The 72,089-nt window shown below is 35.3% G+C and overlaps 4 protein-coding genes and 1 pseudogene across 7 annotated transcripts; 2 read left to right on the forward strand and 3 right to left on the reverse strand.

Annotated features, from left to right (window-relative positions):
* Nucleotides 1-23,806: 23,806 nt before the first annotated feature.
* On the forward strand, nucleotides 23,807-25,901 carry LOC126732790 (caffeoyl-CoA O-methyltransferase-like). The gene is made up of 5 exons (XM_050435811.1): nucleotides 23,807-23,993; nucleotides 24,109-24,188; nucleotides 24,369-24,513; nucleotides 25,124-25,255; nucleotides 25,460-25,901. The coding sequence occupies exons 1-5, from the start codon at nucleotides 23,901-23,903 to the stop codon at nucleotides 25,751-25,753; spliced, it is 744 nt and encodes a 247-aa protein (XP_050291768.1). The 5' UTR covers nucleotides 23,807-23,900; the 3' UTR covers nucleotides 25,754-25,901.
* Nucleotides 25,902-35,533: 9,632 nt separating this feature from the next.
* Nucleotides 35,534-38,612, forward strand: LOC126732792 (F-box protein At5g67140). Its single transcript, XM_050435814.1, has 5 exons — nucleotides 35,534-35,834; nucleotides 35,939-36,085; nucleotides 37,327-37,462; nucleotides 37,719-37,817; nucleotides 38,199-38,612. The coding sequence occupies exons 1-5, from the start codon at nucleotides 35,731-35,733 to the stop codon at nucleotides 38,406-38,408; spliced, it is 696 nt and encodes a 231-aa protein (XP_050291771.1). The 5' UTR covers nucleotides 35,534-35,730; the 3' UTR covers nucleotides 38,409-38,612.
* Nucleotides 38,613-38,965: 353 nt separating this feature from the next.
* LOC126732791 (PI-PLC X domain-containing protein At5g67130) lies at nucleotides 38,966-44,225 on the reverse strand. Its single transcript, XM_050435812.1, has 9 exons — nucleotides 43,941-44,225; nucleotides 43,737-43,859; nucleotides 43,472-43,609; nucleotides 43,018-43,116; nucleotides 42,611-42,914; nucleotides 42,299-42,522; nucleotides 42,128-42,214; nucleotides 40,293-40,741; nucleotides 38,966-39,218 (listed from the first exon to the last, which is right to left on the reverse strand). The coding sequence occupies exons 1-8, from the start codon at nucleotides 44,055-44,057 to the stop codon at nucleotides 40,562-40,564; spliced, it is 1,272 nt and encodes a 423-aa protein (XP_050291769.1). The 5' UTR covers nucleotides 44,058-44,225; the 3' UTR covers nucleotides 38,966-39,218; nucleotides 40,293-40,561.
* A 2,325-nt stretch (nucleotides 44,226-46,550) lies between these two features.
* Nucleotides 46,551-59,105, reverse strand: LOC126732793 (histone-lysine N-methyltransferase CLF). 4 transcript variants are annotated; one of them, XM_050435817.1, is made up of 17 exons: nucleotides 58,793-59,105; nucleotides 58,154-58,255; nucleotides 57,726-58,048; nucleotides 56,053-56,214; nucleotides 55,877-55,961; nucleotides 55,542-55,697; nucleotides 55,395-55,442; nucleotides 55,236-55,307; nucleotides 54,407-55,152; nucleotides 52,247-52,382; nucleotides 51,907-52,130; nucleotides 51,541-51,672; nucleotides 48,043-48,133; nucleotides 47,520-47,567; nucleotides 47,315-47,443; nucleotides 47,148-47,225; nucleotides 46,551-46,999 (listed from the first exon to the last, which is right to left on the reverse strand). In XM_050435817.1, exons 1-17 carry the CDS (start codon nucleotides 58,856-58,858, stop codon nucleotides 46,808-46,810), a joined length of 2,790 nt encoding a protein of 929 aa, XP_050291774.1. In that variant the 5' UTR covers nucleotides 58,859-59,105; the 3' UTR covers nucleotides 46,551-46,807. The 4 variants fall into 4 exon arrangements, with proteins under 4 accessions (XP_050291774.1, XP_050291772.1, XP_050291775.1 ...); XM_050435815.1 differs by having other exon boundaries at nucleotides 52,226-52,382; XM_050435818.1 differs by having other exon boundaries at nucleotides 54,407-55,131; nucleotides 58,793-59,104.
* Nucleotides 59,106-65,598: 6,493 nt separating this feature from the next.
* Nucleotides 65,599-72,089, reverse strand: part of LOC126689857 (uncharacterized) — a 12,856-nt pseudogene continuing 6,365 nt past the window's right edge.

The raw sequence follows: 72,089 nt of genomic DNA on the forward strand, positions 1-72,089 counted from the left end.
AACAAAAAAAAAAAAAAAAGGTTCATAGCCAATTATTTAAGTTTTTGAATAGGACAATTATGTAAATTTTTTTCCATGACAAATATTATTGTTATCATTCTTTAAAAATAATACAAATCCTCTATTTCACTTTATACTTTATCAATCACAATTTGACACGTATTTTTTTTTTTTTTCATACTTAACTTTAGTTATATATAAAAAAAAAAAATTTTAAAAAAGTCAAATGAATATATGATAAGTTATGATTAGTAAAGTATAAAATGAAATACAAAAATGATGAGGAATGATTTGAGTATTAATGATAAAGAAATAATAATTGACAACTGCACACCCTTGGTGCGGTGGTCACTCTACAAGTATAAATACTTGTGAGGTATAGGAGATAAGAGCCGAAATTCAAGTTTCCAAGAGAGAGCTTCACACACATATACATTTAGATTAGGTTATAATATAAATTCTATCTTGTATAAAAATAATAATAATAATAATAATAATAATAATAATAATAATAATAATGACAGCAATAATAATCAGTTACAATATGTGATTGTCTCTTTTAATTTCTTACCATCTTTGTCCAACCAAAATGCATTAAAGTCAAACTATTCAAGTACTAATAAAAATATTGATGATCTTACCATCTTAAAAAAGGTGCAAATTTATGGAATAGATACACTTTCCAGGGTTCAATAAATAGCAATAAATACAGTTCATAATGATCTTCTAGTTGTATAAATTAAAGGATTTTGTTAATGAATACCTGAGAGTAATTGTTAAAATACATTCAATTTTTTATTAAATAATATTTTTATACATTTTTTTCTTAAAAATACCATCAAATTTTACACATAAATGATATATCCCCCCCCAAAAAAAAAAAAAAAAAAAACTAAAATGAATTGTGTGTGTAAGGTGATATATCATTAACAAGTGTATTTCTTTTTTGGTAAAGGTTATGTTGACGAAGGTCTCTTTGTTGCTCTAGACCCTTCAAAATGAATCATTTTGCATGGACTTTCCAATTATCTATCACCAGGGACGGACCCAAGTGGGGGCCCAAGGGAGCTGGGCCCCATTGGGTCAGTCCCTGGTGATAGATAAAAAAAAAAAAATTATTAGTTTTTATATATTTCATTTTTATAATTGGACCCCCTTTTCAAAACTTTAGGCTCCATTCTCCTTAATAAGCCTAACTAGTTTCACTCAAATAGCAACTATACAATCTAAAAACTTAACAAAAATAATAAAACATTCACAATAGTAATTGTATTTTAGCAAAAAAAAAAAAAAAAAAAAACTATTTTATCACCAACAGACCAAAAAAATATGTGTTATTGGAGTAATTAAAACTAAATTTTTTGCAACTACAGTAAATTGGTATAAATACCGATTGACTTAGCAAATTGTTAAAAATAAAATACAATATTTTATTAAAATTATATCTCTTCCTTCAATTAAAAAACTCAAATTCTCTCGCTTCTTTTATTATTTTAATGAGTTGTTTATATTATTTTAAATGAAGTGATAAAAAAAATAGAACATTTGATATTAGGTGTATTGTAAAGTGAAGTGGTAAAATAGATAAAGTAGTTTTTTGAAGTGCTAAAAGCTAAAATTTTTAGCATTACCACTGTGAATGCTCTAACTTAAAAAAAAAAAAAAAAATCATAACCAGCCTAGTATTAAAAAATTTTTTTTTTTTTTTTTTTTTGCTTTTTATTAGTAAATGATTTCATCTTAATGTATTTAGAAATAACAAATTTGAGTATTTATAAATTTTTGATACTATATGAATATCTATTTGAAGTTTTTTTTTCTTTATATTCCTACCCTTACGAGCTTAAAATCCTAAGTTTATCCTTGTTTATGACTCATGCAATTTTGAGACCAATATTTGGACAAAGTCAAAATTAAGTAAAATTTCATGATGAAGTTTGTGAAATTTTTTGTGTTTTCGTGATATCACTCGATTTATATTCAGTTTTCATGATCAATCACTCGTTTTGAAAGGAATTGAAATTTCTTAGCATTGGTGTAAAAATCGTTTCAATTAGACGGTGGGATTTTTTGGTCAAAGCAGGTCAAACCTTGTAGTTTGCTATAAAACTCCTAGGCTTGTCGCAGTTGAATAGATTTTGACCAATTTGAGGTGTTCAGAGTCAGAGGGATTCGTGGTCCAAATTATTATTTTTATATTAAAATTAGGGATTCATTGGTTTTCATATCTAGGTAGTAAAACACTTGTAGGGAGGTAAAACAGGGTAGCGACACTTGGTGTAAGCAAGCAGTTAATTTAATATTATAAATATATATATAAATATATATATATAAATATATATATTTACACTGAAAATAATTTGTTTTATATGTTGATTAAGATCACGCCTAAGGAGAAGTTTGAACTTTGTGCTGAAATAGTTGGAATGAATTTTAATTAAAGGGTTGGATTGTAGCATTTTTCATTAATGAACTGAAAAATGCTACACTACTGAACCAAACCCATTTAGTGCGTATTGTGTTGAGGTTGGCTATGCATTCTATTTGGTTCAGGAAGCCTCGTAGGATTTGGAGCGGTGAGAAAATGAGATTGTAAAGATTAGACAACATTCCAGGGCCGGCTGAAGCTATAGGCCACTTAGGCAGTGGCCTAAGGCCCCCACTGATAAAAGAGGCCCCCAAATAATAATAATATATTATATAATATCCCATTAAAAAATTGTATAGTTTCAAAAAAATTGTCTTAATCTTGAATATTTTCTCACACATGAAACTTATTCCGATATTGATGGTTTAGATTTATTTTTAGAACTAAAAGTTTTAAAAGAAGTTTTGCAAATAAATGAAAACTCTCCAATTAATGTACTAAATTATATAAAGAGGCTAGAATCTTTTTCAAATGCATGTATTGCTTTCAGAATATTACTAACTATACCTATTACAGTTGCTTTTGCATAAATAAGTTTTTCAAAATTAAAATTAATAAAATCCTACTTAAGATCAACTATGTCATAAGAAAGATTAAGTGGATTAGCCATATTACCAATTGAAAAGGAAATGTTAGCGGAACTTGAATGTAAAAATTTAATTAGTAATTTTGCCTCTCAAAAGGCAAGAAAAATAAATTTTAATTGGAAAAAATATATGAATTTATAATTAAATATAATAAAAAGCCCCATTTAAAGATTTCGCCTAAGGCCCCCAAATTCATTGAGCCGACCCTGCAACATTCTTATATAAACTCGAGTAGTATGTCTGTTTTTTTTTTTTTTTTTTTTTTTTCCCGGTAAAACAGAGAATTCAATTAAAACTAAAGCATAACAAGAGTCTCAGGGCAGTGCCAGTTAAGATACAATCCTGATAAATCAAAATCAACAAAAGACTGAATGTGTTTTTTGCTGCATGCTTATTGTAACCATGTACGGCAGGTTGTTCATTCCTCATGAAAATTCTAGTGAGGCTGAGGCATGAGGTTAACTGGGCAAAAATGGGAAAATAACCCCTTTTTAAATTATTATGTAGCAAAATACTATATTATATTGTTATGAATTTGTAACTCAACATCAACATGGCAAAATAACACATTTTTTAAATTATGTAGCAAAATACTGTTGTTTTGAATTTGGAATGTCGAGTTCCTAGTAGAATTCGACATTAACAATGTTGACTACTATGCATATTTTGCCACTTAAATTTTTTTGAAAATTTTGCAAAGTCAAGTTCCATTTTAAAATGTGTATAAAATTTAATATTACTAATGTCGAGTTCCAAAAGAATGATATTTTGTTAGATAGTTTAAAAATGGCTTAGATGTGATTTTTTTTTTTTTTTGGGATGAAAAAAGATGTGATTTTTTGTACATTAGTTTTACCTGTCTACAGAGTACGAGGAAACCGAATGTTTTCCAACTGCTGTTGTATTCTTTGTCAGAAACAAAATCTCTGAAACCCTATGGCTCCCATCACAATCAAGAAACCTGATAAACTTCCTTTGCCAATTGAAGTCACAATAACCAACGAAACGAACAAAACCCAACTATCAAATGATCACAAAGAAAAAGATTGAGCAACGAAAATTAGATTAGTTTGTTAGCATGTTTTTATGTCCTGGGGTAGGATAGTAATTTTATTTTTTTGAGAAGGTGGGGTAGGATAGTAATTGTCTTAAGTATTTAATAAAATATAGATTAGTTGGAGTATATTTTAGTTTTGTTAGACCCAATAGTAAATAGTGATTACCACATATTGTTAATATTAGGTGTGGGGGCTAGTTACTCAGGAAGTATTGTTAAAAGCGGTATTAACTAGGCCTATGGCCCTATCGAAGAACGTTGGCCCATCCAAGGAGGCCCAAATGAGGCTATGAGTAGAATAAAGCTGAGAGAGGAGTTGAGACAATGTGAGATGGGTCCAATAAGTGTCCGAGGACAACAATATCCTCGGCAACATATATCCGAGATGAATCTGAGTACCTTATCATCACGAACTTACTTCGGGACTACTTCACAGCTAAGAATGGGACATTGGATCAGGGATAAGGATAAAAAGGCAGACAAATATCTTCAAAGGCTGCGACCTCCGCATTAATTGTCTCTCAACCAACTCTCTGGCCATATTAATGTGGAAGTAATGCCTGAACAGTGATCAGACAGCCTTACAGCTACTAGTTGATGGTTCCAGGAAGTGTTGGATGAGACAGGAAGGAATTCCCCTAATCTAGCATACACGTGTGTGGTAAGGATGACACGAAGATTGCAGTATATAACCTGGAAGAATGCACTGAAAGAGAGATTGGAACCCTGATACAATAGACTTCTTGAAGAAAACGATAGAACAAAAAATAACCTAGTTGGTCCCGAGGACAAATTAGATAATCTTGTCTGTGTCATATCATCCTGAATCGTTAAATTTAATTGTTTTTCTTTTGGGATAAATCTAGTTCTTCAACCCACGCTCTACAAATTTATTGTTTAGGGTCGTTAACGTTTGAGCCCAATCCGATTTTGGGATCAATACAATTTCAGTCTCTACATTAGGTATTTTTTAGTGCACCTTATTGTTAATGGTATTATTATTAATGGTATGGATTTAATATTGTGTAATTTATTTGGTTTTTATTTATTTATTTTATTATTTTTTTAAGTTTTAATCTATATCGTCTGCTCCTGATAATAACTCTTTATCACCAGGCCAAGACACCAGTCAGTTTTTTATATAGGCGGAGATTGAACTCCAGAACTCTTATACAACCATCAGAGACTTTACCAGTTGAGCTAACTGGAACCCACATAATTTAATTTATTTGGTTAAAGATAGCCTTTAATAAGATTGACTTGCATTTTAAGTACGCATGATGGAAATGTTCCTAACCTCTACTTGTTAAGGTATTAGTTTGGCCCATTAAAACCAATACATCGTGATACCTCTCTTCTCCTCATTTATATAGATTTCATATATTGTATTTGTTAAATATTAGTTATGATATATTCCATGTTGAATATGCTTGAATAAATGCAGAAGAGGGAAGCATAAAATAGGAATACAAGAACATGAGTTACGTGGTTTAGCCTTACAACCTATGTTCACGGAGGAAATCCTTAAAGGTTATATCTTTATTTTATAAGCAGTGGCGGAGCCACGTTGGGGCTGAAGGGGCCCCCCCATTTTGAAAAAAAAAAAAAAAAAGAGTAGATATATTGAAATATGAGTTATTCCAACCAATTAAACAATTTTCAAGACTAAATATGCTTTTTCCGCCCCCCCCCCCCCCCCCCCCCCACCCCCCAAATTCTGAACAAATATTTAGACATTCACCAATCACCATTATTTCAACAAATAAAAAAAAAAAAATTCAAGTTAAAAAATAGTTTTAAGGCTTACTACAGTCAACTTCACAATGTGAGGCCGTGATTTGCCTCTAAAATCTTCATAGGAAGGGTACCTATTTGCACCACCATGCAATTGCAAACACCACCAGGTTCTTCTGGCATAGGTGATTCTATGACATTTTATCTCCCTCTGTCTCTTGTGTCTCAACTCAACTAGTTTACTTTTTAATTTACTCTGTTTCCTCTTTGCTTCTTCCGTTATTTACGAATCAAGTGGTGTGTTACACTTGCAGTTTTAATCTAACCATCCAATTAGTTAATATCTCCAAGGCTCCACCACGTGTATGATTAAGAGGAAATGTATACAAAAGTAAGTGCACAAGTTTAGAATCCCAAGGTTTTTTTTTTTTTTTTTCTTCTTCTTATTTTTAGATTTTTCTTCTCCTGTGTGTATATATATAAAATTGTTATTAAAATAATAAATAAATTATATAACATTAGAAATACAATATAATAAATTATTAGTAAACCTGATAAAAATATACTAATATATATTGTGGGGGCAGAGAATTCGCGGCCCAGGCCTACTCTACATTAGGGCCCAGGGCCCAAGCCGAGGAGAGCCATTGCCGAGGACGACCTCATGCTCGGCACCTCACGAACTGCCTGAAGAAAGGGGCAAACTGAGTGTAGGGGCAGGGCAAGGGAAAAAGCTGCCAACATCATAATACAAAACCCTGTATCTGACAAGCCCATACTCTAAACCATGCCCTTTAACTTTCCTAACGACCCCAAACTACTCTAGGTATGGGTTGACAGGACAGGTCTGCACCCCAGAAAAGTGAAACTTACACGTGGACTCTAAAGGGGGAAACAAACACCAGTATAAAAGGAAAAACCCCCCAGAAGAAAGAGGGACTCCCTCCCCCGGTGAAAGGGAGAAAGGGAAGGATATAAGGCTCCTCGGACACCGTCCGAGGACTTAAGTCCTACAACCCGTACTAATGGAGGGCTTAGCTAGTCAAGCCAAGCTTGCCCATATAAGAACTTCCATAGACGCCACAATTAAACCGTCCACCTGTGCCCAAGGTCATACCTTTCAAGCCCACTCTCTACAAATCATATTGTTGGGGCCCTTTGCATACGAGCCCAGCGTCATTCATGGGTCGTTACAAATCATGTCCCTACAATTGGCGCTGTCTGTGGGAAAGGCTTGCGCGTTGGCTCAGGCGGCGGCGGAGTTGAGCCTTTGTCAAGCAAAGGTCTGCGAGGGTGCCTTCATTTCCAGCGACATGTTGTTGTTGTTCCAACATAAGTTTCCACTAGGAGCTATGCCTGGCAGTGCCAAGGGCACGGGCAATTCTAGGGGCTTCTAACATCAAGCTAACCCCTCCCCACCTGGGTCAAGGGGCTAACCTTTGGAAATTAAATCAATAAATAAATAAATAAAAATACAAGTTTTGGACAGAACCAAGGCCTTGTATGGTCCTCGGACTCAAGCCTCTGGGGAAACCAACTACTTAGAAGAAAACTACAAGTTTTGGACAGAACCAAGGCCTTGTATGGTCCTCAGACTCAAGTCTCTGGGGAAACCAACTACTCAGAAGAAAAACTACAAGTTTTGGACAGAACCAAGGTCTTGTATGGTCCTCGGACTCAAGCCTCTGGGGAAACCAACTACTCAGAAGAAAAACTACAAGTTTTGGACAGAACCAAGGCCTTGTATGGTCCTCGGACTCAAGCCTCTGGGGAAACCAACTACTTAGAAGAAAAATTACAAGTTTTGGACAGAACCAAGGCCTTGTATGGTCCTCGGACTCAAGCCTCTGGGGAAATCAACTACTTAGAAGAAAACTACAAGTTTTGAACAGAACCAAGGCCTTGTATGGTTCTCGGACTCAAGCCTCTGGGGAAACCAACTACTTAGAAGAAAAACTACAAGTTTTGGACAGAACCAAGGCCTTGTATGGTCCTCGGACTCAAGCCTCTGGGGAAACCAACTACTTGGAAGAAAAATACAAGTTTTGGACAGAACCAAGGCCTTGTATGGTCCTCGGACTCAAGCCTCTGGGGAAACCAACTACTTAGAAGAGACAATACGAGGTTTGGACACAACCTGGACGTTAGATGGCCCTTAGAATCTACCCCGGGAAAGAGTTCCCCATTTGATAGTTGGGCTAATCCCAGGACTGCATGGATTCCCCAACCTACCCTCGGATTCTCAGTACCAAGGGAATTGGTGCAACTGCAATATAGGGCCATACGTTATCAAAACACAGTTAAAGTCCCCCACTGCTCGGCTACCCTCTCGAATGAATTATTTAAAGTTTATCATTCTCGGACGGTCGCCTTACATGCATTACGGAGTGTTCAGCTGTTATCTCGGTTAGTTTCATGAGTTTAATCTACTGGGAATTATCATTATTATGCCTGGTAATGTCGATAAATTAGAATTAGTAGAGTTCTGTTTCAGGGTTTCCTACTCTAAGTATCATCGAAGGAAAACACACATATAGCACACCCATTCACAAAATAATTGTTGCAGAAAGGAAAAATATTTAAAAAGAAATAAAGTCATCTTTTATTAAGACAAAGGGATAGTACAGCGTACAATGAAAGAGCTTAAATAAGCTCATACTGAAACTAACTACACAAGCGAAAAGAAAAGATACAAGGGAATGAAGAAAAAAGCCGAAGAAGAGGTGCAGAGAAGAGACGTGCTGCCGCTTCAAAATTTCGTCTAAGGGAGCCATTCCTCAATACTTTTACATGCCTATAACTCAGGCAGCCAAAGAGCCCAACTCAGGGCTTGCACCGTTGAAGAAAAGGCGCAGAAAGCCTGACTTCGGGCTAGCGCAACTGAAGAAAAGGTGCAGGGAACCCAACTTGAGGCCAGCACCGTTGAAGAAAAGGTGCAGGCAGCCGGAAGTTGATGGGCCTCCACGTAACCACGCCTGCAATATAGCAGACGGCGCTGATGGCGGAAAACTTTACTTCTGACGCACCAAGAATCTGGTGCGACCAGTACCTGCTTTGGATTTTGACTAAAAGAAGGAGAAATACCATTTCCCCCTTTGTCAAGACGGAAGATTTTCTTGAATCTGTGCCTCCCTTGCCCAGACCACGCCACCTTGAGTCTCGAAAGGACCCGGCGCCTCTGTGGCGGATGGAGTTCCTTTACCCCTGTCCATGTCTTGAACATATTGCACAAAAGGTGGATAGCACTGAAGACGAAAACTGTGATTATAGCTAAAGGGTTATGATTTTGAAGAGAATCGAAGGGTTTGTGTGTAAGGAAAATAACCTCTTATCCTACTTATATAAGAGGTAAGGTGGGGGCATTCTATTCATGCAGCTTTCCAAGGAATGCTACGGACAAGGTAGAGTTGGCTCAATTTCCAACGCCATTCGCAACCGTAGGATCTGAAAATCCTCGTGAAGGCGCGCCTTGAGTTTTGAAGCGTCAAAGGACTCCACGCGAGTGGGTAAAGGAATGCCTCTAATATAGCACGTCTCCCATGTAAATGGAAAAACACAAATCTTAGTAGAGTACAGAATCTGAACAAGCTATGATGTAAGCCCAACATTACCAAAACCCTCCTCCCCGACTAAAAGTCGGGCAGAAGGATTTTGAGGGGCTATTGTGGGGGCAGAGAATTCGCGACCCAGGCCCACTCTACATTAGGGCCCAGGGCCCAAGCCGAGGAGAGTCATTGCCGAGGACGACCTCATGCTCGGCACCTCACGAAATGCCTGAAGAAAGGGGCAAACTGAGTGTAGGGGCAGGGCAAGGGAAAAAACTGCCAACATCATAATACAAAACCCTGTATCTGACAAGCCCATACTCTAAACCATGCCCTTTAATTTTCCCAACGACCCCAAACCACTCTAGGTATGGGTTGACAGGACAGGTCTACACCCCAGAAAAGTGAAACTTACACGTGGACTCTAAAGGGGGAAACAAATACTAGTATAAAAGGAAAAACCCCCCAGAAGAAAGATGGACTCCCTCCCCCGGTGAAAGGGAGAAAGGGAAGGATATAAGGCTCCTCGGATGCCGTCCGAGGACTTAAGTCCTACAACCCGTACTAATGGAGGGCTTAGCTAGTCAAGCCAAGCCCGCCCATATAAGAACTTCCATAGACGCCACGATTAAACCGTCCACCTGTGCCCAAGGTCATGCCTTTCAAGCCCACTATCTACAAATCATATTGTTGGGGCCCTTTGCATACGAGCCCAGCGTCATTCATTGGTCGTTACAAATCGTGTCCCTACATATATCATATAATTTATATATATAATAATATAACATGTAATTAGTTGTTTTTTATTAGTATTTTTTTAGTATTGAAATTTGAGTGATTGTTTGTCTACTATTTAACATTTTTTGATCTACTATTATTTTTTATCTTAATCATTATACTTTATTATGTTGATAATTTATTTTGAAAATTTAGGTTTATGGGCAAATTAAAAACTATTGACTCATTCTTTTTGTAAATAGGGAAATGCTAACGAGTGCCCTAAGGGCACTGGTTAACAATCTAGTTAAAGAAAGTTTTTATGGGAAAAGAAAAAAAAAACAATTAATGTTTTGACAGCTTTTTTCATTAAGGGCACTCGTTAGCACGACCCTTGTAAATATTGTCTCTTTGACTGCTTGATTTTAATAAATACATATTTTTAGCACACATTGAGTTATAAAATATTTAACTTGTATACTGAAATGTACTTTTTTTTTTTAGAGAGAGTTTTAACCTATGGCGTCCGCTCCTGATAATAGCTCTTTATTATCAGACCAAGACACCAATCAATTTTTGGTGTAGGCGGGGATTAAACCCCAGATCTCTTATACAACCATCAGAGACTTTACCAGTTGAGCTAACTGGAACCCACGTATACTGAAATGTACTTACATTACTAGTTGAGACTATTATACATAATATAAATATAATTAATATATACAAAGAAAAAAAAATTTGTTTGGCCCCTAAAGATAAATTCCTAGCTCCACCACTGTTTACAAAAGTGTAGTACAAAACTTGTGTTACAATGAACTATAAAATGGGTATACATAGTAGACTAAACCCTAGACTAATAGACTTCTAATACAAATAAGAGATTCGGCTTGCACACAAAGTAAAATTAGGCTTAGGCCTCCGTTAATGGGTTAATATATGTCTAACTGTATTAGTGTCTTGATGGTTGCTTTACTCAAATATGGAGAGAGCAGTAAGGGAAGAGGTGTAGTAGCTCTCCTTACACACACATGGCCATTCTTGACCTTGCAGGAACTTTGGCTTCTTCCTCTCGTTCTCATTGCTCCTCGTCAGTCAGGTGCCTTCTTGCTTTTGCTCTCGTGGAGGGCCTCTAATACGGTGTAGTCTACTCCTTTATACTGTTTACAAATATATGCTAATCAGGGACGGAACCAGGATTTGAACCTGGGGGGGCCAAAGCTTAAAACAACTTTTTTTTTTTTTTTTTTTTTTTATGAAAATAAAAAACTAACACCTATTTCATATTCAACAAAATACTACATATAAAATAATTGTTTCTTAAACATTTGATATTATAAAAATGTCGACAAAGTATAACATACAAAGTTCATATTATCGTATATATACATATAATATTACTATATTAGCCACATCACACAAAGTCACAGAGACAATTTTTGATAAAACCAAAACAATTAACCAAAGACTTGGCCAATTGGTGATGGTCTCATAAAAAAGTCACTTATGACTTACCAAAGACTAATCTTCACAAACTCACAAGTGGCAAAAAAAAAATACTACCAAATACTACTCTCACAAATAAGATATTCACTATCACATACTCACATTCCACTGTATCTTGGTCCCACTTTATTTCTTTATAGTTAAAGCCAAAAAAATAAAAAATAAAAAGTTACAAACAAAGTTTGAAATTGGTCCTACGTCCACACAATCCAAAAAGCAAAAAGCAACAAACAGTAAACAATTACACTTTACACATTGGTCAATACTCAAGTCTCAATCCAAAGCCACAAACACCAAGTCACCAACTAAGTTTACGGTCCACACAGACATGATGACAAGACACAACACAGTAAACACACCAGTCCAACAAAAGCCAGTAAACCACAATTCACAAATACTGAAATACAGTCAACACAGTTCATCAAAAAATGCAGAGGGCAAAGGGCTAACCCGACAAGACAAAAAAACAAAAATCTAAACTTGAGAGAGGAGAGAAATTTCTTAGATTTACCGTGTGTGATTATGATCAAGCATCTGATGAGGAGCAGCAGCAGCAATAGACCAACAGTCCGGATCTGATCTGAGGAAAAGAACAGCAGCAACACTTAGCAGCAGTGATGGAGCCTGGACGAGGCGTTGATACTTGATGAGGTTGAGTGGATGAAGAGTGAGGTTAGGGTAAAAATTTGAGAATTGTAATTTAGGTTTTCAGATTTCATTCCATATTTAATTTTTTATTTTGTCGGTTATTTATTTTTTATTTTTATGAGAATTTGTCGGTGATTTTTTCAGATTTATTCATGCCAGTTTTTTTTTTTTTTTTTTTTTTTTTTAATTTGGGGGGGGGGCCTATTAGGACGAAAATTTAGTATATTAGCTTCTTTTTTTTTTTTTGGGGGGTGGTAATAGTTTTTTTTTTTTTTGGGTGGGGGGGGGGGGGGGTGGGGGCAATGCCCCCCCCCCCCCCCCCCCCCCCTGCCCTACTGTAGGTCCGTCCCTGATGCTAATGATTCTAGAGAGTATTAAAGATCCTTTGCTCATTTGGTTTTGTGGATCCTGAATCAAGTTATTTTTAACATAGTTTACCAAAAGTCAAAAGGCTTTCTGAAACTAACAATTGAGTGTTATCCTACCCCAAGATAACAGAAAAAAAGTTTAAGCTAGGCTGGCTTAATAAACGTTCTCAACCTTAAAAAAAGAACATGTATGAAAGCTAAACTTGTACGAAAGAATTGGTTTGAACCAGTTTGAATGGTGATCACATTGAGAGTAGAGCATAATTGTTGTTCAAGAAAGAGAAAGACTGATTAAACAAAAGGATTAAAATATCCCACAAACCCCGGGTTCTAGAAAATGTTGGCATTCAATATAATAATGATTTTTTTAGCCTCTTGTAATTATAATCAATAAGAAGGGCAAAATGGGTAAATGCCCTTCATTTTAAAACTATGTAGCATAATACCTCTCTTTCTAAAATATTTAGCAAAATGTCTCTGTTTTTAGAACTCGACATTAACAACGTTGAGTTCTATGCATATTTTACTACATAAAAATACACATAGAACTCAATTTTGAGGATATCGAGTTTTACACAAAACTCGATTTTATTAAAATCGAGTTCCAAAACAGATACATTTTGCCACATACTTTGGAAAAATGGGTATTTTGCTACATAGTTTTAAAATTGAAGGTATTTACCCATTTTACCCCATTAAGAACATGCAATACAACTAACACACATTATGCACTATATATATTGTTATTACTAAACCAGTCGCAAACCTACGTGATGTATGAGAATAGATAATTATTTTGTAATTGTAATCTAATATATAAATTGTTTTATAAAATTTGTTGAAGATAATTTGTTCTCCCTAAAAATTAAACAATTTTTATAATTATTTTTCATCTTTCTATCTTTACAATGTTTAATTGATATTGTAGGGACACGATTATTTAACGGCCCAAGAATAACGTTGGGCTCGCACATGAAAGATCCCTCACAATATGATTTGTAGAGAGTGGGCTTAAAAGGCTTGTTCTGGATCGCTGGGCGACGGTCTGATCCTGACTTTGGGGAGGGGGTTCATGTAGGAGGTGGTTCGGCCTGAACGTCCGGGCTATACAACGATGTAGCCTGAAGGGTTGGACTCCACAACGATGTAGCCTGAAGGGTTGGACTCCTCGGACTTAGTCCGAGGAGCATCGAGTTCCTCCCCTTCTCCCCCCCTATCTCTTGGCTTTCGTTTCTTTTTATACTCGTATTTTTCCCTCTCTTTAGGGTCCACGTGTCAGCTTTACCTTCGGGGCAGAGGACTTGTCCTATCAGCCCATACCTCCAGTGGTTGGGAGTAGATGTAAATGTTGAATTGCTTGGTCAAAAATAGGGGCTTGTCAGGCACAGAGTTCTCCACTACAGTAGGGGCAGTCTTTTCACTTATCCCATCCGTGCATTAAGCTTATCCTTGACAATAGGTTTCCTCAGATCAGGTCCTGGGCCTTGATATATAGAGCGGGCCTGGGCCATGAATTTTCTGGCCCACAATAGCCCCTCAAAATCCTGCTTCCCGACTTTTAGTTGGGGGAGGAGGGTTTTGATGACTTTGGGCCCACATCACGACTTGCTCAGGTTCTGCACTCCGTCCATACTTGTGTTTTCACATTCACTCGGGAGACGAGCCAAGTCAAGAGTCATCCCATCGTTCGCGAGTACTCTGGAGTTTCAGCAATCGAAGTGCACCTTCCCGAGGATCTTGAGATCCTACGGTTGTGGATGGTGTGGGAAATTGAGCTAGAGCTGCTTTGTCTGCAGCGCGTCTTGGGAATCTGCTCAAATTAAATCACAGGTCACCTCTTTACCCTCTATATAAGTGGGATAGGTGATTGCTCTCCTGGCATACAAACCCCTCTGCTCTCCTCAGAACCATAACCCTTTGTCCATATCCAGTTCCCTCCTCCGGTGTCATCTACCCTTTGCGCCGTATGCTTGAGGCTTGGATGGAGATGGGGGAGTTTCGCCCGCCACAGGGGCACCGGACCCCTCCAAAACGTAAAGTGATGTGGTCTGGGCAGGGGAGGCACAGATTTAAGGTGTCTTCCCGCTTGGACATGATGGGAACGGTACCCTCCCATCTTTTAGTTAAAATCCGATGCAGGTTCTAGTCACGCCAGATTTTTGGTGTGTCAGAAGAAAGATTCTCCGCCATCAGCGCCGTCTGCCTTGTCGCAGGCAAGTTTTGGTGTAGGCTCCTCAACTTCCGGCTCCCGGTACCTTCTCTTTGACGGTGTGGGCCTCAAGTTGGGCTCCCTGCACCTTTTCTTCAGCTGCGCTAGCCTGAAGTTGGGCGCTCTCTGCACCTTTTCTTCAATGGTGCAGGCCCCACGCCGGGTTCTTTTGCTGCCTGAGTTATGGGCATGTAAAAGTGTTGAGGAAGAACAAAGTCTTGAGCAGTAGCCAACCTCTCCTCTGGACTACCTCCTCGGCCTTATTTTATTCTCTTGTATCTTTCTTTCGATTATGTACCTAGCTATAAGCTGATTCCAGCTTTTCATTGTACGCTGTATTATCTTATTGTTTTAATAAAAGGGAAATTTATTTATTTGTTTTGGAATATTATTTTATATATATATATATATATATTTTTTTTTTTTTTTTTTTGCAACACTACTTTGTGAATGGGTGTGCCCCATGTGTGTTTTTCTTCAATGATACTTAGAGCAGGAAACCTCAAAACATAGTCTAACTAATTTCAATTTACCGACATTACCAGACATAATAACGATAATTCACAGTAAATTAAACTTAGGAAACTAACCGAGATAGCAGCCAAATATTTCGTAATAAGTGCGAGGAAACCGTCCGAGAACGATAAACTCTAAATAATTCATCCGAGGGGGTAACCGAGCAATAAGGGACTCCGATTGTGTTTTTGGTAACATATTGCCTTATACGGCATCAATCCCTTTGGTACTGAGAATCCGAGGGCAGACTTGAGAGTCCATGCAGTTTTAGGAATTAGCGCAAATGTTAATGGAGAGATCTCCTCAGATAGATTCTAAGGTCCATGTAATGTAGTTTTTCTTTTAAGCAGTTGGTTTCCCCATAGGCTTGAATCCGAGGACCATGCAAGGCCTTGGTTCTGTCCAAAACTTATAGTTTTTTCTTTGTGTACTTGGTTTCCCCATAGGCTTGAGTCCGAGAACCATGCAAGGCCTTGGTTCTGTCCAAAACTTATAGTTTTTTCTTTGTGTACTTGGTTTTCCCATAGGCTTGAGTCCGAGGACCATGCAAGGCCTTGATTCTGTCCAAAACTTATAGTTTTTCCTTTGTGTACTTGGTTTCCCCATAGGCTTAAGTCCAAGGACCATGCAAGGCCTTGGTTCTGTCCAAAACTTATAGTTTCTTCTTTGTGTACTTGGTTTCCCCATAGGCTTGAGTCCGAGGACCATGCAAGGCCTTGGTTCTGCCCAAAACTTATAGTTTTTTCTTTGTGTACTTGGTTTCCCCATAGGCTTGAGTCCGAGGACCATGCAAGGCCTTGGTTCTGTCCAAAACTTATAGTTTCTTCTTTGTGTACTTGGTTTCCTATTAGGCTTGAGTCCGAGGACCATGCAAGGCCTTGGTTCTGTCCAAAACTTATAGTTTCTTCTTTGTGTACTTGGTTTCCCCATAGGCTTGAGTCCGAGGACCATGCAAGGCCTTGGTTCTGTCCAAAACTTATAGTTTTTTCTTTGTGTACTTGGTTTCCCCATAGGCTTGAGTCCGAGGACCATGCAAGGCCTTGGTTCTGTCCAAAACTTATAGTTTCTTCTTTGTGTACTTGTTTTCCCCATAGGCTTGAGTCCGAGGACCATGCAAGGCCTTGGTTCTGTCCAAAACTTATAGTTTTTTCTTTGTGTACTTGGTTTCCCCATAGGCTTGAGTCCGAGGACCATGCAAGGCCTTGGTTCTGTCCAAAACTTATAGTTTCTTCTTTGTGTACTTGGTTTCCCCATAGGCTTGAGTCCGAGGACCATGCAAGGCCTTGGTTCTGTCCAAAACTTATAGTTTCTTCTTTGTGTACTTGGTTTCCCCATAGGCTTAAGTCCGAGGACCATGCAAGGCCTTGGTTCTGTCCAAAACTTATAGTTTCTTCTTTGTGTACTTGGTTTCCCCATAGGCTTGAGTCCGAGGACCATGCAAGGCCTTGATTCTGTCCAAAACTTATAGTTTTTTCTTTGTGTACTTGGTTTCCCAATAGGCTTGAGTCCGAGGACCATGCAAGGCCTTGGTTCTGTCCAAAACTTATTTGAGTACTTTTTTGTACTTATTTGCTTTTTCGCAGGTCAGCCCCTTGCCCGTGGCGGGGAGAGTTGGCTTGAGGCCGGAAGCCCCTAGAGCTGCTCGTGCCATTGGCACTGCAGGACTTAGCCCCTGGCCGAAGTTTATGTCGGAACAGCAACTGCATGTCACCGGAGACGGGGGAAAACCTACGAATCTCTGCTTGCTAGAGAGTTGACTCAAGCGCCACCTGCGCCAACGCGTAAGCCTTCCCACAGACGGCGCCAATTGTAGGGACACGATTATTTAACGGTCCAAGAATAACGTTGGGCTCGCACATGAAAGATCCCTCACAATATGATTTGTAGAGAGTGGGCTTAAAAGGCTTGTTCTGGATCGCTGGGCGACGGTCTGATCCTGACTTTGGGGAGGGGGTTCATGTAGGAGGTGGTTCGGCCTAAACGTCCGGGCTATACAACGATGTAGCCTGAAGGGTTGGACTCCTCGGACTTAGTCCAAGGAGCATCGAGTTCCTCCCCTTCTCCCCCCCCCCCTGTCTCTTGGCTTTCGTTTCTTTTTATACTCGTATTTTTCCCTCTCTTTAGGGTCCACGTGTCAGCTTTACCTTCAGGGCAGAGGACTTGTCCTATCAGCCCATACCTCCAGTGGTTGGGAGTAGACGTAAATGTTGAATTGCTTGGTCAAGAATAGGGGCTTGTCAGGCACAGAGTTCTCCACTACAGTAGGGGCAGTCGTTTCACTTATCCCATCCGTGCATTAAGCTTATCCTTGACAATAGGTTTCCTTAGATCAGGTCCTGGGCCTTGATATATAGAGCGGGCCTGGGCCATGAATTTTCTGGCCCACAGATATTATTCATTTATAAGGTGGTCCATATTCTTCAAAATTATGGTATAGTATGCTATATTTTTCTAATTTCTTTTGTACAACTAATTTTGTTAAGTTTCAAATAAATTATTCAAATTCTTCATTCTCTTAAAGGAGATTATCATGATAATTAAAACTCACAACAAACTTATACTGAATATGTATAATTTATTCTCTAAATTTTATTGTAGATAATTTGTCCTCTCTAAAAATTAATCTCCATCATTCTATTTTTACAAATATATAATTTTATAATTTTTGATGTTTTTGGTTGATATTATTCTTTTTTTAAATGGTCCATATTCTTCTAACTTTTCCTAATTTCTGTTGGTACAACTAAAATTTTTAAATTTTAAAGTTATAATTCAAATTCTCATTCTTTTAAGAAGATTATTATGATAACAAAAACTTTTCTTATAATTACAGTTGATATTACTAAAATAATTGACAATACTATCAACCCAAACTTGTATTTTCTCATTCTTAAGTAAGTACACCAAATTAGACCGAAGTAAACTCAAATGAACAAAATGGACCAAATAGACCAAATTGGACCGATGTGGACCAAATGGACTGAATAGACAGAAGATGAAATGGACTGAATAGACAGAAGATGACTAAATGGATCAAATTGGACTGAATGGACCAAAGTGAAACCAATGGACCGAAGTGAGCCGAAGTAACTGAAGTAGATCAAATGGACCAAATTTGATTGAATTGGACCGAAGTGAACCGAATGGACCTAATTGGATTGAAGTAGATTGCATTGAACCGAAGCAAACCAAATGGACCAAATGTTAATATGTAATTAACATTGCCAAGATTGTGTTTTGCTATAAATTCAAATTCTTACTTCCAAAATACAACACCAAACATATGAATCCAAAATAGAGTTTTAAAAATTACAATGATTCATCAACCTAAAGTAGAGCTAAGAGAGAGAGAGAGTAACCACTTTTTCCGGAGAGAATGTGAGAGAGAATAATAAGAAATTTATATTAAAAAAATGAGATTTGAAGAAAAAGAATATAAAATAATAATAATAATAATAATAATAAACACCAAATTATCTAAGTCATGTTATGTAATAAAATAACATTATATTCTTATATACTATCTTTATAATGCAATAGGATAACATATATGAAATCAAAGAAAAGAAAAAAGATGACTTAAAAATACAAAATTTAATCACATCAACCAAAGTAGAGTCCAAATAATACAAAAATCCATCAACTTAAAGTAGAGATGCAAGAAAAATAAAATAAAAAATCCACCAAAAAATTTGAGAGAGAGAAACAATCTTTTGTGTGTAGGAAAACTATGCATAAAATGAGAGAGAGAGTTGTAAATTTATAGCAAAAGGATGAGAATAAGAAAAGCCAAAAATAAAAGAAAATAAAGGAATGGAAGAAAAGTGATATTAAGGTAGATAGTAGTGGGTGAGATTGAAAGGTAAAAGGGGAGGGAAGGGAAGGGAAAAGTTGGAGAAAATGTAACAAAAAGTTGGGAAATTAATAAGAAGAAAAAGAGTTAAAAATAAGAGATATGGTTGAAAATAGGTCGATGATATGACTCAACAAAAACATAGCAATAATAAATGTTACGCTTCATCTTTTATATATATATATATATATATATATAATTCGTAACGAAACTTGGATTGAAGAATTTTTTAAAAAAATTTATCTAAAATTTAGAAATTTTAAAATGAGTAAGGGATTTTAGGAATTTGAGATTGTGAGCTGTGTAAATATCATTTTGTCCCTAAGTTGACCGTTTGACCAAATGGTTGTAAACTAATTTTTAGAGATAAAGTTGGAAATAAGAAAAAATGGACTCGTTGTATATAACGAGTACAAGATTCCCTTACATGGCGTTTGGTACAGGGTAATGTTTTAGAATTTTCAAGAATGTTTAAAAATTCTCATATTTTGTTGCAAATTACGCTAGGAAATCAAATGCCAAAGGAATCTGGATTCCCTCTTTAAACCCCTCTCAGTAGGAATGTAGATTCCCTTTAAAATAGGTGGGCATCCAGATTTCCAAGTTTAAAGGAAATTGTATTTTTATAAATTGACAATTTTAACCCTTTTTCCTTATCATTTAAGCAATTAAAATAAAAATATAAAACAAATCATCAATATATTTTCTCTTGTCTTATGAACCTAAACATTGTTAGGTTGTTTTGTTATGGATTAAGCTCTTTTAAAAATTCTTATTAAGAATAAAACATTTGAGAATTTAAATAGTTATTTTTGTATTGAACTTGTCATTTTAAAATGTTAGACTACAGTTTTAATGAATTTGTCATAGTTAATAATTTATATTTTTTTTTTCATTATTTATTTAAAGGAAGATTTTTTTTTTTTTCAAAAGGACTTGATAGTTCACATTTAAATCTAAGGATAGAATAGGAAAAATAGATAATTCATTTAAGACTCATAGGAATAAACTAAATACTATCATCTCACATTTCTAGGAATCTTAAGAGATTCCCAATGAAACCAATCATAGGAATATCTACATTCCTAGGCATCCAGATTACAAAGAATCACATTTCTAAGAATTTAGATGCCAAGAGTAATGTGAGTTCCTTTGTACCAAACGCCAAATTATGGATAAGAAAATATTATAAAAGTGATTTTTTTTTTTTTTTTTTTTTTTTGCTGTTGTTATAGTTGAGTAATTCTTAGGTATTCTCGGAACATGAAGAATAATACTCCTTTCTCTCCATGGTTGTCAAAATCGCGATCCGGATCGTAAAATCGCACGATTTTACGATCCTACCTCACCAAAAAGTTTTAAATTGTAGTAGGATCGCAAAAATGATAGGATCGTATGTAGGATAGTGTAGAATCATATGAGATCCTACCGATCTTACCGATCTTACCATTTGGATTGATTTTTTTTTTTTTTTTTTAAGTTGGATTCATTTGGGTAAGATAATCCACCTAAACCCACAAGCCCAATGGGTTATCAAAAGCCCAATAATGAATTGAAGCCCAAATTTACCCCTATGTCAACATAAAATCTCAAAAAAACCTATAGTACTTAAGTTTAACGTTTTCAAAAACAAAACCTAAAATATTTAGATGATGAAATGAGATATGACAATGACAATGATTAGATTAGAAAAACTTTAGAATGTGAATTCTTTTTTGGATTTCATATTTGTAATTAGCTAGTTTACCTTAGATTGAGAATTCTCTTTTGGATTACATATTATAAATTTGTAGTTAACTAGTTTTTATATGCTAACTAGCCTAACTTATTTTGGATTTGGAACTTAGAATTTGGAAAACATTTTCCATATGTGTAGATAATATTTTGGTACTTAGTAGCTACTTAAACATGTATTGAATTGTTTAGATACATTACGTCAAAAGTTAAATATATTTTGTTTCGTTAGAATGACATAAGAACGATGTAATGCGTGCAAATTACATTTTATGATGTAATTTTTTTTTAATGGATGGATTCATATTTTAAGTGATTATATAACATATAAAGTCACTATCAATAGGTTTTTTGCTTAAAATCTGAAAATAAGTAGGATCTTACGATCCACGATCCTATCTTACGATCCACGATCCGATCCTACGATCCACGATCTTACCTACCTTCCACGATCCTACGTAGGATCCCGATTTTGACAACCTTGCTTCTCTCACATTCATGGTGGAGTCCACTTATTAAATTCATGGTGGGGCTCACTATTAATGTGAAATGAGGGAATACCATTTTTCCATCCTCTGAGAGTACCTAAGAATTCTCCCTTACAGAGACACACTAGAAAGATAAAATGAAAGTTACAAGAAGAAAAATTAGAGATTTTTTCTATGAGATGCCTTTGGTATTGCAAATTTGCAACCATAAAATGGTTGTAATATTCTGAAGGGAGATCTTGCTGCAGTGTTGATATTTTCAAAGTTTTATTTTTTATGCTATGATTGTACTTGTTCTTTTAGAGATGATATTTTTTGATTTTGTCAAATTTGTTAGAGTCAAGTTTTGGATCATATAAACTAGAGTGTGAAAAAAGGGAATACCATTTTTCCATCCTCTGAGAGTACCTAAGAATTCTCCCTTACAGAGACACACCAGAAGGATAAAATGAAAGTTACGCGACGAAAAATTAGAGATTTTTTCTATGAGATGCTTTTGGTATTGCAATTTTGCAACCATAAAATGGTTGTAATATTCCGAAGGGAGATCTTGTTGCAGTGTTGATTTTTTCAAAGTTTTATTTTTTATGCTATGATTGTACTTGTTCTTTAAGAGATGATATTAATTTTTTGATTTTGTCAAATTATTTAGAGTCAAGTTTTGGATCATATAAACTTGAGTGTGAAATGAGAGAATACCATTTTTATATTCTCTGAAAATGCCTAAGAATTCTCCCTTACAGAGACACCAAAAAGATAAAAGGAAAGTTACACGAAAAAAATTAAAGATTTTTTCTATGAGATGCTTTTGGTATTACAAATTTGCAACCATAAAATGGTTGTAATATTCCAAAGGGAGATCTTGTTGCAGTGTTGATTTTTTCAAAGTTTTATTTTTTATGCTATGATTGTACTTGTTCTTCTAGAGATGATATTTTTTTATTTTGTCAAATTTGTTAGAGTCAATTTTTGGATCATATAAACTTGAATGTTATTAATTCTATATAATTCTAATGAATTAATCTGATTTGCCCTAAGGATGCTTCCTCAACTGGATCTTGATGTGTCGTTATATATGTGGTTAATTTCTTGATGATACTTGTTAATTTCTTATGTGATTTTTGATTAAAAACCTAGTATGATTGAATTGCATATAGATTCCTCGACAGGGTTATCCTTATCCATTTTAAAAGCTACAAAATGTTGAAAGATAGTAGCATTTTGTACAATTTATTGTTGTTTTTGTTATGGCTTGGACGGCGTTGAATTTGAAGGGTCCAAATAGATGGGCTGGGATTGGCGTGCGGGCTTCGAAGTCCCAAAAACTAGTGGTAAGTAGGACTGCATCTGCATGCGGTCAAATCAAAGAGTTGGTCACTGCTGGAGGCTAAAGGATTAAATTAACCAATATCACCACTCACCAAACCCCTTATTTGTTGGGCAATCAAATCATCCTCTAAAGAATTTGATACGTTTCAAGTTGACAAATTTTTTCACCATAATTTGCAATGAGAGGAAAAATTTTACTTAGGGTCCGTTTGGATACAACTTAAACCTGAAAATTAAAACTGAAAATTGAAAAATATTGTAGCAAAATAATTTTTAAATGTGAGAATAATACCGTGAGACCCATTTTTAATGAAAAATTGCTGAAAAGTAAAATTTGTGGGTCTGTGAACAGTACATGATGTGCACTGATTGACAAAAAAAACTAGAAAAGTCAAACTTTGCGGCTACTGTTCATTGAACAGTGCATGAATAGTAGCCGCAAGTCTCAAAAACACGTATAAAAAAAAAAAAAAAAAAAAGAAGGAAAAAAAAAGGGAAAAACGCAGACGCGCGAAATCAGCCCAATCCAAACGTACTCTTAATCTCTTTTATTTTTATTAGTACTAATCACAACATATCATATTAATAATTATTAAAAAACACATGTAATTTTTTTTGAAGAATGATAAATCAATTATCAATTTTACTACAAAAGCACTTATAAATGACAATGAATACAACTGATGCTATTAATACTAGAATAAATAAATTCATTAATTATTTTTCTATTGTACTATATGTTTAAAAATTAAACACCTTAGTTTATAAAACCTAGTAAGTAATTTTTTCTTTATTGTTATAATTTGATAATTGGAGAGGGATATTTAAATCTCAAATATCTCCTTTAGAAATATCCATAGGTGATAGTTGAACTACAAGCTACAAGAATTTTAATAGTAAAATTTGTAATTATTTTTTATGAAAAATATTATACCCCATATCATATCACTCAAAACTTTTTTATCTCTAAACTTAATTAAAAAATTTCACACCAACCCCAACAACCCCATATTGAGAAAAATGAATTTCATAATAATAGACAATAGTGTTCTGACCAACCACCAGGGCCCCAACCCTTCACATATATAGAGACTCTTTCTCAATGAGGAAAAGCAGGGAACTAACCAGAAGTCCTTCAAGCCTCAAAAGAAAAAAAGAAGAAAAGAAGTCAGATATAGAAAGAAATGGCTCCCACTCAGGAAGAGCAGCAAAACGAAGCTGGCAGGCACCAAGAAGTTGGCCACAAGAGTCTCTTACAGAGCGATGCTCTTTACCAGGTACACAAACACAAACACAAACACAAACATAAACACAATCCCAATTCCACTCTTTTCTTCTATTCTATCATCAAACTTGATTTATTTTTTTTAAAAAATTTATCGTTCATTGCAGTATATCCTTGAAACCAGTGTATATCCAAAAGAGCCAGAGCCTATGAAGGAGCTCCGGGAATTGACAGCAAGACATCCATGGTAAGTGCATTTCAAAAATTTTCTTTTGATCTATTACATTTAAGTGTATATATATATAGTCTTGCATTGATTTGCTTAGTTTATTTACGTATTCATGGTTTGACAACTATATATATATATATATATATATATATGTGTGTGTGTGTATGATTTTCATTTTGCAATGACATGTATAAACAGGAACATCATGACCACCTCAGCCGATGAAGGACAATTCTTGAACATGATCCTAAAGCTCATCAACGCCAAGAACACCATGGAAATCGGCGTCTACACTGGTTACTCGCTACTTGCCACCGCCCTCGCCCTACCGGAAGATGGAAAGGTTCATTAATCTTAATCATTTCTAAAAATCCAAAATCCAAAATCCAATTGAACAAAGAAAACAGAACAACTATTTTTTTTTGGGTGAACAACTTTAAATAATGTAGCTCTATGCATATGCAGATAGAAGTAACTCACACTATGCAAATAGCTACATGCCCTTGCTTATTTTTAGTTTATTCAGTCTATATACAACTTTTTAAAACTTTAATTTTTTATTAAATTACAAAATATAACTTTTAATTTTGACTTGTTTTCAATTCAACTTTTTTTTTTAATTTATTTATTTTTTCATTTCAAATCCTTAATTTCCAATTGTTTCCAATATAGTCATTCTGTTCACTTTCATCTATTTCACACCATTAAGTCCACTAAAACGACATTGTTTTGAAAAGCTAAAATCTAAAAATTAAAACTAGAGAAATAAAGAGAAGTACTGGATTGAAAAAAAAATTAAAATTAAAGGATTAAAATGAAATAAAAATGATACTCAAAGGATTGAATTAAGCCCCAAATAATTTACTAGATTATAATTATTTCATTTAATTGGCAAAATATGTTACCAAGTAAGCCATGAATGAAAGGAATAATCAATTTTAGGAATGTTGCAGATATTGGCAATGGACATCAACCGTGAAAATTACGAACTGGGTTTACCTGTAATTCAAAAAGCTGGAGTGGCTCACAAGATTGATTTCAAAGAAGGCCCTGCTCTTCCAGTTCTTGACCAAATGATTGAGTCTGTAAGTCTATCTAAAACCATTTTAAACAACACTAATTATTGTTATACACGTTGAGTTACACACTGTCATACACACTTCAATTAAAAATGTGTTTTTAAACACAATTTTAACGGTGTGTATAAATAGTCACTTTTAAATGCTATATACCCTTAATTAAAAGCTGTACAATGTTGACATGTAATTGAAATGGTATAATTTTCACAGGGAACGTACCATGGAACATTCGATTTTATTTTTGTGGACGCAGACAAGGATAACTATTTGAACTACCATGAGAGGCTAATTGAGCTTGTGAAGGTTGGTGGACTAATCGGCTACGACAACACCCTATGGAATGGTTCTGTGGTGGCCCCACCTGATGCACCTCTTAGAAAGTACGTTCGATTTTATAGAGACTATGTGTTGGAGCTCAACAGGGCTTTGGCCTCTGATCGAAGGGTTGAGATTTGCCAGCTTCCCGTGGGTGATGGCATTACTCTGTGCCGCCGCATCAGCTGATTATCACCCCCATTTGTGGTCTAGGATTATATACATTTATTTATAATCGTTCATTTTACACTGCTAATTTGCTATTTTATCATCGAGTTTTATTTATTGTATTGTAATTCCGTTCTTAATAAAATTCCTAATAAATTTGCTTCTGGGATGTTTAATTTGTAAATTTATTATGTTTTCCTCTTCAAAGCTGATGAAAATCTATATCAAGCAACCAAAAAAAAAAAAAAAGACTGATGACGAAAATCTATAATGTCTTCCTTCTTCGGTACCTTTTTTTTTTTTTTTTTAGAAGGAACCTTTTACTAATATGTAATATCTACCAAAAAAAACAAAAAATGGGTCGATTATGATGCATGGAATAATGATTACTATATTATTAATTCTTTCTCTCCTTTTTTTTTTTCTTACAATTACGGCGTTTCCAAATTTTATTAATTATTTGACAAACTCCTCGTGGTAGTCGAAAAGACAATGGCATAGGGTAGTTGTCATTTCTATTTGTTAGTGTAGATTGGTTTCAAGACGTGCAAGCAATATAAATCATTGAAGAAATCTTCAATTTTTCTGGGTCTCTTCGGCTGACAATGATCTTAGATGGGTTGAATGGAGAAGCTTGCATATTGGTAAGCCATATTTTAAATCCTGTCTTTGTAGGAAGCAACAGATTTTATTTTTTATTTTTATATAATTCAATTGTGACAATAAATAGGGAGATAATACCAATAAGTTACAAGACTTTTAGAATAACAAATTAATTATAACAAATTGATAGGGCGAAATTGGATATATTTTAATACTCAACAATTCTAGACAGCATGGCTAAATACCATAACTATAGATCACTATTTTTTTTTTTTTTTCCATTTAGATTCCCTTTTTTTTTTTGCTGAATAAAAAAAAAAAATAGGGTCTTTGGTGTGGGTTTATTGATCCCACGCCATGTGACGGCAATGGTTACCATGTGTACCACACAGGTCTTGTTGGGGTTGTCGCTCGAACTATTCTTCTCTGGATACTGGGACAAAGACTCCTACCATCAAGTCATATCCCATGCATTTTATTCCCTATTGTTTCTACAACCAGAAAAGGGGGAAAGAAATATAAGAGCAAGCAATTTCATCTTTGTTCGCCATATGGCTATATGTGGTAGACTTTTTTTTTTTTTTAATAACACGTATGGGGTAGATTTGATCAATCATAAGGGATCAAATAACCCTAGTGTGAGGGTCTAGTGGTCAAGCACCTCATCCACCTTGTTAAAATATTTGGGTTCGAGTAGTGTGAGACTCATTAGCACCAAGATAGTAGACCAATATGAGAATCCTTTGGTATATTATAGCCAATAGAATGTGATTTACCTCCATGATCCTACATTTTTTTTCATTCAATATATATATATATATATATATATCTATATCATAAGGGATCAAATGAAACATGTGGTGGGAGTGTCATCAACAACATTTGACTTATTGCTTTTGGACCTTCGCAAATCACAAGTCAATGCGTGATATTGTTATATTGAATTATTAAAATTATTATTTATAATTGTTGATTTCATATGTTGTAATTAGTGTATAATAAAAGTGGTGGCAATGATGTGTCTAGATGAAAGTTGTGAAAAAATTATCGTTATTTATGTTATCACCTTAAAAAATTATGAAAAAAAGAAGAAGTTATGTTTGCTCAAAGAATAAATGTGATGGAAAATTCAATCCTATACGGACAAGAAAAAAAAAAAAAAAAAAGCTTGCGCTTATCTTTTAAAATTGTGTGATGACCATATGGAGCAACAAGGATGAAAAAAAATATAAAAAATGATAAATGTTGTACATATTTATAAGTGTCACATTTAATGTATCTATAATATAAATTTACTTCTTCTTTTTTTTTTTATTAAATAAATTTACAATGTTAGTACAATATAAATTAAGAATTTTTCATAATATAAATCTAGACTAAATATGTGTTGTAGTGTAAAGTCTAAACATCTTAAAGTCAAAATATCTAATGTAATGTTATACAGTTCTCTGACCTAGGGTAAGGTGCGCCAAACCTTTCAGTCAGGAGATAGCCAGTGCCTACAGTTGCAGTAAGGCAGTTGCAGTCCTTTTCGAAGTCAGATAGTTTGTGTGTAGAGGAGATAGCTAGTGCCTACTCTTGAAGTGAGGCAGGTGCAGTGCTTTTCGAAGTTAGATAGTTTGCGTGTGAGGGTGTGTATTTCTTTTTGGGTCCTAGTTATGGAAAAGTTGATGGGTTCGTTGGAGAAACTATCTCTCTCAGTGTCTGAAGGGAGTAAGTTTACAATTAGGGATGATCTAGAGGCTAAGGAACATCTTTTGGCTGCGAAATTTCTCACTAGAAGAGTTCTCAATATGGAGGCAATTGCCAAGACATTCACCTTACTGTGGAAGACCAAAAAAGGGTTCAAAATAAGAGACATGGGTGACCACAGAGTTTTGTTCGTATTCCCAGAAGATATTGACAGGGTATTGATGGGGGAGCCTTGGACTTTTGACAGACATCTGGTGGTCCTAGAGAGAATGAAGAGAGGTGATGCCATTAAAGGACTGAGCTTTAAAAAGACCAGTTTTTCGGTGCAAGTCCACGATTTACCAATTCGAAGCTCGTCATTAGAGGTTGCAATGGAGATTGCCTTGGTGATGGGGAGAGTCGATGTGAGAGTGTCGTGGGAAGGAGGCAATAGCAATTTCAACTTCTTCAGAATCAGAACTAGTGTTGATATAACTAAACCCCTATGCCGAGGTACCAAACACTTGCTACTGGTGTGGTAGATTAACGCACAGTGATAGAGACTGTTCAATGTGGGTTAAGAGCAAAGGTACTTTGAAGGTGGAAAATCAACAGTTTGGAGTATGGTTACGTGCAGTTACACCAAACATGTCATGGAGAACGGTGATTCGGGTGGTGGGGTTGGACGAAAAGGGTAATGGAGATGAAGATGGCCAAAAGAATGATAGGGAGGAGGTGGAGGAGGGTGTTGGATCGGGGAAGAGGAAGGATATTACAGCGGAGGATGTCAGGGCTGCCTGACACGGTGAGGATGACAGTGACATGTCCGACCAACTTTATGAGGTTCAGAGCTCATCATTAGAGGTTGCAATGGAGATTGCCTTGGTGATGGGGAGAGTCGATGTGAGAGTGTCGCGGGAAGGAGGCAATAGCAATTTCAACTTCTTCAGAATCAGAGCTAGTGTTGATATAACTAAACCCCTATGCCGAGGTACCAAACATTTGCTACTAGTGTGGTAGATTAACGCACAGTGATAGAGACTGTTCAACGTGGGTTAAGAGCAAAGGTACTCTGAAGGTGGAAAATCAACAGTTTGGAGTATGGTTACATGCAGTTACACCAAACATGTCTTGGAGAACGGTGATTCGGGTGGCGGGGTCGGACGAAAAGGGTAATAGAGATGAAGATGGCCAAAAGAATGATAGGGAGGAGGTGGAGGAGGGTGTTGGATCGGGGAAGAGGAAGGATATTACGGCAGAGGATGTCAGGGCTGCCTGACACGGTGAGGATGACAGTGACATGTCCAACCAACTTTATGAGGGCGCTACTGTTACGAAAATCCCATTGATTCCAGATTCCATTAAAGATGATCATTTAATCATGGAGATAATTCCTAACAGCTTGGCTCCATCAAATTCAGTTACAAACAATCAAAGGGCAGAATTTTTGGAGCAGTTAAAGAATATTGATAATGAGATCATAAAGCTTGATAATGTACAAGTCAGTAAGGAGAAATATACGAATAGTGCTTCCAAGGGGCATTTGGGCTTACAAAGTGAATCTATGCTTATTGGGTCTGAAGTTTTGGGCCCTCACTCCACTTATGATGTGGCAACAAAAAAAGGCTTGACTCAAAAAAGAAGCTAGGTCTGGAGGGAGCAGAATAGAGGAAAGCCCAATGGCCAAATCCTCTCTTTATTAAAAAAAAAGAACTTCCAAGGAGGCTGATGCAGAAGTTGGGATATCAGAAGGGAGTAGGAAAAAGGTGGCAACAAAGAATTTATCATCATCGGCGGAGGCTGGGTTCCAGCCCTGCCGGGACCAATGAATCTTATAGCTTGGAACTGCCAGGGGCTTGGAAAACGTCGGGTTGTTCAAGAGCTTGTAGATTTGGTACAAGCACAAGGTCTCATGATCGTGTTTTTGTCAGAAACATGGTCAGATCAAGAAAGAATGGAATGGGTTCAATGTTAGTTAAAATTTGATGGATGTTTTACAATTCCTAGTACAAGATGGGGTGGAGGATTGGCCCTTTTATGGAAGAATGAGGATATGGTGTGGGTGGACAGCTTTTCAAACTTTCATATTGACGCCATTGTGCATGGAGGTTCGGAGAGAGCATGGCAATTAACAGGATTTTATGGCGAACCGAAGACAAGTCGACGTGATGATAGGTGGAACATGCTAAGGATGCTAAGTACAAAACCGAAGCTACCATGGTGCTGCTTTGGTGACTTTAATGAGTTGTTAGAGGTGGCGGATAAAAAGGGAGGTGCACCACGATCTCACAATCTAATGCAGTCATTTCGAGATGCATTGGATGATTGTGGATTTATCGACTTGGGTTTCTCATGACCGGAATTCACTTGGCATGGGAAAAGAAGAGGAAAGTTGGTTTGGGAGAGGTTGGATAGAGGAGTAGCCAACTATAAGTGGCTAAACAGGTTCCCTACGGGTAGAGTTCATCATTTACATTATTTTACATCAGATCATTGACCCTTGCTACTTGCTCTTGATCCTAATGGGGAGAGTCATAAGTGGAGATGGAAACCATTTAGGTTTAAGGCTATGTGGTTAATGGATCCCGGTTGTGGTGAAACGGTGTCTAAAGCATGGGCACACCAAACCGAAGGCATTCTTATGTTTCAAGTAACAGAGAAGTTAAGGAAATGCAAAAAAATGTTAAAGAAGTAGAGTAGGGCCCACTTTGGTAATGTGAAACTACAAATAAAGCAAACTAAGGAAAAGCTTTGGCAAGCAGAGGTGGCTTCGGCTAGGGATGGGAAGGATGATGAGATAGTGAGGTTGAAGACTGAGTTGAATATATTATGTGAGAGAAAGAAGAGCAAATTGAGTTGAATATATTATGTGAGAAAGAAGAGCAAATGTGGCATCAAAGATCAAGGTTACAATGGATTCAGAGTGGAGATAGAAATACCAAGTTCTTTCATGGGACAACAACTCAAAGGAAGAGGAAAATTTTCATTAAGGGGCTTAAGGATAGTGAAGGGAGATGTAGACAGAGGAGGGCATTTACACAAAAATACTGGTGGACTTCTATGCTGATTTGTTCACTATATCCAATCCTCACAACCTTGATAGCATTATGGAAGGAGTGCAGGAAGTGGTTACAGGGGAGATGAACACAAAGCTTACAGCCATGTACACAGTAGAAGAAGTGGAGTTGGCAATTAAGGAGATGGCACCTCTAAAAGCACCGGGTCCGGACGGAATGCCACCACTCTTTTATCAGACTTATTTGATCGATGTGGGTATGGATATTTCTCAAGCTGTCCTTTCCTGCCTTAATTTAGGTTTTCTTTTAAAGTCCATAAATCATACTTTTATTACTTTAATCCCAAAAGTAAAAAACCCGGAAAAAGTATATGAATATAGACCAATAAGCTTATGTAATGTAATCTATAAAATTGTCAGTAAGGTTATAGCTAATAGGCTTAAACCTTTTCTCAATAATATTATCTCTGAAACACAAAGTGCCTTCACTGCAAGTAGATCAATCACTGACAATATTCTGATTGCATTTGAATCCTTGCATCACATGAAGACTAGTTGCACGGGAAAATTTGGGTACATGGCTTTAAAATTAGACATGAGTAAGGAGTATGATAGGGTGGAGTGGATTTTTTTGGAGAAAATTCTTTTGAAATTGGGATTCCAAAATTCTTGGGTTGCGTTGATTATGGAGTACATTACTACGGTGACATATTCTATTTTGGTTAATGGGGAGCCACAGGGTATAATTACCCCAACTAGGGAACTTAGACAAGCGGACCCATTGTCTCCTTATCTTTTTCTTTTTTGTGCAAAGGACCTGGATGCTATCCTTCGAAAGGTAGCTAATGATGGGGACATTAATGGTTTTTCACTTTGTAAAAGGGGGCTAAAGATTACTCACCTCTTTTTTGTAGATGATTGCTTATTGTTTTGCAGGGCCACCTTGGCAGAATGTGAGAAAATAAAAAATATATTGAACATTTATGAAGCCGCCTCCGATCAAATGGTGAATAAGGATAAGACAACTCTATTCTTTAGTAGAAATACAAATGAGGCTACCCAAGAAGCAATCAAAGTCTCCCTTGGTGTCCCGGCTATCCAACATTACGAGAAGTATTTGGGATTACCTTCCTTTGTTGGTAGGAATAAGAAGGCTTGCTTTATTCACATCAAGGAAAGGATTTGGTCCAAAATGCAAGGATGGAAAGAGAAGTTGCTTTCTCAAGTGGGCAAAGAAGTCATGATAAAAACAGCGATTCAATCAATACCGGCCTACTCTATGAATGTGTTTAAGTTGCTGGTAAGTCTATGCAAGGACATTGAGGCAATGATCCAGAAATTTTGGTGGGGAAGTGGAGAAGGAAAAAAGATTCATTGGGTAAAATGGAGCACACTTTGTTCTTCAAAATTGATCGGAGGTATGGGGTTTTGTGATATAAAAAATTTCAATGAGGCCATGCTTGCGAAGTAGATTTGGAGGCTTCTCCATCAAAAACAAACTCTGCTGTACAAAGTATTTAGTGCTAAGTATTTTCCGGGGGCTAATATTTTAGATGCACCAATGCCTACTAAATGCTCTTATGCTTGGAAGAGCATCCTACAATCTAGGAGGGTGATACATAAAGGAGCTGTTTGGAGAGTAGGGAATGGGCAAAATATAAGCATCTGGGATCATAATTGGCTGCCTGAACCTGGTATGAGCAGAGTGGTGTCGCCAAAAATTAATGAAGGGCTGAATCGGGTGTGTGACCTCTTTTATCCTAATACAAAAATATGGAATTGGGAGGTACTGCAGAATTCCTTTTACCCGTGGGAAGCTAAAGTAATAAGGAACATTTATGTAAGTGAGATGTGCAACATGGACTGCCTTGTTTGGCCCAAAACAGCAGATGGGTGTTACTCGGTCAAGTTCGCATATCAGATGCTTGCAACAGAGGTGATCAACAAAGCTCCATCATCGTCAAATGAGGAAGGTTCGAAGGTGTGGAGGAGTATTTGGAATATCAAAGCACCCCCAAAAGTCAGGCATTTTATGTACTGCAAGGGACTCTCTACCTTCAAAACAAAATCTAGCACGATGGAAAATCGCCTTAGACGAAACGTGTTCACTGTGCGATGAGTAGCAAGAATCGGTCATGCATGTGTTATGGTTGTGCGACCAAGCCAAGGCTGTTTGGAAGTCCGTCCCAAGCTTCTCACGTTTGTATCAGACTGGGTATCGGTCCTTTTTCGATCTCCTTGAAGCTGTACTTGATCACAGGTCAGCATTCACAGTTGCACTATTTTCAACCATAGCCTGGAGCTTATGGCAGCAACGGAATAAGATGTGGGTGTGACAACCTTCATGACCTCTACATGAAATCAACAAAAAAGCGAAGGAATTAGTGGAGGAATTCTTCGACAGCCACAAACAACCCTCTAGGCCAACGGTGCAACGTCCCCAGGTGCGATGGACAAAGCCTCCACAGGAGTTTTACAAAGCCAAATTTGATGCAGCTCTCTTTGATAGCAGTAACATGGTAGGTATAGGAGTGGTGATTCTAGACTATAATGGAAATATTATTGGTGCTCTGAGTCAGAAAATAGCTTTGCCTCAATCAATAGAACATGCAGAGGCACTTGCGGCATCTCGGGCTGTGGCTTTTGCAAAGGAGCTCAGCTTATTCGAAGTAATATTTGAAGGAGATTGCTTAAGGATAATAAAAGCTATTAACACAAAGAGCCTTGTCATACTCTGTTTGGCCATATCATTTAGGAAATATGGAGTTTCAGTTCTTCCTTAAGGACTTGTAGATTCCAACATGTAAGAAGAGAGGGCAACAAATTGGCACACGCCTTAGCTAAACGAGCAGTTGTATCTGCAGATATTGATGTATGGGTAGAAGAACTACCTTTGGATTTGGATGATGTATTAAATCTTGATTTAACTTAATAAAATTCTCTTACTTGATCCTCTAAATAAAAAAAAATAAAAAAAATAAAAAATAAAAAGTCAAAACATCTATGTGGCATTATTAAAAAAAAAAAAAATGTGTAAACATCTATCCCAAATTCATTGAAGTGGAAATTGTGCTAAGTGTTCACGTGGTGGGATTTCCATCAATCCACGTTTCATCCTTTTCACAAAACACGTAACGTGCCTTCAAGGAATTGACACCTAAGGCATAGATCAGATTATTGCCCAAAAAAAGGAAAAATAGCCAAAAACAAAAAAGAAAAGGTAAGGTAGAGATTAAAGATGCAACTGTAATGATTCAGGATGGGGATAAATTATTTTGTGCGGCAATAATCGCTTGTGTGTATATATAGTCATATGCATAAAACGAGTCAACCTTAAAAAAAGAAGTTAAGATTCAAATTATTTCTTGTGTTATAGTTTTTCACAATATTATACATTATTTAATAAATTTTTATTAGATACATTTATATATATATATATATATATAAACTTACGATTTAAATACATTGCTTCTCTAGAGTCTATACGCTCTATACTTCCAAAATATTCCGTTTGGTTCAATATAATTTTTTTTTTCTAAAAAATGAGTTCTTTTTCAGAAAAAAAAAAATCAAGAAAATTATCTTATTTTTTTGTATTTGGTAGTGATCTTGAAAATGAAATGAAAAAGATTTTATGGCATTCGATAAAGAAAATCTATATTATAATTGTTTAAAAATAATAATCTTATACAAAATCATCAAGTGGTATAATATTAAAAAAAAAAAATCTAAATACAATTTAATCCTAAGACATTCAATATATATAACTAAAATTAAAGATTTTGACTTTTAGTTGATTTTATAATATTTTGCTATCTAAGTTTTTGAAATTTTACAATTTTTCACTATATATATATATCAAACTTACCCCTAACGATTAATGCATGCATAGAAATATTCTCAAATAGTCATACAGACCTTTAAAGAATTCCATACATCCAAGGTATATGATTACGATGTTTACAATTTTTTTTTTTTTTTTTTGGTTAAAAGGATAATGCATTAGAAATTAACTAGCCAAAAGAGGCATGGTTATGCCTAAAAGCCTTAAGTAATACAAACTAGTAGTGACGTTCACAGTCTTAACTTATCACATTCTTTCTCCCTTTACTTGTTTTATATTAGATTCTTTAAAAAAAAAAAAAAAATACAATACAATACAATACATTAAGTTCCCAAACAAAAATTTTAGATACAATTATTAATTTAAGTACTACAAATTAGTTTTTCTAATTAAATTCAAACACATGAATTTTCCCATAGAATGTTTTGGCTAGTAGTAATATAACGATATTACTATTATTATTATTATTTAATTTCAGTTTTGGAGTTTTTATTGTCCAATGGATGAGGATGGAGGAGCATGAAGAGCCAACACGACAACACCAACATTGTATAAAATCCCAAACGGACAAGGGACACAAACTCTGAACGTAGATTCTTGACCTTTACAAATACTAAAATAAAAAAAAAGTAATAATATTCTTACCAAAAAAATAAATAATAATAATAATAGTTCGATGGCGTAGATTCTTCATTCTTGAAAGTTGAAACAGGGGATGACGAAAATATGAGCACATTTTTTCACCCTTTACTTGTTTTCAGAGCTTTCTTCTTCCTTAAAGCTACCGTACGAGTTTCGACCACTTCCACAACGTAGTACCACAGGCAAAATTCTCTGTCTCTATCTCTCTCTCTCTCTGCGCGCATGTGTGTGAAGAAGATGGGGGAAGAGGCAGAGATTGATCGTTTACCCATAGACCTTCTGGCTCATATCTTTGTTCTCATCACTTCCTTCACTGATTTGGCTCAGTACGTGTATATATATATGTGTGTGTGTGTGTGTGTTGTTATATCTTCTTGTTTTGTACCATTTGAAATTGAATTCATTAGTGTTATTGTTATTGAACTCTCAGGGCGAGAAGCGTGTGCAAGAAATGGAAGCAGGGGGTGAAGCAGTCTCTGGCTCGGAGGGAGACTCTGAGCTTTGCTGGTTGGAGGATGGACGATGACTCCACAGCCCGCCTTGTTCGCCATGCCTACAACCTCAAAGAGCTTGACATGTACGCTACACTCTCTCTTTCTCTTTATCTATCTCTGATACTTTTCCTTGTTTTCTAAATTGTGTCCCTTTTGTGTTCTTGATTTATTATGAATTTGTAAGGATGGTAGTCAATACTGTTAAGATAAGCGTTTAACATGAAAAAATGAGAATTGGGTTCTTAATAGATGAGGAAATTTGAATTAGAGGATTGATTCTTATCTAAAATTAGGCATGGGTTCTTTATGTGAATATCCATAGAGTATGCAGGGAAGTCATATGGGATTGAAATTAGGTGAAAAAAGAATAGGCTTTTTTTTCCCCCAGGAAATTCCCTGCATAAATGACATTACTTTTCTATGATCAAACTGGCCACATTTGCCCCTTCCAGTTAATTAGTTTATGTAATTGGACCAATTCCAGTTATTGGTATCTTCCTTCACTTTGTAGCTCTGTATTGTTGTGAAAATATTTTTTTGTGTGCCCAGTCGGTTAATTCTTTGACTCAGACTAGATTTAGATTTTGGTGCAGAAAGATCAAGCTTATCTGGCATTAGGCCAATTGGGTAGTTTGTATGGTGATCTGCGTTCTACAATTCTCCACCTTAGTCCAACTCCTAATCCATGAATTCGTGCCTAATTAACATCAAGCAAGAGGTCTTATTGAATTGACAATCGTAACTGAGTTAATCAATGAGCACTTTTACCAAGTCCGGAACACGGTTTTATTGCATTGCAAAAGGACTAGAGACTTATTCAATGGCCTTTACTAGCTGAGACAGCTTTAATCCTTGCCAAATGATACTCCAGAGGCCTTTTGATAGATCTTCAATTTTCTGATCTGCAGTTTCTTGTTATAAACATATACAGTGAATATCATCGCTGCAGTTTTATGTTTTAGATTAGACTTGAGTGGTAAAAGAGAATCCATTTAGCTTATCTGAATTACTATGGAAAAGTGTTCTTATACTTGATACAAATTGATTGAGTTAAACATAATTGAGTTGAGCATGGATGCAATTTTTGTGCTTATTTTGATAAAATAGTTTTAGAAAAGTAACATAAAGCATGGTCATTTAATCTTTAACGTTGAATATGAAATTTGTGAGTTTTACATGAATCCTTATACAGGAAACTAGCACCAGCTAATTCATTGATATATTGAGTGCAACTAACTGTCATGTACCTATATCAAAGACTTGAAAAGGCAGCAATTTGATTCCTGAGTTTTTGAATTCCTGATTTATCTTATCATGCTTTCAGTTCAAGGAGCCGTTGGGGTTGCCAAATCAGTGACAATGGACTATGTCAAATATCTTTGGCAAAATGTGTCAGCAACCTGACTTCCATATCTCTATGGGGTATGACAGGGATCACAGACAAAGGTGTTGTTCAACTGGTATGTGATATAGTTCTACAAATTTTCTTTAATGTTGCAACTGAGGATAATGCTTTCACAGTTTTGGTGTCTGAATAGATCTCGTGGTAATCTGGCTTTAAGAAGTTCGTCATCAGTTTAAATGACTTCACAGATTCTGTATATTTTCATTGTCTAAATCATTCCAGAATTGATACCTTGCAGGCTCTGATGAGATGTTTAACTTAGACGCATTTTGTTCTATTTTTCTCAGTTGATTCTTGATTGTTTTGTACAGATATCCAGAGCTAATTCCTTGCAACACCTCAATATTGGAGGTACATTTATCACAGATGAATCTTTATTCGCCATTGCAAATAACTGTCCACATTTAAAGGTGAGTTGCCTGTGGACTAACACTTTATAAGTCCGTCCCCCCACCCCCTCCCCCTCCCCCTCCTCATTTTTTTAAAGGTCGTAACACCGGATGCCTCCTCCTCTTCTTTCTCCTAAAATTTCTTGGTTAAAGATTTTTTGTGTCCAATTTGAATCGATCTCAATGGATCCCTCGTGACTGCCCAAAACTCACCATTCTTGGTGTGACAAGGATTTTAATTATTGACTGCTCTTTATTAAAGCATGGACTGTCATTTAAAATAAATCAAGAATTATTTTTGTTTGTCAATTTTCATCACTGCATCACATACCTATATCTCTTTTGGTCTTTCTATGAAGAAACAAAAGTTTGTATTTGTCAGTAACCTAATGCTCTTTCCAGACTATAGTCCTGTGGAGCTGCCGTCATGTAACCGAGAGTGGTCTTCTTGTTCTTGTAAATAAATGTCGAAAGCTTGAATCTATCAATGTATGGGGGACCAGAGTTCCTGTTGACTGCTTCCTTGGTTTGCTTACCATTAGTCCAGCCCTTCAGATAAAATCCAGACTGATGTTAGATGTTGGAAGCGCTTCTCTATGGCCCGTTGTATAAGTTTCCCCATGTTGTGGTTGCTTTTCCAATTGCTCTAATGTACAGGTTGTTTTTATTTGTTTCTTCATCAAAATGATAAATATATCAGCAAAATAAGACACAGGTACCTTATTGTCTCTGCGTCTGTATTGTACAGTACACACGCAATTGTATTCTTTTGCGCTTGCCATAATTGGTAAATTAAGTTCATGATTTCATTTTAAATTTCCTTTTTTTTTTTTTTTTTTTTTTTAATTGGTGGGTTCCATAGTTCTTAATCAACAGGTTTCACAATCTGAATGGATGGAGAAGGTAATTATCGTACAAAACAGCTCCATGAAACCCCCTCTCACAGCATGTAGGATCGACACATCTTTGGATCAAATATGCTGTGAGAGGATTTCATGGAGCCACTCCATGAGATACCTCGTCATATGTTCGGCATATGCATATATCTAGCATCAATCTAGTGCAATACAACCAAACTTACATCTCCTGAGAGCGTCCACATAACTCAACTCGAAAACATAATTCTGTTGAGGGCCACCAACTTATTAATTTAATTTCCACTCCCAAAATGAGAAACTGCAAACATTATATCATTTCTAATAACGCAGCCTCGAATATAACTCTTTTGTGATACCGTGCATGTTCCAAAGTCATATGAAAACATAAGAAAATAACCTGAGTGTAGGAAGCACAAGCAAACCAAAAGAAGACTGTAGAACATTGGAAGTAGTACACAACTATTTAGAAAATCTAGTAACATAATGGAACCACTTCTACACATGCTATGCCATACATTCCACTACTTCATGCTATGCCACAGACCTGAAGAAAATCGAAAAAAAATGTTAAATTGAGTACAAGGAAACACGATGAGATTAATTAAATGGGTATAGAAGATATTGCAGTTCTACAACTTAAAAATTCAGCAATAGCTCACACATTTTTGCCACGGAGTGGACAACATATAATTTGCAATAGTATAAATTTAACTTGTTCTTTCTCAAAAAAAAATGAAAGGATCTCCATGGTTAAAGTTTGTTAGATTTGACGGTCATCCAAATATATAATGGTTTTGTAGTTTCACAAAGAGGTAATGTGCGTCACTAACCTAATTAATCAACATAGCAACAAAGTATCAGTGAGAGTGACTCTCTCTCTCTCTCTCTCTCTCTCATCAACATCATTACTACAGATGGAAACATCTTGCAAGGAATAAAACAAGAATGAACAACCAGCTATCCTGGTCAATCCAACGTATACATGAAGAAACAATTGCCAGAGGGAAATTATGGATTAAACAGTTGGTAATCCTCTGATGGCCAAGTGATTTCCCCCCTGCCTTGACAACATTTACTTGTCACTAGTTAGTTTGTATAACTAAAGTTGACTGTTGCTACTCAAAGATTGAGTGGTTGTCTTATTCAATTACAAAATTTTGCTATTGATTTTGAGAAAAACATGTAAAATGAGAAACCTTCTTGAGGAAAGGACCTTCATCTTATGAACTGATAATCCCAGTATGAGCAACTTTTATTATTTCCATGGTCAACCAACGCCTTTTCTTCTAACTCTAATGCCTATGGGAGCTGCCTGTTCTCTGACAGTCCATGGCCACTATCCCTAGGCAAAGTTTAAGCCATTACCCTCTCAACATTACATGAGTGTAAAGTTCATACTCTACTATATCTTAATTCAATGTGTAGTGACACATAAATTTAGTAGTCCTATAAATTTAGACCTCATTGTCAAATATTATCAGAAACAAACTAAGAAGTGCAAATGAGGTGCACTTCTTCATTGAATATAGAGGTTTTGCATGGCAGAAAAGAGAAACATGATAAAAGGCAAGTAATATACCAATTTCTGCAGTTAAGATTTAAGAAATAAACTGTATACCTGAATAACTTCTTGGTACACTGGTTCTCTCTAGGTCACCATCTACGTTAGCTTCCTATGCAACCCCTTACTTTTTGGCCTCCATAAAAGACCAAGTTCCTCCTTTACAATCAAATTTCACAGCACTAGCATGCATTTCTTGCCCCCACAACATAAAAGGCAGGGGTAGAGTATACCTGTTTTGGCTATAAAATATACGTACTAACACACTAAACCTCTCTGTAAGAAGTAGCTCATCAACTGCCTAGTCCCATAATTAGCCATGGTAATCATAACAAAAACTTCATCAATGGAAAACAAAAAAAGAAAAGAATCAAGCAACTTGGAGAAAGGACTGTGGAGGCAGAGCTTGAGAACTGAACAGATCCAGTGAAACTTCCAGCAGTATTGGTTACTGGACTTGTATTAGGTACAGTAACATTCTTGCATGATCCAAAAGGTGCTCCAGCCTGCAAAATCCCATCTAGTCTTTCAGATAAAGCTCCATAACATAAAACAATTTGTAAGAAGAGCACAGAGAAAAGCACTACACAAATTAAGTCCCAAGAGTCCAAATTGCTCCCGTTATATATTTGCCCAAACTATGGAAAAACATAACATCCAGAATAGCTGTAAACAATTGGGCCTCTGCCATATGATCATATAAAGGTCTCTACAGTTGAGACAAAACAGGAAAATATGACATAATGTTGAATCAATTTGAAGCTGGCTAAAAATCTTTTGCTCCAGCAGAAAATTCCATTACAACGATTAAAACTTCTTCCTATCAGCCCATCTTGGCACATGAATATTCTTGCATACATAAGAAAGAAAAACAAAGAGCATGATTCTATAATTTGGTGACCTACCAATTGCATTATTTGGCCCACTATAGACTTACTGATGCAGGACAAAATCAAAACAATGCAACAAAAATTAAAGAACAGAAAAGTAAAGGTTTGCTAAACCAAAATGATGCAGCACGAAAAATTAAAGGACTGAAAAATAAATGTTAGGTAACCTAGGAGTTAGCACCTAGGTTTTCTTGGAATCAACACCAAGTAGTAGAGAAACTCTGGGAGGCTGCACCTATGATTGGTTGGAGTCACCATCAGGCCATTGGAAGAACTCTAAGAGAAATTTTATTATCAATCAAACTGTATCTCTCTCCATAGGTATACAATATTGTGCTTATATATACTTACTAAGACTAAACCCTAATAGGGAAACCCCAATTCTAATTGGCTAAGGAAACTGGATTCTAAATGACTTGGGGAATCCCAACTATTGGATTAAAAAAATATCCTTAACTCTAGAAAATTAAATAAAATACTAATAACCTAATTAACTACTAAGGCCTAGAATAAAAATACAATAGACTCCAAAATTAAATAAGATTAAATTAAAATAAATATTTTCTCGTGCTTCCCCATCACTCAGACACCTTGAGTTGGAGCAAATTTCAGGAGGACATCCATTAAGAACTTTTCTAAAAGTATCCAAAATTTTCTGATATTCTTTATAAACTCTGCTCAAAATTGACAAATATTCAGGAAGATCACGGGCATCTAGTGACATTGAACAGATAGTTTTAGTCAGAGCAAAGTCAGCTGAATATTTTGCAATCACGAAGAAGTAGAATTCAGGTCAAAAAGAGTTTCAAAAACCAGCTCTAGCTGCTGAGGGTGAAGTCTGGGATTCAAACCCATTGGATTAGCCAAAATTGTTAATAATCAACTAAGAAAAATGTATTCAGCAAAAAAGAAAGGGAAAACAAAAAACAAAACACAACAACCACCACCACCTAATAAAAATGTGGAATTGGAGCAAGTAGTACTAAGTTAAAGTAAACAAACCTGGCAGGCAGTCACAGTGCTACACCCACATACTGTTGGACCGTTCATTCTATCCACCACATCAAACACACCTCCTCCATCACTCCTCTGCATTAGTTTAATTTCCAGTAAGGATATTTAAAGGGAATCTATTTCTGTATGTTTCTTTTCTATGAATCAAATTTACATTACCATGTAAAAGTTGACCGCCACGAAGTTAGGCATCAAATTCCCTGCTGCTTTGTAACAGGTACCGACCATCTCAGCCAGTGGATTTGAATGCTCCTTGCAAGCTTCAGACTGAACTGGATATGTTGGGAAGTAATTCTGAAAGAAAAGAGACGCACTTCTTGAATTCAACCGCTTTGATTCTTTTCTATTTGGGCATGAACCTTTTACCACCCCAGGATCTCCAGCTGAAACCCAATTCAGCATGAGGCTGTTATTGGACACTGCTTATAAAATAACAAAGTCATAAAAACACGACATTCATGCAATACTTACCCTCATTTTCCACCATGTACCTCCATTGGTAAGCAACTCCTTCTTCTGCTTCCTTTGAAGCGACAGAAGTGAAAACCAGAAGCCGATGGTTATCTTGTACCATCTGAGTCACAGTGGGCCAGTCTTCACCCTTTGTGGGCATCTTGGATACTGGAAACCAATACTTGTCCAAACCAGCGTTGGTGAACAGCTTTGTCAACCCTTTAGGAGTATGCACATAGTCCTCAATTATAATGGTCACAATCTCTGTTGGGTTATCATTCAAGAATGCCTCCACTTCCTTCAAAGTGTTTATAGCAGGTTGCTGGAAGATCACAGTGGACTCATTGTAAAATTGCTTGACACAATCAAATTATAAAACAAAACTTCAAAAGCCAGAAGTTAAGGAAAAGGAGAGAATAGATTACAAATGCGGTGAAATTGAAACATTGCCCTCGAAATGAATGGCAGAGCCAGATATCGTTATCGAAATCGTACATGTCCAACATCAATCCCCTCACTCCATTCTGAACATCACCATCAAACAAAAACACATAAATTAATCCAACGAAAAGGTCTTAAAAGAGATATAAAAAAAATTTATCTTGTACTTTAATTTATGGGCTAGAATACTGACTGAAAGAATACTAAATAAAATGTCACAACTCACAAGTGTAGAGGACATAATTAAGCTGATCACATTGTTTATTAGCATCAAGAACACTAAAATATGTAATGATCAATTGTCCCTTTCTTATTCTTTCCACCAAACTCCCAGAAACCAAACAGAACAGCACAGCACAGCACATCATAGAGCATCAATGAAATAAAAACTTAGGCACTAAGAAAAAGAAAAGCTCTAAGAAAAAGAAAAGCACATACTCTGAGCTGATTGGTCACAGTGTCTTCTTGATTGTAAAATGTGAGTCTCTGAACACCGGGCAAAGGTGGTGCATCAACAATACTAAACGAATTATGAGTCACCACCCATGTATACTTATTGAAGGGAAGCCCATTAATCTACATTCCAAAGAATTTACATCACAGTTCAAAATTCAAACCCACCACCAAATTCACACAAAGCACAAATAAAAGACAACAGATTCATGCAATTTAGCTCAAACCCACAACCAAAAAAAAAGCTTACAATAGAAGTGGGTATGGTAGTTTGGCCTCTGACGCAGAAGGGTTGGGTCTTGCCCAAAGCAGGGCAGTTGCCACAGTAGAGACCTGTTCCACAGTCAGTGGCAGCCGAACAAGCTTCCAAAACCTGAGAAAATTTTGAAAGTGCACAGATCTTAAGCAAAAGAAAGAGAATTGTTGAGGAAGAGAGCGGAGAAGAGAGAAAAACCTGGCAGTTTCCATTGGAGCAAGCGGTGGAAGTGGTGAAGAAAAGAGTGAAGAGTGAGAGAAAAGCAATAGCAGAAACTCTGCACACGCTACGGTGCTCTGCAGAACACGCCAACATGGCAGCTTCCTATGCAAAGCTTTCAAGAAGCTACCAGTGAAACTGTGAAGAGAAAAAGCAGTCTCTCTCACAGTCTCTCAGGTCAGTTAGGTACAAAGCAAAAGAAACAATTTTACTGTGTGTTGAGAAGGGACAAGGTGACACGGTCTTTTTCTTTCTTTCTTTCTTTCTTTGGAGATTAAACGCGGGCTCTTTATTACCTTTTGTTTATTTATTCTTCTTTTTTTAAGGTAACCCCACTCTTTTTAGTTTTTGTTTTTGTCAAGGGTGGTTGGGACTTTAATTAAGGTCGGAGAGTCATGACGACGTCGTTTTAGACGTTTTGATGCTTTTTTTGCCTTGGTGAGATTGGTTTTATTATGCTTCTTATTAATTCCTAATCTTTTGGTTTTGGTATTTTCTAAGCTTTTGATTTTTGGGCCCCACTTTTTGCAGGTTACTTTTCGGTGCTTCTCACGTGGTGGGGTAGGTTTGCTTCTGCTTATACTTTGCTTTTGCCCATTTGGAGGACATTGAACCAGAAATTGGAAGGGATCGATGTCACAAATCAATATCTAGATATTTTTTTTTTTTTTTTTTTTTTTTTTTTGAGGAATCATATCTAGAATTTTGCAGTCAAAATTGGGACAGTTTCTCTTGCTTTTTTTCGTATTTGGTGAGAAATGCCTCCCCACAGTAATGTTAGTTTGGACATTTTCAATCTTTTCTCAAGCGATCGGATTAAATGTTGGTGGAGCTGTAGGCCTTGACAACTTATGGTGTGTTCAGATGTAGCAAGATGACAACATTCTAGATGCAAAAAGTGTTTTTTTTTTCCTTGGTAAAAAGAGGACTAGCGTATAGAATAAATAGCAACATTTAATAGCAATTTACATCATGCTTGATGCTAAAGTTGCGCTTGGTTGGATTACTGGAGAATTTAATACTAGCGATTTACATCATGCTTCTCTTATCTTGGATTGTAGGACCCTCGTCAACCAAATTCTTCAAGCGAGAATAAAGCATTGTTTTTGTAAAGCAAACAAATATGCGGATGCTTTAGCTAGAATGAAATTAGATTCAAGTCGAGACTTTATGCTTTTTGATAGTCCACCTGTGGACTTATGTATGCTATCATTTTATGACACTTCTAGTATGTATTATGAGATGAAGTGACCTTTTTATACTGACTAAATTATTTAGTTTCTTTTAATGCATTTTGGTTTTACCAAAAAATAAATAAATAGCTAAAGCAAGAATTAGGAGAAAGTCTCTCATAGTAAATAGCAACATTGTCTTAGTAAAGCAAAATACAAATGTCCACAAGGGGGACTATTTAAAACAACTAATTCTTGCAGAAGATCAATTCTTGTTTTTTCTTCCAGCCAAGGCATTAGCACATTGGCTTGCCTCATGGAAGCAGTGTCTCATTTTCACCCAAGGTATTTGTGTAATCCAATATAAGAGATGTATGGTGTAATAATTATTAAGATCAGTATTAATCCAATCATGAACTACTTTAGCATCAACTTCTATTTCTACTGCCTGCAGATTCAGATTAATGCACATTTTAAGTTTATCAGACCATCTCTTAGTGCCCAAAGCTCTGCTTCGACATTAGTGATCACGCCAATGGATCTAGTGAAGCCTACAATCCACAGCCCTCCATGATCCGGAATAACACCCCCAGCACTAGCATGGCCAAGGTTGCCCAAGTAATGACCATCAGTGTTAAGTTTGAAGCAGCCTTCCTCAAGTTTAGTCCATCTTGCGCTAACTACATGCTTCTTTTTGTTCGTTCTAGAACGAGCAGCGAGGAAAAAATATTCAGAGGTATAGCGGTTAACTTCTCTAAGAAGATCCAGGTTTACTGGAGATTTCTTAAAAATCACCTTGATTCTATGGAGCCAAATGCTCCAAATAGCAAAAGACAGAAAAGTTTCCAATGAATAACTTCCCTGGCAGCCAGCATTACAATGGACATTAACTTTTAGCCAACAACATAAATCCATATCAATTATCAAAGAATTCATGGATAAAATTACTAGCATTCATATTGTTCCAAAAAAGTTTTAGCATAATCACAATCCCCAAGAGGGATCTACAACAAACCCTCGTTCAAACGTGTATTGTAACTCGGTTTGTTTGATAGTATTTGAGAAGAAATGCCTAGCTTCATTTGGACCTTTTTATCCTTTTCGATGTGATCGGATTAAATATTGGTGGGCTCTGGCTGTGGGCTATGACAACTTAATCAGATGACCACTACCCCACCTAATTTCTCCAGGCTTGTTCTTTGTAACAGTGACAACAAATCCCAACTCCCTCCCAAACCCACACCCCCCCCCCCCCCCCCCCCCAAATTCTGGGATGAGAACCACCCAGAGACCAAAATCAGTTGAGAAGCCGAGCCCCTCCTATAAAAGCTCTGTACAACTTGGGCTTAAGGGTTCACTTGAAAGTATTAACAATTGGTAATAGAATTATAGAATGTAGAAAATGAAGTTCATGAGATTGTATCCAATTGTCGTTTTATATAAAATTAATCACTACGCTTCTGGGTTTTTTTCATTTCTTTTTTGTCAATACAATTAGCTCTGAAATAAACATGAATTGTTAGATGATACATAGTTCTCTATGGAGAGGGCAATGGCCCCTCTCAAACAAAATGATCAAGAATACTAGTTTCCTCTCTGGTCAACGAGAATGATGCCTCTACCTGTAAAAGAACAATAAAAAAAAAAAATTGAATTGACAAATAAATCCTCGGATTAAGCAAGCTTCTTAGCACGACCACTTGAAGGAGCACCATCCTCTTTTTTTGATCCAGATGTCTCAGGCTTTCGAGCCCAAGCAGGGGCTTTGTCTGGCTCATAACGATAATCATAAAAGAGCTCCTCTCCGGAACAAATTCGTTCCTTGGCAAATATGCCCACTCTGTGATCCCCTGCAACCATAATGACCTGCCTCGGATATTTTTAGTGAATGCAAGTTAGTAATTGGAGACAACCTATTTGTAATGCCAATGTTTCTAGTCATTGAGCTCAAAAGCCAAAATTTTAAAGAATCTGATAATAGGGCAACCACGACCAACGTTAGTCAAAATGGTACCTTTGCATAACAATTTGGATCTGGTGAATGGTTGGCAAACTTCAATTTGTCACCCTTTCGATATGCATCAAGAACAAACTGCAGAAAATGTTTCAACATCCATATTCACATTAGGAATGTAAACACAAAAAAGATATTCAACTTTCATACAAAGTCCTACAACATGCCTGATCATTCAGATTGAAGAGAAATGATGAATTTTCACGGTCATAAATCTTTCCACGCTTATCTGCTTCTCGATGTGAAATTAGCTCCCCAGTGTACTCACCAAGGTATTCATGTTTGCCCACACTATTCTGGAGGGTCGCAAAAAAAATTTCAGAAGCAAGAACAAAATGTGGAGCACACAACAACATCAGATTTATATATTACCTTTAGGAAAGCCCCCCAGCCAGATACATCAGATCTACCAAGCAAAACCTACACACATGACAATAAAGTAAAAGCTTCAAACATAGCAAGGAGAAACCAGGAAAAAAAAAAAACAAAATGCCATGACAAGTATCTACCACCAAGGCACATATAAGTAGAAGGAAAACGATATCATATTCAACATAATATCAAGAATAGTTTAATGATGTAAAAGTTCACTGCAGTTTAAGGTAGAGGCATTGAAATTTCACAATATCAACATAACCACACATCAACTTCCTCAATAAGTCTAATGAAAACCTGTAGTCCTCCTTAAAGGAGACCTACTGAGGGCATATAGGAAATAGGAATAAGATAATTGGACCCGCTGGTCCTCATTTGCAAAAGAAAGAGACGTCGCCCAACTTTGATATTTTTTCCTACAACTAATAGAATTATTACAAGAAAAGCTTCGGATAACCAACTGCAGCAAATAGATTAGAAAAGGAAGAAACATATCAGAAGAACAGTACGATGCAATTACCCTTTGTTGCTGTTTGAGAAGAAGCTTCATATTTCTACATTCATAATTATCACCTCTTTGGCTAGGAACCCCAAAAGTACCATCTCCACAGCTGCAAAGCCAATTTTAAAAACTCAAAACAGCTTTAAAAATATAATAATAAATAAATTGATAAGACAAAACATTTAAAAGTTTATGTAAGAGATTCATTAAAAAAATGGCTTTCGTTAACAAATGCCCTAAGGGTAGTAGTTAAGGTGCATTAAATGCTTTATTAAGTAAAATTTTTATAATTTTTTCAAAAAATAAAGGCAAACTATACACATATATCCAAAATAGCACACATAATCACAATGAATTAGTTTATCTCTGTTTACGAAAATTTATTTATCACTGTTTAAAAATTTTCAAAAAAAATATTACCATATGAGAAGCACTAAATCTTCAAACCCCATTATATTTAAACCCCAAAAAGATAAATGCCTACTTTTGACAAGCTGAAATAGCTTTTAGCAAAATTCCAAATCCTTCATTAGGTCCAGTAATAGGTGAAGCTATAATTCAATTTCAACAAATTAAATTAGCAAATCAAAATTTGAAAAGTATGGGCAGTTTCTTTTTTTTCTTTTCCTTTGGTTTTTTTTTTTTTTTTTGGGTGAAGCAAATTGTACTTACTTTTAATTTAAAAGGCAACCTCCAAGAAGTTTCAAATATTTACTTGTTCAATTACTTTTGCTAGTTAACGATTATTATCTAATTTCAAGAGCAAATATTAACATGTCTACAATTATATAAGAGCACATAAACTTGCCTAGTCACTAACTCTCAGTGATGCGTCCATGATTGAGAAGAGCAAATTAGAATATATCACCTACTTGGCTAAATTAATTGTTTTTCTAGATACAAAAGTTTCATTGAAAATAATTTCAATCTTAAGGTGCCATGAAGTATTTATTTATATTTTGGCAATCTTAAACATAGAAACTAGCATCTTCACATGCGCTACGTGCATGTTCAGAAACTCTTCTTTTCTATCAATTATTTCCATTCATCCCAATAAAGCTAAAACAATGATGTATTAGCCTCTTCACATCATTATGCACGTGTTATGTTCAGAGACTTCTTTTCTGTCAAATATTTCCATTCATCCGAATTCGGGGGTTCATGCATTTGTCCAATGAGTTAATTTCATTAAAACATGCCCATAAATTAAAATTATTTAGAACATCAATATGTATGTAGAGAATTACAGCCAGCCAAATTGTAAAATGTTCAGTCCATTATAGATATAGTACATATTGTAATGCAACATTAATTGATTGTTCAATGTCTTTCATTGGCCATTTCAATTGTTTTCTAGTAGCAACTCTTCCAAAAAACCTAAATTCTACAAGAACACTAGGCTAGTAAGCAAAATAATAGAGAAAACCTCTCAAAACAAACTTTTATTAATAACCACATAATAATAATTCACCTCCCTATAAAGAGTATTTATAGATAGAGAATTTCTCCTACTCCTTTTAGGAAAAGAAATAATAAACCTACTAGGAAAATCAATTTAACTAGGAAAATAAAAACAAATAAAATCCTAATTCAACTAGGAAAAGGATCTTAACTCAACTTGGAAAAGCAAATAAATCCTAATTCCACTAGGAAAGAGAAAACAACATAAAATATTAAAAATATATTCTTCTTCCTTAACCAATTTGCATCACATTTGCTATTAACATATTTGAAAATTCAAAATTTGATAAATAAATTCACAAAATTAAACTCATCTTTCAACAAAGTTAAGTAAGACCCACATTTGCATTCCTAAAAGTTTCACTTTCAACTGCATTACTTTAGGATGCATGGACACTTCATTTAGGGTGATGTACTCATGTCGTACCAATGTCATATATCAGTGTCTAGGGTTGTAAATGAACCAAGTTGTTTATGAATAGCTCAAGTTCGGCTCGATAAAAGATTTGTTTGTGTTTGTTTGTTTAGAAAAGAAGCCAAGTTCAAGCCTTAAGTTTAGGCTCAATTATTAAATGAGCCAAGCTTAAACATAATAATGTATTTGTGAACAAGCTCATAAACATTAAGGCTCGATTTAACTATATATAATATAATATTTTTATATTTATATAGACTTGAAATCGGATTGTGTGAATTTGTCAATAGGTTCATATTATATTAAATTATTATTTGTAGCTTATTGATGATATAAATAGTCTATTCATAGTAAAAATTTCATAGAATTGTGAAGAGACTAAAACATTTTAGTCATGATTTCACAACAAATAGAAAAAGAATAAGTTAATCAAGTAAATTGTGAACAAGCTCAAGCTTGCTCGACAAGAAAATAAGCCAAGCTTGAACATAAAATCTTGTTCAATGATGGGCTCGAGCTCAGCTCATGTTCGGAAAAAAAATTAAATGAACAAGCTTTAACTTTTAATATTCGCCTTGGCTTGTTTATAGCCCTATCAGTGTCGTACCGCCCTTGTCATGTTATAATTTTTCAAAAATTGCTTGTGTCGCCATGTTGTACCCATAACCATGTCCATGCTTCCTAGGCATTACACATTGACAAACTTCTCTAGAAGTTTGCATTTGATTATTTTGGAAACCCATCTAAAAGAAAAGAGAACTCAAGCACCAATTATTCATCGAAAGGGGACCATCGTTGTGGTGTTTTCCCCGAAGTGTCAATGCTTATTACACAGAAACAAACAAATAGCAAAAAAAGGCTCAAACATAATCAATAAATAATAGTATCCAGGTCTTATTGAAATTTAAGGAGTGGTAGTTGGATTGGCCTATCCAAACAACCAATCACCTAAGAGAAACAAATGCACAGTAATAATCTCGCAGAGAGGAGAGAGGGAAACAACCCAAATTTGGAAAACTTTCACATCAGGATTTTTCACAGAGAAATGATTCAGATGCACACAAATAATCAGAGAGCTGAAACATTTGGAGAAGTCATGGAAATGAATTGCATTACCTGAAAACCTTAACTCTGCTTAGAAAATGGAAGTCCAAAATAAGACTCAGAACCAGAGAAAAATCAGTACTTCATTGCAGGGGTTCAATTTCAAATCTGATTTGCTAGTATAACCCATTATGGCTTGGCTTTGTTGGACAATATCTTGGGAGTTATTGATTGTTTGAATTTTGAAATTTACAAGAATGGTTTTGAAAGATTGGTAATTACCATGTGTGTGTTTATGGGTGAGAAGATACACATGGGAAGTTGGAAACATGCTTTAATTAGGAGTTAATTTATTTATATGCTCCCAAAATCTAATTTTGTTAGAAAATTTGTATCATAAAATGAGATATTTTGGAGAGTACATAAAAGTGGACACTAAACAATTCTATTCTTTTAATATAGAGATAAATCTCATATCGAAGTCCCTCATTTTCATTGCACTCACAATGGTCGAAAGTGGTGAAATGTAAAAAGAAAATATCAATTATTATGATTCACCTGACCCAACAATTTTATTTTATTTATAAGTAACTCACCTGACCCAACAATTCCTACAAACGTCTGGGTCACATTCTCTGTCAGCAGCAAAGCATGGGCATTGACGACTTCGACATTGACTTTTAGCACAATGGCAGCCTCTAAATCGGTTCTTGCAACTCTTTGGACATCTGGCTCAGAAGAAATTATCAGTTGTCAGCATCCATACATCATCAATATCATCAACACAAACACACAAACCAAAAATCTAAATTAATAAACCCTTTAATCGCTCATCTAGTGAGAAGAGAAACCTCTATAAGTGTAGTAACTTGACAACGGGGGAGGAGAACAATATAAAACTACAACTATACAAGAAAAGCCTTTTGATTTCTGTGATATTAAAACAAAATATAAAAACTCACCCACAGTACTTTTCGCAGCAGGTCCCATTTTGAAGACAAGAACACTGCTTTCCACAAGCAGTTTGGCAACCACAAGGATTGTACTGTCGGCATGGCTGATCTTTTCTCTCAGTAATCCGTTTCCTAATTGAATGGTAGGCAGCAGACTTCCACGTATACTTCAAGCGTCGAACTCTACCCCTCCTACGTACAAATCTTGATCTTCTTCTCAGTTCATTATTACCCTAAAGTTCATTTTACCCGAGGACAAAAACGTAATCACTTGTTAGGGAAGGGAGGGTTCCATGCAAGATACCAACAAGCACAATAAAGCACTAACCATAGTTCCATTTAAGTCAACCTTAGAATAGCCTTCAACATGAGAATTTGCACCATCACCAGCTTGGCAAGACAGCTTACTTTCAGAGCAATTCATGTATTGAAAAACCTCCCAACATGTCTTCATACCATTTAGAAGGTTCCTTGCAATTAAACAGCTGTCATGACAGATAAAGAAAAAACTTTAATTGGAAAAAAATCAATAAGCAGTCAGGAAGGAAATAATAACAATGTCCAAAAGCAGCCAGAGTAAAGTTCTGCAGGGAGTATACGGAGGTAAAAATATGTTGTATCATTTACAAACCATATTGCCACTCTCAAACATATCTAGAAGAGGTTTACACATTTATTTCTTGACAGTAGCACTCTTATCTTTTCCATGAAACAAATCTCAAAAATATATCCAGACTAGCAAATATAAGAAAGTTTTGGCCTTGTAAGAGAAAGCAAATTGATATTAGCATACTTCAATGTTTTAATTACTTCAAAAAAAGAAAAACAAGGAATATGTGGAAATGATTGATTTACAGATACCATCATAGTTGTCAAAACGTGAATCGTATCATGAATCGAATTTTGATTTTTTTGTATCGTGTATGGTAAAATATACAAAAACTTAATAAAATTTATACAAAAATTATAGATATTATATAAAAGGTATATTCATTATAAATTTGGAATATATTCTACTAATGACTAATTTAATATCACTTTTGTAATAATATTTAACAAGCTAATTAAATAAATCAAATTCACACATGTTTATAATATACATATTCAAATTGATTAAACTCAAAAATAATAATACATCACAAATAACCTAAAATAATAATACATCACAAATAACCTAAAATAATAATTTATTTTTATCATATTCATCATCTTGCCCAATCAACTCCATCCAAATCAGTGTTATCATCATGTTCATCATCTTGCAAATTTATTTTTTTATTGAAATTTTCTTTATCATCATCAACATTTACCATCTCTTCTTGTTCTTTTATTTAAATATTTCTTCTTGGCATTCTAGCTTCTTAGACTTATAACAATAATAAAGAAAAAATTAATTATATTGTCAATTAATACCTTATTCATAATATAGAAAAGAAATTTGCAAATATGAAAGTGAAGTATAAGTGTGTAGTCCAAATTTTGTATGAGAAAGAGAGGGAAAAAAAAACTTATGGACTTGTTATTTTATTGGGCTAAATTAAGTAACCTAATATTTTTGTGTTAAAAATAAGTCTAACAACAATATATGTGTTAAAAACAAGTCTAACAACTTGGTAAATTCAAATAAAAGCACAAATTTTAACCCAAAAAAAAAAAAAACTCATTTTAAAACATGTCTATGTATTGTACGATACAATTTTATGATTCATATGATATGCACTACTGTATTGTGCAATTTATAAGCACTTACAATATGTCCTTTTCATACAAAATTTTTTGTACACGTATCGTACGATGCTGACAACTATGGATACCATTAAGATCAATGATGATTCTCTATTAGTGGTAACTACTTATGTCCACATTTTGAACCAAAAATTGAACACTTCAATAATTCAACAAATTCCTCGTCCAGCAAAGTTCATTAGATTTTCAATAAAGTGGTCACATCAATTATCTTACAGATTTAAATCATGTTAAGAAACATATTTTACATATTCATAAAATGAGGGTAGCTAAAATGAGTCTTCAAATGAATAAGTGGAAATACACGAAGGATAATATTCGAAATGAGGAAATTAGTTTAAAGAAGGTGATCCCTATTGATGAAAAGATAAGGGAGAGTCGCTTGAGATGGTTTGATCATGTTCAGAGAGCACTTAATAAACAGGTAATAAAGAGTGAGTTTACTCTAAGTTGAAGGAACCGAAAAAAGGTAGAGAAAGACCAAAATTAACGTTAGTAGAAGTTACCAAAAAGGACATGTAAATTAAGAAAGTAACAAAGATTATGACTTCAAATATGACTTCGGATAAAATAGAATGGAGGAAAATAATGTGTGGCCAACCCAGACTATCTATTGAGGATTCATAACCGACCCTAGTTTGGAGACTAAGGCTTTGTTGTTAATTGTTGTTGTAGTATTTAAATCATGTCCAACCTTATTACCAACCTAAATCAACATAGAATGGAAAAATCTATACGATCAAATACAATTATCTCCACTGACCTGTTTCTGCCAAAAATTTCGACACCTTTCTCAAAAATACCCTTTTCAAAAGCTTTCCAAGATTTATTATCACTCAGTTCTTGTTTGTAGACATTTTCATCTACAAATTCTTCTTTCCTCAAGTTGTCATCACTACTAGTGGCAGGTAGATCAGTAATTATCTCATTAGACAAACCATTAGGAACTTCACCCTGCAGATATTTGTGACCATCCTGAATTGATGGCTCTTTCCTTCTAGACCTTCCACTAGTTGGAGATTTCAAATTCTTATGTGAAGAGGAGCTAGTTTCTTCATTTTCTTTGCATGAATTAGACTTAGGCTTCATATCACCTGGACAAAGACCTCCACTCACAAAGGAATCGCAATCATCAGAAGCTGCCAGTTTCTTCTGCCTTTTCTGCAGGCAAACTAGAACACGTTCGGCAACTCGCTTGCTGTTCCGCTTACTAATTGCATATTTTCCTGCAAGCTTAGTTTTGGAAGGTGATGAATAGTGGGTAGAAGTGGTGTCCTGCCGGGAGCCATTCTCGGAGTCGCTGCTTTCCGAGATGTTCTTAGCATTTGATGAAGCACTTTCACTTTGGCAGGACTTCAGCCTCTTTCTAGCAGATGGACCAGAAGATTTCTTCCTAGATGATATCTGAGCCCCAGCACAACTGGATGAAGGGACAATTTTTTCTTCAAAATCACCATTCATGCCAGCATTTTTTTCTGACTTCAGTACCTGACATGAGCCAATATTAAGCTACTTATATAGTTTGTTCGACACTTATCTTCAAAAGTCTTCTGAGCGACACATTTCTATGTAATAATAAACCAAACACTTACAGATCGATAACAATGTGGGCCACATGGTCTGTTTTCCTCATCCGTGGGGCACCAGGGAGATTGTTTCTCAGCCTGAAAATATTAATTAACAAAGAATATAAGACTTCGGTGAGATATTCAAGCAAACACTTAAGAATTAATTAAAACAAATAAACTTACAGGAAAAATAAGATCCTGTGAACATCCATGTAACCTGCAATCAAAAACCTTCACAAAGAAAAGGAAGAAAAAAAATTAAACAGAATTATATATAGAATGATAGCACAACACAGCATGAATTGAATGGAGCACAAGAACAATGCTTACAAGACATCGACGACAAAATAAGTTGTCAAAAGAATCAAGAGCTGCATCAAGATCCTTATCAAGAAAAGAATTCCCATTTTGTAAAACATCTTCATTATCCCCATTCTTAGAAGCTCCCACAGCCTTCTCTTCCTTAATAATAATTTCGTGTCTTGCCTGTATAAGATGTTTGATCGTGTTTCATATCTCTGTAAAGCCAGCACAAACCAAATGGGAAACGGCTGGACCAAAGCTTACACTATGACCAGTTTTAATCAGAAAATAAAGAGGATAGAAGCATGAAGAAGAGATAAAAATGTTTCCTAAAACAGAAAACAACAAACTAAAATCCAAACCTTGACTTCAGAAGGGCTTCTAGAAAAACACTGTGCCAGTGATTCCAACACGGGATCAGATAAACCAACTTCTTTGACGGTCATACTGGCAATTTCATAACAGAATACCACAAACTAATAAGTTTTATTTCATACAAAAACATATGGATCACATTAGTTAATTTGGTTATACCAACCGAAGTATAAAATCTTCAGATTCCACAAATTCTCTCTTATCCTCTTCATCCTCAACTAATTCCTCCTCACTGTCACTGCAAATTAATGCTTCGCCACCATTTTGATCATAATAGATTCGCCGTCGACCAACCACTGACTGATCCTCTTTCATTCTTTGATTTCTGCATCATAATTATCATAAAGTCACTAAAATCTCAAGCTAGATATATATTAAATGCAATTCGAGATGGAATATGAATTTGACTTCAGTAAATTACTTTTTTTTATATAAATAAGTAAGCTTTACTAAAATTAGAAACACCACCCTGCACACAAGCTGTATACACAGGTAATAAAATCATGGAAAATTACAGCTATCAGTAAATTCAAACAAGTTAGAACTTAAATGTCATGATGAAACAGTCATCCAATCAAACAAGGCACACAATATGAGCAGCTTTAGATCCATCATGGACCGTTCAAACCCTTCAAAGGCTCTGTTGTTCCACTCTTTCCAAATAGACCACATAAGACCTAAAGGTACAGCTTTCCAAATTCCTCCCCCACTGTGGCAAACCTCCCCCATTCAACATGCCAACAAATCCACAACCCTTCAAGGCATAACCTTCAGTGTTGTTTGAGACAAACTCACCAGTCTTAACCATGTGCTTCCAACATCTCCTTTTTGCTACTATCTGCAAATAACTTCCATTTGGTTTAGAGTTTCATTTTGCCTGATTTGTCAAAGAAAAGTGCAGAAGGAGATAGACAAGTCCTGCTGCTAGTTCATATAATGAGACATATCTGGTCATTCACATATAGACCATGCCTTCAGTCCCATTCCCCATTATCACACTACTAAATATGTTGGGAAACTGTCATGTGATGCATGGAAGATTTCAGTTAAGATAACCCATTGCACTCAAAATACACACAATGGTAGAGACTATTGCTCTCTATCATAATGACAATGAAGCAACAAGTGATTGACACTCTCCCCGGCCCTCTTACACATAGCACCATTCAACAACAGATACTCTCCTACAATGTCAGAATCTTCCCCAAACCAGCGGTCCAATTAAAGAATGCAACTTTAAGAGGGGACTTTAACCTGCCAAATACATTTCAAGGGAAATGATGCACCTCTCCAGTATGAAGCAGCTTGTAGAAAGATCTCACCTCAAATGATCTACTCGTTTTTTTATAAGTAGAATATATCTGGTCCTCTGCATAACTCTGAATTTTTGTGGAATAAATCAGGCCCATGAAATTTGCCAACAAACACAGTTTACATATTCCCAATTGCAATGAGCTATAGCTCAAATGACACCTCCTTTAGCAATAAGAAGAGGATGATGGTCATGAGTTCAAAACCTACCAGGTGCTTGAATAACTTGCAATCATGAAAAAAAAAAATGAAGGGGGGAGGGGGGATGTGAGGATTATATCCTCAGTCTAGTAAGCACCACATCCAAGGATTACTAAAACTGGGAAATCAGAATCCACAAACTACCGGTGATTAACACTGGGCACAGAACAAAAATGATAAATAGAACAATTCAGGTCTTAAATACATTTACATGAGTAGATGATTGAAATATTTTGTAAATATGTAAATTATCAACATGGGCGAGCAAGTTTTTCTTAAAACTAAAAAAATAAATAAATAAAATAAAAGGAAATCTTAACACACCTGTCCAAAAAAATCCATGTAGTATAGGGAGGTAATCTTTTTAATTCTACAAGCTTAATGGGACGAACAGCATTCTTGACTGGAACATTAGATCCGAGAAGAACTGCTGTACAAGCATGGTCATCTTCTTGAGAGCTACTACTATCCCCATCCCCATTACTTGCGTCGACACTATTATGCATATCAATTGCATCTTTCTGCCTTTTAGTCAGTAGATCTATACTTCTATCGGTATTGTTAGTCCTACTGCTCCTTTCATTAGACAAGTTAAACAGATGGTTTGTCACACCAACCATTTTAAGCCTGTTTTCTTCCATTCTTTTCTGATGATTAAAAAAAAAAAAAAAAAGATTAACAACAACCAAACCCAAAAGAGTGTTATCAAAATTATAAGACCAAATATTATCTAAGGTAAGGTAACAACACACCTTTATGAAAACAGACCGGTCGGCAGCAACTTGCTTCTTTAGAGATTCAATGACTGCCGAAATGTCCTTTTGAGCTGGACTTGATTCTTGCAGCCCCGTCATCTGTAAACAATCAACATGTGAGCAAACCTAAGTGCACCATTTGAGGATGGACATTTTGTTTAACAACAACCACAAAAGCAGCAACAACATTAACATAACATAAAGCAACTTCAGCTGACAACCTAAACCGTAATGCATTGTACACCAGACACTAGTTTAGTAGATGACTGCACCAAATTTAACGTGTGAACACTTTACAACAACAAGTTTATCATCAAAAATTCTAAATTACTCCATGCGCTTCTACAACATGAACGTCGTACATTATGTGCTGCAACAAAATTGTCAAAACAACATAGTTTGACCACATAGTTTGACCTAAAATTGATTACAAATTTTGACAATGCAGCTAATTATCTCAGCCTTAGTTAACCTAAACTAACATAGTTTGACCTAAAATTGATTACAAATTTTGACAATGCAGCTAATTATCTCAGCCTTAGTTGACCTAAACTAACGAAAATCAAACATATATATAATTCAGATGAAAAATACAAAGGAAAAAGAGAAATGAATAACGTAATTGAAAGCGAATACCGAAGAGTCTTTGGGAGGGTCGGATCTGCAAGGCGAAGCCGAATTCGGTGAGGCCTTGGACGCCATTGGAGCTTGTGGAGCTTGTCCGGACCCGAGTCGGCAATGGCGGTTCGGATCTGGATCCGGTTCATGCAGAGAATATGGAATTGCCGGAGATAAGTGATAAGTAATAAATGGGGTTAGGGTTTGGTTTTGTTTTGTTTTATTAGGGAGGGAGATTTGGCGGGTCGGGAGTTCAACGAAACCCTAGGCGCGTCTCACGCTCAAATTTTGGGGGTTTGGGGGCTCAGGCGCCTCAAACCCAAGTTATGGGATTTTTTTAAATTTAATACCCCTATATATAATGTTTTTATTATAATCCTATTTTGTGTGGCACGTAGTGTTTTTGGTCAATTTCTTATTTATTTATTTATTTTTGGTCATTATCTATAAATTTATTTTTAAAAGATGAGTTTTTGGTCAGCTATGGTTATTCTTTTAGATACAATTTGGTAGATAGGCTAGGATATAAAATTATTCTAAGGTTTCGTTTGTTTTGAAGTTAAATATTTATAGGTAGAAAATTTTATATGTACAGTAAAATATTTTTCAGATGTTTGGTATAACAAGTAACATTTTTCAAGCAAATAACCAATACTGGTGGCTAAGCTATTGGTGCTAAAGGTTCGGTGACCACATCGTTGGAACCAATAGCTGAAATAGTGGCTCCAACACCAGATTGTCAGTCACCACTGTCGAAGTGATGTCTTCAATGACTAGATTGTCATCACCAGTGATTGAAAAAATGTTTTTGGCCACCAAGATGCTTTTTGGCAATCGGACCTTCGACACTGATCGTTAGAACAGTGTCTTCGGTAATAGAATCCCTGAAACTGGTCGTTGGAGCAGCTACTTTGGTAATTGGACCTTGACATAGGTCATTGGTAGGGTTGTCCAGACCCGACTGAAGCTTGAAAACCTGACCAAATTGCTTGACATCGACTCAATTCTAGCCCGAACTGAAGGTCCAATAGGTCGGCGGTGGGTTGAGTGGTAGGTTTCCTTCTCCAAAACCCCAGCCACCTAAACCCAACCAGAGTTATATATGAAATTCGGCCAAATCCAGCAAGATCAAGCTAGATCTAGCAAGATCAAGCTAGATCTAGCAAGATCTAGACCAAATTCGATGAGATATCAACTAGATTTGGTGGGATTTAGTTAGATCTGGCCAAATCACAGCAATTTTCAGTAAAAGTTTGTAGATTTCGGGTAAAATTTATAGATTTCAGCGACGATTTGCAGTTCCTAATGAACTTTAGCACCAACCAAATCGACTCAAGCTCCACCCAAGCCCGAAACCGACTCAATTGATTAATGTCGGTGGTCGGTTTTAGGTCCCTCCGCCCTTCACCCGACGTCGAGAAGGTCAAGTCTAGGCTAGGTCCAAAACCGACTCGACCTGACCCATGAACATGCCTAGTCACTGGAGTAACAGCTCTAGCCACCAGACCACACTAGCATTCGTCATTGGAACAACAACTCTAGCCACAGGGCCAAAATCCTACTAACTCAACCATAGAAGGTCATTGGCACCAGTCATCAAAACAACGTCTCCAGTGACCAAATCGCCAACACTAGTTGCCCAGCCCATCGAACCAATGGTTTAGCCATTGTATAGAGTGAGGGAAGTCACTATATGTTTTTTGTAAAATGTTTTACCAAAGGTAATTTACAACTTTTTGTAAAATATTTTATAGTCAACGAAAAATATTTTACAAGTTTGACCAAATTTTACTTGCAAGCAAACACCTGAAAATAAAAAATAAAAAACATTTTCCAAAAAATTATTTACTTCAATATAAATGGAGTGTATAAAACATGTTAGGGCATAAAAGATTGCCACTATGAGAATATTATTCTCAATATATATATTGTAGGGTCCCGATTTGTGGCCCGAACCCAAAGTGTATGGGATCTTAGCCCAATGAGCCCAATATAATAAATTTGTAGAGAGTGGGTCAAAGAACTAGACCCTAATGAGTTGAAAAACGGCTAGTATTGAATTAAATGACAATCAAGCACAAATAAGACGTATTGATATCAATGGACTTTCAGTCCGAGGAGGTCACAATTATATATATTGATCACAGTTGGATACAGAGACAATTTAGATTGCTACAATGTTCTTTCTCTATTTTTCTGATATTTTCTTTATGAAGAGTCCTTCACATTATATACCCTCCTCCAGACCATCCTCATCCTACACTTGTTGATCATTCGAGCCTTTACTTTAGTACATGTCCCATCAGACACACTCTCTGGTTCTTTGTGAGTTGTGATAGCCAAGGTAACACTGTTCAGAGGTATTCTCCATATAAATGCAGCCAGAAAAGTAGCTGTAGTGGATTTAATACAATGGTGGCAGTTTTCCCTTAGATATTTTTAGGTCTCCTTCATTTTCGTATGTTCATGAGGCATGTCCCCATCATTGGAGTTTCTCGGAAGATCACTTTAATTGCTGGATTACATACTTTGAACTATATTCATCAAGTTCGAGGAAGAGCTACTTCTCTGACAACCTTTCATTTGCTCCCTACTTATAGGACCTGAACTAGGAATATCTAATAATTATTTACTCCTCCTCGGACCTATATATATATATCTTCGGATAAAGCCCAAGTCCCAATATACGATATTGGGCCCTTACCCCTACATATATATATATATATATATATAATATTTTGCAAGGGAAAGGAAGGTGATGCTCTATTTTTGTATTATATATAGTTTAAATTAATAAACTATACAACCTACATGCCCTCTTTCTTTCCAAGAGTTTTGACGTTATATAAAACTAGTTTGTAACCCATCCATACACATTGATGCATTTAAAAATAAACACATTTTTATAATAAAAATATATATAAGCAGTTGAATTATTAAAAGAATAAATTAGATGCATGTTAAAATTCCTACTTAAGTTCAATACTACTTATGATCATTTTTATTCTTTTTTTTTTTTAAGATAAGTTTTATTCTAATTTTAAATAAGACTGAATGTGCAGTTACTTTTCAATGGACATATGATTGGTTTATATGTATATTTCATTAATATTGATCTCTTAATATTTTGCACTCATTAACATATTTGGCACAATGATTAAAAAATTTAAGTGAACAGGTGACACAAAATTGATCCACAAATTGAAATCTAATGTGGAATCTAATTAAATTTTATCTGAGTTTTAGCTTTTAATATATATATACACTCACATTAACTTGTAATTTGATGTATATGCATGGCTACATTTATTTATTTCTTTTCGAAACTTAAAAATATATAATTAGATACATGGTTTTTTTTTTTTTTTTTTTTAAAAATTCATAGTTTAATTACCATGTAAGTTAAATATTATTAATGATCATTCTTATATTTTGTTAATTCTTAAAAAAAAAAAAACATTGTAAGAATATTTTTAATATAAAATTAACAAACTTCTCAATTATTGCAATGAGTAATAAATGCCTTTACCAAAATTAAGAAATTCTAATAAAATTCTTATATTTTAAAAATAAATAATTCTCCTTAAATGTGGTGTTGCCTTTAATATGAAAATTAACAAACTTCTCGGTTTTTAAAATGAGTAGTAAATGTCTTTACCAAAATTAAGAAATTGAATTGACACGTGTCACAAAATTATAGCTTAATTGAAATCCAATTTAGTAAATATAATTGGATTTTTTCTCAATTTTGATTTTTTATACATATGATATGACCAGGGGCGGAGTTAGGAATTTCTATTTAGGGGGGCCAAGTTGTAGCACTAATATATTTATCAAAAAAACCCCCCACACATATACACACGTTTTTTTATCATATACACACACATATATATACACACACCCAACAAAAAAAAGAGCTTAGTATTTTTAATCAAAATTATCTTTGATGACGATCTTTCATAAAATAAAATTCATTTTTACCATTTTTATAGTGAAATTCTTAAAAAAGTTTCATTTTTTATACAAATTATCCAATTTTATACTAAAGTAAGTAAAACATCTTTCAATTGAACTAATGAAATTTTAAAAAACATAAATGATTAAAAACTTGGAGGAACAATTTAGACTCCAAACATATTTGAAACTATCTTGCTTTAACCCATTACGTGGCAACTAAAGAGACATTTCATGTGTAGTTTTAGTGACAATATTTGTTTAATAAGTAAATGACTTATTGATCACCACATAACGGGTTGAAAAAGATAGATTCAAACATGTTTGATGCTAAACTTTATCAAATATTTAACAGAAATAAGAGCATATTTCACAATAAAAAATAGAATTGAGAAAAATAAAGTTATGTTTCTATAACTATTAGACCAATTATTATTTTTAAAAGCATCATTGAACTCATTCAAATACTTGGAGAGCTTACTCTTATTTTTATAGACTAAATTTTGAAGACATTAAAATAATTATATATATATATATATATTTTAAAAAATTTCAAAATTTTGGCCCCCCACCCTTCAACATATCTCCACCCCTGGATATGACTATCTTGTAAATCATAGTTATTAGTTTTTTTTTTTTTTTAATAAATAATTATTACTTTCAATCTTCTTTTGGAAGTTTGGGTCTATGACTCCCAAGCCACTAGGATATAGTGAATCTAGAACTTTAGGATTTTTTCCATGTTGCACAAAACCCTAATCAAACCAAAAAATGTCTCCAGCTCACCAGAGGGTTTTAATATTACTCAATATATGTCAGACCTCACGACTAAAGTAATGTTATGTGATCTAATAGTTTTTCTTGAACTTAACAATAAGTAACGTTAAGTTTAGTTTTTTTTTTTTTTTTTGAAATTAGTTTAGTCTTTTTTCAATTAAGCAAAATAAAATAAATAAATAGATGGGTTTCAAACGAGTTTGGATTCACTAATGAAATTTGAATTTAGGATTCACTAATAAAATAAATGAGTTTGGATTCACGAATAAATATATGTGGAAGAAACTTGAGATTAAATTACTAAAATTTAATAGAATTTTGAACGAGTTTGGTATCTATATTTTTAAATAAATTTGAATTCAGGATAGGTATTCTCAACCCAAACTTGCCTTTTTCTATTCTTAAGTAAGTGTACCAAAATGGATTGAATAGACTAAAGTGGACCAAAATTTTTTTTTTAGGAGTGCTACTTCAACAACATTTTCACAACAAATCCCAGGTGGTAAGTTGTGAAAATCAAGTTCCATTTGAGTTTTCAAGTTGAGTTCCAAGTGGGACTAATGCCACATCACTCGTGCCACATTTAGTAATAGCTACTTGAAACTCGAGTCTTGAGAATTCGAGTTGTGCTGAAAAATCGATTTTCACAAATCCAAGATCCAAACGAGGCTATTTAATCAAATAACTTTCAAAAGAGTCTTTTAGTCAAATAATTTGAAAAAAAAAACACATTATTTAGCCAAAAAAAACCCACAACTAACAGTGGTTAGTGATGTGATATACTATATCATGTGAATAATGGATATCATCATAAATTTAATTAGTAAAAACTACTAATATATTTTAAAAAATAAATAATAAAAAACTCCCAAAATATTGATTTATTTATTTTTTTATTTTTTAAAGTAGGTTCATTAGACTCACACTACAAAAAACGAGGCTATAGACCCCTTTTTTGTAGTGATTATAGCTGATACCGTTTTTTATAGTGGCTAAAAAATGTGTTGTCATTGGATTTGTTATTTTTATTTCTCCAAAAGTGGACAAAATCCATCTGATGGTTAAGTAGCACTATATTTGAAATTCTATTTGAAGGAATGATAGAAGATATCTCAAATGAGGTGGTGTTAAATTTATTTTTTTTAAATTTGTTGTGTACAGTTTTGTTCATAAAATGTACTCTTTCCATTTCAGAGTAACTAGTAAGTTGTGGATGTGATGCACAGATAATGTTATAATATTTTATATCAGATGGTTTTGAAGAATGTTGTACATATATTATAATATAATTGTTATAGAATTTTCTTAGTAATGAGTTCATCATAAGATAAAACAATTATAAATTACACACACATATCTATTATAATTATTCAGTTCTAATAACGAGAAATTAAAAAAAAAAACAACTTTTGAGGAATATTATAGAATAAAAGTTTATATAAAATGTGTCTTTCTCTTTCTCTTTAATTTTAAAACAAAATATACATCCCAAACACCCACAATCAATCATATCATTTACCAAACCCACAAATTTACAACGTTTGACCTTAACATCAAAATCGTAATTACCGCTGTCACACAATATAAAATGCATGCCCCTTTCTTGGTTGTAGCTAACTCGTAGGGGTTAGGATTAGATGAGATAACAATATTAGAGCTAGGTAGGTGTTATAGAAAAATTGAAGGTAAATGAAATTATTTTTGGTCGTTGTATTTGATATGAGATGGCATAAAGAGCTATAGGTAGGTATATATATAGGAATAGAAGTGCAAGAAGTGAAAATGGTAAATTGAAATGCAAAGAATTTTGTGTATGTGTGAGGGAGGAAAAATCTTGAAACATTGAACCAAATGATACAAAGAATATTTACTTTTTAATTAGAAAAGTCTTTAAATATTGACCTTTTTTTGTCTCTAATGTGGCACTTGAGATTATTTCAATTCTCTTTGCCAAGAATGCGTCACTTGATAGAATCTTATGTTTTTCCACGTGAGGTTTCTGCCTTTTTATATATATATATATATATATATTGATATTGATCGGAGATGATCCTTTTCCCAACGTTTAACTGATAACAAGTTGAAGCTCAGTATGATTTGAAGCTAAAAATGATTTAAGCTAGTCAATGGGATTTAAAACTGTTTCAAATACAACATTAATTATAGGTACATTAATATCTGCAGCTAATTGTTGCAGATTCAACCCACCACATGAAAAAGAATAAGCGGGCAATCAACTCATCTCAAAGAATGTTGTCGTGTAAAATAGTTGCCACAACCCGATGACCAATTCAAGGTTTCAAACTATCTAATGAACTTCCATGTTACCTTTCTACCTCAACACAAGAATCACTAAGGGTATGTTTGGGACGGGGGGAGGGGAGAGGGGAGAGGGAAAGATGGCTGGAATATACTAAACCCGTCTCCCTCCACCCAAACATAGAGTAAGAGTACTGAAGCATTATTCCTGCCCATTTGCAGGATTTTATACTGGATGCACACTGTCACTTGTATGATTTCTCCCCCACTATGGTCAATTTCTCCAGCACTTGAGATCACAAAAGCTAAAAGATTTGCTTCCACTTCTCTTGAATCATTTGCAGCCAATTAGCAGGGAATCTAGAGATTGATTCTTCCTTACAAGCCTGACTTCTCTGTTTAGGTAGGATGCACGGACAGGACATGGTTATAGATACAGGTACGGGTATGATATGGCGACATGAGCAATTTTTGAAAAGTTATAATATGATATGGCAGATTATACACCATTACGACACGGGTACGACATGAGTACAGCACCCCAAATGAAGTGTCCTTGATCCTAGCTGTTTAGTGGCTGCAACATGGGAATTTCACAGTCCTCTACAAAGTTCTGGACCATCATTCTTATTAGATTCCACTAGAGGAGACTTATCTTAATTAGTTTCCCAAGCTTTGATTTATCTTTGATTCTTGCAATTTCAAGAGCCTTTGCACACACAGGAAAACCCCTAACCATCCCAAGACTCCAAAATTATGCCAGAGCCCAAGCATGTTCTTCCCTGACAGAAGGCTGCAAACTACCCAGCTGCCAGGCCCTGATCATCTTCAGATAAGTGGACAACCGCAACGTCTTCACACCCATCTCGACCAAGTTCCATTTCCAAACTGCAGTTGTAAAAACCAGGACCTGAAAAATTATAGAGACATGTGAGTTTGAGTTACTAGGATAATGGACTTGGAACTCTGCAAGGGAATTTCAAACGACATAGTAGGATTCACAGCATGCCTATTAGTATGTGATGGGCATTCTTTAGAGGACTATTATTCACTAAGCGAGTCATGCATAGCGTCTGCTTGGGATCATTTTATATCAGGGAGTAGTGAGGAAATAAGGCTTATGGTATGTTCAGAACTAAATTAATGAAAAATTACCGCAATAGAAGTTGGACACTTCTACCTAGCACTAGAGCTGATATTACTGATTTGGAGGCAACCCACTAAGGCATTTTAAGGAGCCAACACGAATATTGCGTCTTCTTTTGTCAAATGAGAAGAAATTTCTTGACGCAAAAACCACATTTTTTTTAACATCCTTCTCAACAACATACCTGCATGAGATACCATGAGGAAGAATTCTTTGGTAAGGGCAGGCAATGTTGTAGTAAACAAGAATGGTCTCATCTGAAATGAACTAAGGTTGAACACAACTATTAGAGGAATCAATACTTTAGCGCACTCAAGTGTATAAAGTATCATAAGTTCATAACAAGTATTTGATAATAGCCAATTTTGACATCATCAAATTATACAGGAATATATCTTACTAAAACAACAAAAGCTATGGTTAATGGGAAAGAAATGTTATAGCAGCCACTGCTTCTTTTACGTATCCTATTCAACACTTCAATAGTGACTAAAATGTATTGAGCATGTTCAACTAAAAGCAAGAAAAAAGGATTTACTTTATTTTGATTGGTATGCTTGTACCACTAAACAGAACTCATAAATGAATGAAATGGAATTTATGAGCCAATAACAGAAACAATTGCTGGCATTTTTATTATTATTTGATAAGTGAATTCATTAAAACATGAAAGTTGGGTTCTTCTGCCCAAGTACACGAAGTGTACAAGAGAAGAGCATCTCAAAGAAAACACAACATAACTAAGAAGCATAAAGAACCGTTGAGGCCCAGAAAGGAGATGGTGGAGGAACCAGTAATCCAAACAAAGGACTGAAGAAAGGATGCCAGAAATAAATAATGAGAGTGCATACCAGGGTCCTCAAGGGAGACGTAGACCTTGGTGTTGACCAATTGTGCAGAACCAAAAACCTTGATGTTTGCCAAGGAAATCTCCTGTCCCAGCTTCCAATATTACACCTTCCATCTCCCCAATATGTCTAGTGACAAATTCACTGAACTTTATCTGTATCCCAAAAAAAAGGGAGATGAAAGGTTTCAAGATGAATGCATTCCCCACTCATAACCTCATGATAAAACCACTCATAAGAAACCAAAATGAAAATTAATTTTAAGCAGCCACTCAAAATAAATCCATAACAGATAATTTCAGAATGAATGAATCACATGATAAAGAGAATAATTATATGTTATTTCTGTTGCTTAGCAAAGTATATTATTCTGACTCTTTCCTATTGACTTCACCATCCAAAATGATAGAATGAAGTTTAAAGCAAACAAAACCTAACAGAAGACAATTGAGATTTAAGGGTGATCTGCTTCACTTTCCTATATCATTCAAGTAAACAAATAAATGCTGGCACCGGGAGATAATTTCTTGGACGGATGAATACTGGAAATAAATAAATCGTGTCTGAAAGAGCTGCTTAATAGACAGACCTTCCTAAGGAAGCATATTTCTTGTTAATCCTTTCTATCTTTGTTAGGTAAATAAAATCTTGTAGCAAGTTTACGGACTTCTTCCTGCAGGTAATTGGGAAAAGAGTAGGGAATCAGAATAGTAAGAAGCAAATTCAAGTGCTCTACAAAGTGACAATTAAAGCTACCTAGAATGAGCAAGTATTAGTATAAATTGCTTCAGCAAACAAGTAATTAGTTTTAAAAAAGAGAGATTGTATTAACCATACACAATTGTGGATGTTTCGGACCTTTCGGTTCCCATTAACAATGAGAAACACTATGAATAAAGGCAAAATATTCATTGCAGCATCTATGTAACTAAATTTACACTGTAATCATATCACAAATAAATTGAGCGAGAACAATCCTTTTTGATAATACGTATGCAGTACCTGGTATCTTTTAGCAACTACAATCTATAATTCCCATCTAAAGTTTTCAAGGACTCCAAAATATTCAGCAAATGTTGTTCATAAATTAGATAATGTGAAACAGAACGAAAATAATTAAACACAATCTTTTCAAGCAAAGTTCTGCCTTTACAGTAAAGCTAGTCCCAACTAACCTTTGAAATATAACCAAGTGGAAGTAAAAGTCGCTTGAGCTGAGCCTGCGAGAGATGCGAAAGGAAGTATGTTTGATCCCTGGCCTAATAATTCAAAGTTAGAATGCGTTAAAACCAGACAATATGCTTGAGAACTTAATTTTTTATTTTATTTTTTAATTTTAAAAAATTGTGCTCCTTTGCAAACTGAGATCTGTGTACATATGGCAAAAGAAACCAATAAAATCACTCCTGTGTTTTCTTCCCTCATATAGGAATTTAGGGAGCTACAAGCACCCACTTGCAAGGTCAAAACTCAATGACTGTAAAGATTCTCATCTTAAAGTAACATTAAAACCTGCGGGACATGATCATAAAAATTACATATATGGCACCTCTAATGGACTGTGAAACTCCTCCCCACTGGTCAATTGATATAATTTTGGAAAGATATTTTAGCAATAGCTAGTAAGTTTGATGATATTCATTTTTCTTTTGTTAGACCTTAGAAGAGAAGGGAATTCCTTGGCCCATCTCCTTGCCCTTTGGGCAGCTTTTTGTAATAGCTCTGGTCCGTCTCCATCTCTCAGGCCCTGGACAGAGATGGGCAGGGGCCCAGGCTTTCTCTTTTGTAGGCCTTCCTTGGCCTTTTTTTTTTGTGTGGAATAATAGAGGTTTATAATTCAGCAAAAAGAAAAGAAGCATGAGAAGCAATCTAAAGCATTTGGGTTCAATCCTTGCCTACACTAAAAATCGATTGGTGTTTTGGTATAATGATAAAGAATTATCATTAAGAACAGATGTCATAAGTTGAAACTCTCTTAAAAAAAAAAATCTAAAGCATTGATTATAAATAAAGCTCATATTTAAAAAAAAACAAAATTCTTCCGACACATATATAATATATAAAGAATAGCAATAAACCCAAAAAGGACAAGAAATAATAGAAGGCAGTGATGTGTATCTCATGAAGATACCATGTCTTTCGATAGTTCTAAAACAGAAGGTGATCTGTAGAGGAGTGAATGATATTTGCATAATGTCTGGAAGCAACATAGTCAAACTCTATATTCTTGATGGCATCCATAAATGGAGTGAATGATATTTGCATAATGTCTGGAAGCAACATAGTCAAACTCTATATTCTTGATGGCATCCATGAATGCACCTGGAAAAATGACATATGCTTAAGAGCAGGAATGGAGTCAGGACTTAGAGTTAGGGAGGGCAACTCTGCTGCTAGCTGTGCAATGGTCCTGGATTTTGAGTCTACTGCTTTACTACTAAGGATTTTTGTTTAAATTTTTTTAACTGGCTAAGTTGTTTGTTTTGGGTAAAATAGATTGATTGGGCGTAATTTTTTTAGTTTTATTATTAGTGATTTTTGTTGTTGGGCTAATTTTGTTGGGCTTATATATTTTGTTTTACAGTTAATCTATTAATTTTTTATGTTCTTTAAAAGGTGAAAAATGCTAAAATTACAAAAATTTTACAAATTTCTAATGTGGTGAGTGGTTATTAATAAATAAAAAGTGATGCAAGTATACGAACTAATAAGAATTTGTTACCTTAATAGTTTGTATAAACGTTGTAAAAACGTTTGTGGCTATAACATTACTCTCAAAAGAATTGATGGCATTATTAAGGGGGTAAAGTGTAATTTTATTGAACAAAATTACTAAAATTAGTATCTATTAATATAGTAATATTAAATAATAAAAAAATTTTGGGGGGGGGGGGGTGGGGGGGGGGGGGGGGGGGCGCATTGCCCCCCTAGTCCAATGCTTAAGAGAGAAAAGAATAATATATGTTACTTTTTAAATTCAGTTTTTTTTTTTTTTTTTGATAAACTTCAATTCAATAAAAAGCAAAAACAAGACTACAAAGGAGGGTATCCTTCCTCACAAACAGCAGCTAAATCTGCAGGAAGGATATCCTTAAAATAGAAAAAAGAAGAGCCGGAAAGTAAAGAACATCTAGCAGCTACATGGGCTGCAGAATTACAAGTTCTGTAGACCCAAGAAAAAGAAAAGGAAGCAAAACACTGAACCAATGACAAAATGCTGGAGATGGAAGGTTGGATAACCTAGTTGAAAGAGTCCGAAACAGAGCACAGTGCGTCAAAGCAAATCTTAGAGTCACCTTCGAATAACACATGGCTCCACTTTTCTCTTTTTGTGATAGAAACAGCCCACAAGAGAGCTTCGGCCTCAGCTTGGAGGGGGGAACGATGAGAGGAGTTCCTTGCCCAGATACTACAGAGTGAGCCATTGGAATCCCTTGCAACCACTGCCAACGCTGCCTTAGCACTAGTCCAAGCAGCATCCACATTAACCTTAATCCATCCAGGAGGAGGTGGGGCCCAATAGGAAGGGGTTACCTTAGACGGAAGGAGGGACGGCTTCAAGCAAACTTCGGAGAATTCGCGAACCTTCCTGTGAATGATAAGCATGGAATCAATCAATCTAAAATGTCCCTTAGAATGCAAGTTGGAGTTCTTGAGACGCCAAATTTCCTTAAGGGTGAGAGCAATGGTTAGGGAGACATTTCGCTGCTCAGACGCTTGATTGGGAGGCAAAGGAGGATTAAGGATAAGATTGATGATGTCATACGAAGAGGTTACAGTAAAATCTTTTGATCTAAATCCCTAAACAGTTGTGAACCACAACGCTTTTGCTATATGGCATTTGAGAAATAAGTGGATCGGATCCTCTGGGAATTCGGAACAAAGGAGACAAGAATCATCAATTAAGCTCATCCTCCTCTTGATATTTTCCCTAGTAGGAAGCACGTTGACGCACATTCTCCAGAGGAACATCTTAGTTTTTTCAGGTGCTTTCATGTTCCAGAGCTTTTTCCAAATAGGAGTAGGGGCAAGGGGAGCCACAGGGAGGTGGCAAGTAGCTTGGTAAGCAGATTTCACAGTGAAGACACCTTTTGAATCCAAAACCCAAATGAGCTTATCTGGTATAGGGCATAATGGAATAGGAATGGAGAGGATAGCTTGAGACGATGCTGGATCGAAAAACTGGAAGACAAGAGGGGCTTTCCAACAGTGCAAGTCAGAATCAATGAGCTGAGAGACCTTGAAAGGGGGCTAGTTGATGTTTACATCTCTAGGCTTAGGGGTGAAATCTTGAATCCAAGGCACCCAGGGGTCTCGCCAAATATCAACT

The sequence above is a fragment of the Quercus robur genome, chromosome 6 (assembly GCF_932294415.1).
Source record: "Quercus robur chromosome 6, dhQueRobu3.1, whole genome shotgun sequence".
Taxonomy (NCBI): Eukaryota; Viridiplantae; Streptophyta; class Magnoliopsida; order Fagales; family Fagaceae; genus Quercus; species Quercus robur.

Excerpts from the sequence above, each read along its gene's own strand:
- LOC126732790 (XM_050435811.1), top strand. The coding sequence starts at position 23,901 with ATGGCTCCCACTCAGGAAGAGCAGCAAAACGAAGCTGGCAGGCACCAA. Across the intron at positions 24,189-24,368 it reads TTGACAGCAAGACATCCATG|GAACATCATGACCACCTCAG; the intron begins GTAAGTGCATTT and ends ATGTATAAACAG. Across the intron at positions 25,256-25,459 it reads TTGACCAAATGATTGAGTCT|GGAACGTACCATGGAACATT; the intron begins GTAAGTCTATCT and ends TAATTTTCACAG.
- LOC126732792 (XM_050435814.1), top strand. The coding sequence starts at position 35,731 with ATGTGTGTGAAGAAGATGGGGGAAGAGGCAGAGATTGATCGTTTACCC. Across the intron at positions 36,086-37,326 it reads AACCTCAAAGAGCTTGACAT|TTCAAGGAGCCGTTGGGGTT; the intron begins GTACGCTACACT and ends TCATGCTTTCAG. Across the intron at positions 37,818-38,198 it reads ATAACTGTCCACATTTAAAG|ACTATAGTCCTGTGGAGCTG; the intron begins GTGAGTTGCCTG and ends TGCTCTTTCCAG.
- LOC126732791 (XM_050435812.1), bottom strand. The coding sequence starts at position 44,057 with ATGTTGGCGTGTTCTGCAGAGCACCGTAGCGTGTGCAGAGTTTCTGCT. Across the intron at positions 43,610-43,736 it reads CTACCATACCCACTTCTATT|ATTAATGGGCTTCCCTTCAA; the intron begins GTAAGCTTTTTT and ends TTTGGAATGTAG. Across the intron at positions 43,117-43,471 it reads CTGTGACCAATCAGCTCAGA|AATGGAGTGAGGGGATTGAT; the intron begins GTATGTGCTTTT and ends GGTGATGTTCAG.
- LOC126732793 (XM_050435815.1), bottom strand. The coding sequence starts at position 58,858 with ATGGCGTCCAAGGCCTCACCGAATTCGGCTTCGCCTTGCAGATCCGAC. Across the intron at positions 58,256-58,792 it reads ACCCTCCCAAAGACTCTTCG|ATGACGGGGCTGCAAGAATC; the intron begins GTATTCGCTTTC and ends GATTGTTTACAG. Across the intron at positions 55,443-55,541 it reads TATTTTGTCGTCGATGTCTT|GTTTTTGATTGCAGGTTACA; the intron begins GTAAGCATTGTT and ends TTCTTTGTGAAG.